The 72,089-nt window shown below is 39.0% G+C and overlaps 1 protein-coding gene across 1 annotated transcript; it reads left to right on the top strand.

The window, feature by feature from the left end:
- The first annotated feature begins 20,493 nt into the window (after window positions 1–20,493).
- Window positions 20,494–67,771, top strand: LOC135476918 (protein retinal degeneration B-like). Its single transcript, XM_064757064.1, is given in 23 exon segments — window positions 20,494–20,721; window positions 30,336–30,468; window positions 30,881–31,084; window positions 33,796–34,029; window positions 38,388–38,801; window positions 41,714–41,806; window positions 42,850–44,550; window positions 45,174–45,326; window positions 46,172–46,346; window positions 47,611–47,833; window positions 51,402–51,560; window positions 51,593–51,795; window positions 51,797–51,870; window positions 53,337–53,507; window positions 53,955–54,113; window positions 55,509–55,657; window positions 56,458–56,583; window positions 57,280–57,396; window positions 58,203–58,351; window positions 58,713–58,862; window positions 59,757–59,940; window positions 61,181–61,309; window positions 62,539–67,771. Coding segments are annotated over 23 exon segments (5,535 nt in total). The 5' UTR covers window positions 20,494–20,643; the 3' UTR covers window positions 62,896–67,771.
- Window positions 67,772–72,089: the final 4,318 nt, after the last annotated feature.

Here is a 72,089-nt window from a genome sequence, read left to right as displayed (position 1 = left end):
CATCCTGTTCTCCATAGTGAATTCCTTAGTACGCTGCACCTTGAAGGACGCCTGACAGATTATGGCCGAAATACTAATTTTAAACTTGACAAAATATGACAAAACTGATAACATTGTAAAGTTTTTTTTTTACATATGAAGACCAACGTTAACCCAAACGAAACTTGGACAGCACACAGAAATACACACATGACAGTTTCAGTAAAGATATTTTTCTGGTTAACTTTGATCTTCATATTGTAAATTAAAGACACAATGCCTAGTTTGAACGAAAAATTGGCGTTTTTGATCGAGAGTGCATTTTCGGCGGGTTATTACTAAGCAACCGTCTGTTTTGTGGCCAGATAATTTTTTTGGGTGATTCTACCAAGTTTTTATACTTCTGATTTGGAAATTTACACAATTGTGCTGGGATTGTGAAAATTGTACTTTCTTATCGAACATCTCTGGGGCCGATTCTCCGCCTTACCGTACCAGGTCCATTGTGCAGAGGTTATATTTGAGCTAAGGGCAAATCCATTAAATTTTTACTGTGACCTGCATAACAAATTCAGAAATCTTTCAAATGATTGTTTGCCATTGGCAGACAAAACAGAGAACAGAAATGCAGAGTACCCTCTTTTATTCTATACACGCCTGCTATGAAAATTTCTGTATTTAAAAAGCTCAAAATCAGTTAAGGCTCACAAGTGCACAGCTGAAAAAATAGGCGTAAAAATTCTTCCACTGCACATTTTATAGGTTTTAGTTTGACTTTTGTGGTAAGCTCTATTAGCCATATAACTGGTGTTTAGGTATCCATCACAAGAAATAGTCTCACTTTAAATACAGTTTTTAAAGTTTTAATGGCTCTTATATCAAATGTGAAAAATAATTATTAAATTAAATTCATGTTTTTTAAATGCGTACAAGTTGTTACAGGACTTTCTTCATGTTCACGACAATCATCAATTTGTAGTCTTACTTCTTGCAATGAAGATCATGTCATGTAGGATCAAGGCTTTTTTCGAAAATGTTGGTAGGATTGTTTTTTTTTTTTTGTTTTTTTTTGGTGTGTGAGAATTCGTTTCTCCTTAACTGAAAAACATTGCTAATCGAAAACAATGTAGGCCTACAATGTTAAAAAGTAAAACCTTCTTGTCTGACTCAGTCGATAATGAAAACTTATTAAAGCGCATTCTGTACAGAAAACCTGATGTAGTGTCCTTGACTAAGGGTTCGTACTATGCTAAACCGAGTTTAACGTTTAACAATTTAATCTAGAAGAAACTCCGAGAGAACAAACTAAAGCTAAATGAACGAATTCCCCAACCAAAGCTGGGCCACCCTCGATAACGTCGAGGCCGTACATGTATGTGGGAAGATCTGTCAACAACTTGCGGATGGCCGTGAGTGTCCCCCGGCCTATTTCCCACCACAATGCTGGCCGCCGCCGTATAAGTGAAATACTCTTGAATATGGCGTAGAAATATCAATCAAATAAATAAATAAAATCGACCATGTCCATAACATGATGAGTTCCAAAAAAGGGAGAATACTCTGCTAGGCGCTATTACAAGATAAAAACAAAATATGCGTTTGCATCATAATACGGAAATTTTTAAGAAATGTTCATAAAATTCCTGGAACAAATCAAAAAGGTGTAGTAGATTTGTGTTTGGACAAAGTTCAAAACAGGTCAAATCCGTTGTCAACATTTCCCGTAAAGTTCCTGTTAGAACCGCATTTGGACCAAAGAAGCCCCCGGCTGATATAATGATGTAGCACGCATCGTTTTCTGCGTAAATCTGTGCGTTGCAACAGATATTCGTACACTAGCCGTCAACCAAAATGAACCTTTCAGGTCAATAATTGCAAGGCCAGTTCCCAAAACGACGTTCAACACAAATTACCAAATAAAGTAGGGCTACCAAAATAGGACGTGATCATACAAAGAGAAGTAGTTAAAAGTTTTCAACGATGTAGGAAAAACGCAAGGTATGTTCTAAACGCCTGACATAAAAGTATTTTAATCATATACCATGCTAGGATATAAGGATGATAAAATATCTATCGTAGTTGCGCTTAGTTCGGTCCAGTTTCAGAATACTACGACTGGGTGAGGACTAGACTTATTTATTTATCTGACTGTTGTTTAGAACCTTATATTATATTTTATCACGTATAATAAAGCGGTCTGGGGCCTCCGTGGCTCAGTCGGTTAAAGCGCTAGCGCAGCGTAATGACCCAGGAGTCTCTCACCAATGCGGTCGCTGTGAGTTCAAGTCCAGCTCATGCTGGCTTCCTCTCCGGCCGTACGTGAGAAGGTCTGCTAGCAACCTGCGGATGGTCGTGGGTTTCCCCCGGGCTCTGCCCGGTTTCCACCCACCATAATGCTGGCCGCCGTCGTATAAGTGAAATATTCTTGAGTACGGCGTAAAACACCAATCAAAAAAAAAAAAAAAAAAAAAAAAAATAAAGCGGTCAATTTGAAGGGCGGAGGCGACCGAAGTACATGTATGCCGCCTACTTGTGTGATGTCATAACGTAGCAATGTGAAAGTGCCAGCTCAATCTGGTTTGCAGGTCAGAGAGATTATGTCAAAGTTCCAGTTATATTTTATTTCGTTATGGCAAGTCGATTGGGATTCGGTCACTAATGGTAGGTTTTATCAATCTCTGCAGGAATTGGTATAATTTGCATTTGATCGGTAAAATTTGGATTTGTTCAGTTGCTATATAGAAAACAGGACGTTCTGTTCTTCAGATTGCTGTCTGGAATTTGTCCGTTAAATCCAAACCTCCATCAAATGAATCTCCACTCTCTACAGGATTCTGTGACACTTCTCAGATGGGTGAGACGCTTGCACTGAGCACTGTCCACTTATGTGCGCCAAGCATAGACCGGATATGCAGAGACAAGCTCAAGCGGGCTGTCGTGCTATGGTGTGAGGGAAATTTTCTCTTGTAGGAATACTGTCCTCGAAGAAAGATAAGGTAAAGGTGTTCACAGTGTTCCCAATGTGTTTCAGCCACTATAAGAGATTTTGGTAGTTTCTACCTGTGTTACTGACGAACTTTCTCACGTGGTGCTACAGATTTGCGCTCCATAACGGTAGAAGATAAACGATTTTCAACGAACCTTATACACTCAAATGGCACCACGTGCGTCCTTGATAGATCAAATGAATGAAAACACCTATAATTATCTTTGTAGGTGTAAAAGTAAATTCTTTGATGTGGAGAAATATGATAGAGTAAAAAAACGAGCCTTTCTCAATTTTCTACATTTTTGTATTAATATACAGCAGTTTCAAATCTTTTGCTCTTATCGAAGAATAGAGAACGTCTAACAGTTCGTCAGGCTATATATATATGTTGGCATGTTTCCGGGAGATAAATGGTGGCTTATAGATTTCGAGTAAGAACATACAGGAAGATTAGTGTATAATAAAACAGTTAATATGTACTAAATAATATTTAACGTCTTTAAATAACTGAGCCACTGAGGCCCCATTAAAAGAGATAACATATAACAAATCTATTATGCCGGTTTATAGGAAGAATATTATATTCGGAATAATATTTTTCATTTTAGCCCAATAGTTGACTATTGAAAAGATGTTTATTATTATAGGGAATATATTCTTGGTCTTAGGCATGTATGTAGATATAAAAAGGATAATATTTTAATTACTAGTTCTTTGTAAGATTTGTCTTAAATAGCTTCCAGGGTGAGATATGAAGCTTTTCTTCCTCCAAAAACAGGAGGTTAACTCTATAAACACGGACCAAGGCAGACTTTAGTTCACTGATGCGCTCATTAATCCGACTAGCTTGATTAACAACGAAAGAACTAGAGGTATTTTCCGTGTGTGCTAAGAATATAATTCGGGGTGAAGTGTTTAATACGACTCGCAAAACTACAGACGACAGATATAATCAGATATATTTATCAGTGTCTAATTACTGAATTTAACAATATGTAGTTGTAGGCTTACATACAATGTGTATATATAGCAAACTTCTAACTTTTATTTATCTATCTGTTTGTTTTACTGTGGTTTATGCTATATTCCTTCCAGCATTATATTTATTTGTTTGATTGGTGTTTTACGCCGTACTCAAGAATATTTCACTTATACGACGGCGGTCAACAGTATGGTGGGTGGAAACCGGGCACAGCCCGGGGGAAACCCACGACCATCCACAAGTTGTTGACAGACCTTTCGACATACGGCCAGAGAGGAAGCCAGCTTGAGCTGGACTTGAACTCACAGCGACCGCATTGGTGAGAGACTCCCGGGCCATTACACTGCGCTAGCGCGCTACCCAGCTGAGCCACGGAGGCCCCTTCCAGCATTATATGGTGGGACGGAAACCGGACAGAGCCCCCGGGAGGAAACCCATAACTATCAGCAGGTTGCTGATTTACCTTTCCACGTAGGCCTACGGTGTTCTATCTGTGATTATGATACTCGGCTAGATAAGTGTTGTTACGTATATATTTCTTGTACATTACCCTGTTTCAGTATCGTTAAATGTTGCGTGCATGGGAATAGTGGTTTTGACGTATTGTTTCATTTGGCTGTGGACTGCCCATTTTAACATTCACATTAATCGGGCCTTATAAATTGCCACATCATTCACAGCTGCCTGTACATCTGACCTAACCATAGAGCATTTATACACTTGAAGTTAAAATGAAGTTTTTACACATATTGTAACGGGTCCATCGTTTCACATCAAACAGTAGCAGGACGGCGAGAGTTATCCCCCCTGAATTTGCTCTTCTCAGGACGGTGCTATGTTCCGGTAGCTTTCCAAACGTCAACATCCATCAAACGGTAAGTCCATTTTTTTACCGATTTTTTGGTGTAATTTTCTTGACACCAGCCCCAGTAACCCTCCCGCCAATGCAATTGTAAGTTCTAGTTTTTTTGATTCTTTGTTTTTTCCTCAGGACTTCAGTTAACAGGAATGTGATTAAGTCGTGTCGGGCTTTTTTTTTTTTGGCAGATTGTACATTACTGGTACAACAACAACAGCATGGTTAATTTTCATCCGGTAATGACATCGCATTAAGACTAACAGTAACAGTCCAACTGTAGCTGACCCCAGAGCTATATGATATATAGTCATATCCAAGTAGATACATGTACAAGACGCCGTCAGCACTTTCAGACATTATGCTGGCGCGATTGATAATTCCTTGCACTGTACAGGTGTAGCCCTTGTAGCCGCGAAAGACTCTTAACTCCTTTTCTTATATTCTCGACGCTACCGGTAACAGTATTAATTTCGTGCTCAACAAAGGTCCAGACTGATTCTCTTTGTTATGGAACATGTCTTGTGCAAGTAAGAGACACCATCCTAAAGACCTGCTTTCCGCACCCACCACACCGTGACTATATGCCCCTACTCGCTTTAGAATAGTTTTATTATAGCCATGAAGGCTTTGACAGCACACACTCTTCGGCCGTAGAAGGAGTAAGTAGTAATTATGAAGCAGCCACATCATGCGCCTGTATTCATGTCCATGGTAGCATGTGGTGAAGAGATATGTCACCATGGTAAATACACTTGATGTAGCATTGCGACACCTTTGTAAGGTGAGACCCAGATAACATGGTACATGGTATCAATAAGCAGTGCAACTGCATGTGCCGAGGATATGGCACCTACCAATTCCTGTCAACCTGTTCTCCTGATATGGCGGTGAACTGATATTCTCAGGTGCTGAAATTGTCTGGTTCTAACCTGCCATTACCTCTGTCATTTTCAAGGTTGCACACCAGTTCTGTTACTTACACCCAAATGTGGAGCATGAGTTTCATGCCACACAAATCAGATGTGGTATTTCCAAACAATTTAAAGGTTAGATGGCCAGTTTAACACTTGATTCTTAGCTGTATTGCCCCATTCCCTCTCCACAACCAAATCATAATATAATGTACCTAAGTAGTGTGTGTGTCTGAGCAGCCTTTTGAGGGAACTCAAATGGGGATTGGTGCCTTATCCAGTTGGCTTCGTTTTGGTATGTGACGAAATAAATACATGTACATGTGAGTGCTAGGAGCATTATCCTGGAATCAAGTAGCACTTAGTCACACAGATGCATGTAGCCCTGTGGGGCTATATTTATGTACCAAGATAGCCCTTGGTATATGCATACATTGACATGTAGTCTGCACTCCTCGATTCTCTGCGAGCTGTCCTCAACATACTGATGTTGTTAACTGTGTGAAGTGGTTATCCATTATCCTGATCCATTCCCTACAGCCGATCCACATGTATGTGAGTTTAGTGATATGTATCACTGTGTAAACATGCACCAGACCAAAACTTCTCTATCTACTTGATCTACAAGCATCATCGGTCATTCACATGCCAAGCTTGAAATTTTCATATAATCACTAGGCAATGGCTTCCACTTGGAAAACTGCTTGGAAAAACGCAAAGGTATCCATGTGGTCAGCTGTCTCTGAGTATTTCCGGGACATTCAAACACTCCCAAACATGGCTTTCTGATAGCATGCATACGCCGTACATTCATTGAAAAGTTGTATATATGTATGTAACCATCAGCTTGTTATATTGCAGTTGCAGAGATGTGTATCCTGTACCTGGAGAACTCCAATCTCAGACTTAAGTCAAAATTTCAAATCACTTGAAGATTGTTTTTTCTAATGTAGGAAAGTCAAAATATTGCTGGACAATGCCTATTCTGGGTCAGTTATCGTACAACAAATTCAACTAGAATAATAGAAAGGAACTTACCAAATTCAATGATTAAAATTTTGACTTAAGTCCAAGATCACTTCGTGATCTCGGGGCAGGGCGGTTTTTATATGTCAGTAGTGATAACACTTGAAAATGTACAGGTGCTGCTTCAGGTGTTGTACACATGTTTAGGATGACATGCTTTGTAAAAAAAAGTTCCCTAGGCCAAATTACTGGTTACCTAAAGTAGTGCCAGTATACTGTGGTTTATGGGCCTAAGGAGGAGATGCACCATCTTTGGTATACATGTAGAGTATTTGGTGCTTCATTGAGGCATCATTATAAATGGCTCAGCAAATTAAAGGACTATCTCCTGCTGCATATTTAGAAACCTCCCTAGTTGGTACTTAACAGGTATACTGTTTAAAGTGTCATAAGAATTGCTAGCAAGCAGACAAAGAGCCGTTCATTGTTGTTTTTTTTTGTTTATACATGATTACTCAATAATATACAGAACGATGATTACAAAATGTACATGTATACATGAATGGTGTGGGTAACTGTCATTGGGGTCATACAGACATCATATATTTCTTGATATCACAAAGTAACTGTGTAACGAATAGTACAGGGATGTATTAAAGTGAGTGAGTGCTTTGGGTGTAACGTCATACTTGACAATTTTTCAGTCATGTGATGACTAAGGAATCCTTAGAGTCCATGTAATGTGCCCCCATGTTGCAGGACAGATTTCCACCACTCTTTTATCTAGTGCTGCTTCACTGAGACACCTTACCGAAGGGAAGTAAGTTGCCCTGCCCGGGCCATTATACTGATGCGGGTCAACCAGCCGTTGCGCTATCCCCTTCATGCTGAATGCCAAACGGGAAGTTACAACTTCTTTTTTAAAGCCTTAGGTGTGACTAGACCCAGGGTTGACCCTGGATCTACCGCTCCCAAGGCGGTTGCTCTTCCAACTGTGCTATCAGGGCTGGTGATGTGTTAAAAGTGAAGTACAGCAGCTGCTACACGTACGTGTATATACATGTACATGTATGTGGACATAAGCAAGTGATTATTTGCATGGGCATGGATTTCTGGAATAAGAGTGGATACGTTCTTATACTGATAATTACAGTGTGTTTAGATTTATTCCTCAGTATAAAGCCAGAGCTGCTGTAATTATCCCTGGCCATCAATTCCCCACCCTTCTCCTCCCCACCATCCATGGGCACAGTTAGCAGCTGTGTACATGTGTACATCAAGCTGATATTGGCCGGACAAGGACCATGTATGGTGTAGATGTATTGTAGCCTACATACAGAATTGGTCACCTGGCCACCTGTATTGATCTCGGTCTTTACTGTATATTAAATAGCATTTGACTCTTGCCTTGCTCTACATCTGTAATGCCACATGTGTATACAGGAATCTGTGCTCTGGCTTCTCTTGTCACATGATGTGCAGGCTCCAGGGTGGAGATTTCAATTCATTGCAGACTATATGTGTACAATGTATTACTTCTGACATCTTTTGCTAAATCAAAGATGGCAAATTGAATCACTTTCCTCTGTGGCAAAAAATACCTTTTTTTTTCATTTTGTTTTTAATTACATGTAACACTTTGATATTTATTTATTTATTTATTTAATTGGTGTTTTACGTGGTACGCCGTTTTATGCCGCAACCAGCATTTTGGTGTGAGGGAACTGGGCAGAGCTTGGGAGAAAACCACTTCAAAAAGAAATGTAATTAAGCCTTAAAATATAATAGAAAACAGTCCTGTTACAAATACATACTGATTGCGTTGTATGAAAAATTCCTTGTAAATGTACTTTATTAAAAGCATTTCAACTGATGTAAAAATTGCTTGAAGAATGTATTTTTTTAGTATCTATATGCAAGATCACACATACAAGTGCATTTTGATTTTGAAAATGTAACATACAGTATCTTTGCTCAGGTCATTGGTTATATCTCCTTTGGATTCACATTCTGTTGATTGTGCCCAAATTTGTACGTCCACATGTGCTCGTATCTATTCTACACATAAATATACAGTGCAGGATTGCACGTAGAAGGTTTTCGGACAAAATTTAGCATCTCTTTACTTTACACACGTACCAATGTATACAATAAGACTGAACAATTACCTGGCTTGTGACGTCAGTTACGGACTCAAGACTGGCAATCACTTCATCTGACGTCATTAACAGGGGCATTTATTGATGTAGTCTGTTACAGCTGCACTCCACTACGTACATTATCCAGGCTAGTATGACGTCAGTCGCCACTTGTTCCCGCTATTTTTAGCTCAGTTAGCTAGCATTCTCCAACAGAAATGGCTGATACTGCAAGACTTTCACTCTCTGCACACCCAATGAACTATACTGGCAAAACCTTTTTAAAAACACAGATACTGAACTGTCTTCATATTTTGCTTCTGTTTTTGCTTCTTTCTGATCATCAGTGATCAGCAGTTGTTGACCAAGCTACATTTACATGTATATTTACCTGAAAAGTACACATATTTCCCAAAACTAAAATTCTTTCAGTTCTTTCAGTGATTTCAACTATGAACAAGAAATGCATTTCAACCATGAACAAAAGTGGTGAGGCAAATACTATTTTGCTTAACGGTTACATTGTATTAAATTGTTAACATGTAATATTTGTCCTGAGGTGTTTTGTGCTAAAAGAAAATGTTTGGCTGTGAAGGTGCTGAAGTTGTTAGGTTTCTACATACAGTATATTGAACCAATTCATTTTGCATCTTTATTGTACCTTTTACATTCAGCCTTTTCACATATATTTTACCATGACCTCATTTAAATATGTCAACACAGCCAAAAATTAAATAGTTTAATTATGGTAATTAATAAATTATGTTAAAATAAATTTAATTTCAAACAGTGGTCAAAGGAGTGGATTTTTATATGTCAGGACTAATTATCATTTAAACAGTTACTGACATTTTAATATCACCGTATGATTTAAGTTTTTAAGGCTCAATAAAGAGCTGAGAACATGTAGATCCAGAAGATACATGTACGTGCAGTAGTAATAGCCTACAAGTAAGTATATATAGGTAATACAGCAGATATAGGCTCATGTACTGTATTACTGTTGTGGGAGGAGAGACTCCTCATGAATCAGGACTCGTACTCAAGACTTTAAATATTTTACTGTGAAGAAATTGTGCCAAAATGCTGCATGCCACAGGTGTGTCAGAATTGGGGTGGTTTTTTAGTACAAATCAGTCTACATGCACATGCTACGGCCTTTTAATAAAATCAGTCTGCTGCAATGCTGTTATGTGTACATGTGCCTTGCGTTATATCATCTGCCAGGTCTTAGCCATTGAACCTTTAGGCTGTTGATCAAATCTGCATGTTTTCCACCATTCCAGGTCAGGACTCTGTTTGTTCCGCATGACATGCCTGAAATCCACATGCTCCTCAGGGTGGGTGGATAGCATCTCTGACCCTCGCATTCTTCCCTGATTGTGGGTACTATTTTTACACCTGGCTACTCTCTCAGTTCATGAAGGCGCGAATCGCCTACTAGGGGAACTTTACTGGTAGAGCTTACATGTCATGCATGTACCTCTGCAATACGGAAATGAGTCTATAAGTTTATATACATGTATGTATTGATAACCACCAAGAATTACATCTTCCTTATGAGAAAGGGTGACATAATGAGCTGCCTCACAGTGATTGTGCCTGCACATGCCCTTGCTAGAAAACTATAACCAGCTGGCAAGGTATGTCTCCATATACCTGTACATATACCTGTACATCTATTAATTATATTCAGTAAAAAAGTTGATGTGTCTGAAGTAGAGAGCAGGTGTAAGGGAAAAAAAAACATGGAAACCTTCCCAGTTTTCTACATCGTTGTATTCCAACTGCAGTTTTGAACATCCATTTTCATCAGGGAAACCTGTATTATATGCATGTACATACATTGTTATGTACAATCTACATGTATATGCATGCACATATTGTGGAAACTTTGACAGTTACATGTATGGATGAAAACATGGTCACACAATGCCATTTCGGTATTGTTCCATTGATTCCGGCATTAATAAAATGGAAATAGGACTGGTGTATTCCCCGAGGCCGTGTTTAGACGATGTGATTTGTTGAATGTTATAGGTCACACAGAATAGAGCGTGTCCCATTTTGAGTCATCTGTGGTCAACTGGACAGTGGCATCCTGTAAAGGGCTTTAAGTTCCAAAATGGAAAGGTTTTTGTACCATCTCAGAAATAAGACACTTACATGTACATGTATGTAGATGGTGTCAGAATTTTGTTTGAACAAGTGTATGTTTGTAATAATATCACACCACTTCGGTATTATTATAGAAGGTCAGCAATTTGCTAACTTCAATAATTTTTTCCATCTTCATTATGCAAGGCATGTATCAAGAGCGAGTCAGGATATTGTTTCAGGAATATTGAATGTGTAGCATTATATATTACAGTTTATTACATTCTAACAGGTGAAGAAATGGAGCTGATTCTGGATACCATTAATGTGAAATTGTGATTGAGTATTGAGTGATGACCCGGCTGAATATTGTATACCTGCACATGAATATTACAGTTGCAAATGTATCAGGGGCCGGTTTTCATGTGTTACTTAGTGTTAAGTTGCCCTTAGCTGAGTGCACTTTATACCTCTACAACATGGTAGTTAAAGGCTCCCTCAGCTTTGTGTAAGTGAGCTTCATGAAACTGGCCCCTGGACATGTTCTTATCAAATTTTTAAAAACGAATGTTTTTTTTAATGTAACCACATGCATTGCCTATTTTAACATCTCAGCCATTTCGGTCTGATTTCATTCCAATGGAGAAATTGGAAGAACTTCGAGTTCTAGTCTTTTAAAATTTAATGGAAAATACGTGACCAAATTCACATAGACACTTAAATTTAGCTTCCCAGTGGGACAGACAGAAAGCATACACAATATTGTACTGTAGGTGCAGTACTAAGTTTGACTCGATATAAACTCAAGTGGTTTTAATCTTGCAAGGATTATCAGCAGGGCCACCAATCTGGTAACACTTCATCCCTCACTGCTCTAAATGAGTTCAAAGGCTTGCTTGGCAATCAAAATCTGCTATGGTGAAAACCCTTTGAAGCGCTTGGATGGCTTCCAAGATGCTTCTGGCAATGTTCGGCTAGATGGTTGATGAACAACGCTCATCGCTGAAAGCAACTCTTTCAGTCAATATCTGTGGGCAGCTTACGCAAACTTAACCGAATTTGGATCCAATCAAATTTGTCCTTTTGAAAAGTGAGCAGCGGCTAATTCAGGGGCATGTAAACAGTTCCAGAGGTAGTATCGCCAGGAATCTTCAACATGTCATTGTGCACATCTTGAAACTGCCTGGAAGCATGAAGCTTGTTGATGTCGTCAATTTAGACAAAAACGTCCTGAACAAGACCACCATTCATCTAACATGAGATGTGCATGTACAGTACCTACTCCATGTACCCAGGGATTTTTATACCCAGATGAACTGATCGAGCTACATGTGATGTGCAGCCAGGTTTAATACCGTAAATTACTGTAAATTTTCCACATTGCGCAAGATTTTATTTATTTTTGAGGGTGTATAAAGAAAATGCATTTATTACTGTTTGAAACCAAGCAAACTATGCAAAATTTTACAAAATACATTTTCAAGAGACAAAATGATTGACATCTACATGTGGCTTCACTGTTGTGTAGAAGTATAATCTTGGGCTGAGCACTGTATGAAATTATATCTGTTTTTAATGTAATAAAGGTGGACACGTGGATGTACATGAGATTTCTGTGGGGGCATCTACCTTTGCATGTACGTGTGGCAGTATTGTCTGACATTCTGAATTCATATACCCTAATTCTTCTAATTTTTAGAACAGAAATTAGCAGTGCTGAAAGCAGAAAATTACATCTCTTTCCCAGCTTTTTTGGAACAGTAAAGATATTAGTATGTTTGTTCATTAGATGGTCTAACCATGTGAGAAAAACAAAGCTAAATATTCCTGCTGCGGTGACATACACGTACATGTGTATTGGCTAAAAAAGACCGGTCCAGGTGTCCTGAAAATGGCACTCCATAGTTCTTTCAGAATGTTTAAAATTATTGGTTGCAGAGATGGTTGAAAAGGTGGAATAATTAGAGCACATACGTGTGTGTATGGTATATAGATTTAAACCTACATGTATGAGTGATACATATATACATGTACATGTACCTACATATATATACACGTATCCTATTTCTTCTAAATTGTGGGACACTGGGTCTGCTCATTTTTGCCAATATATATATGTACATGTATGTAATTCTAGCAGGGATATTGAGTTGATGGTCAGACCATCTAATGAACAACATACTCATATCTTCACTTTTTTAAAAGGCTGATAAAGAAATGTAATATTCTGCTTTCAACACTACTAATAATATTTGTCCCAAATTTTAGAAAAATTAGAGTAGTATATGGTCATGCATCCATGGTATGCTCTAGCCGCTTCAGTAATCATATATGTACATATACTTCCTTCTTTAAACAGGAATTAATTTTCATTTTTATTTTCGCTTGAGTTCACATTTGGACATTAAGGTTAATGGAGAAAAAACTTTGCTTTGGTACATATAAACTATATGTACACATATGTATATACGATTTCTTAAATTTTAATTTTTAAGTATTACATTAAACTCAAAGCATACAAACATTAAAATTTTCATAGGATCACCTGGTATTGTCTACAGCATGCATTACTTTTAAACCACATGTGTTTTCAAATCTGCAAAAAAGTAGCTTGCTAAGGACATTGTCAGGCTTCAAAGCTCATCTAATGTTAGGTGCAAACTGAGTGGTGCCTGACAAACTTCACATGTAAATAACATATGGAATCCTGAAAGCACTAATGGCACATGTTGGATAGGCTTGGTTTTGAAATTGGTCAGCCATGACTCTTAAAGTTATTTACTTGTTTACACACTCTGTTTTTTTTTTTTTTTTTTTTACACAAGTGTATGCATTTCACTACTTGTGCAGTATACATCATCAACATCAGAATTAATGTGCATACAGTTTAGTAGATTTGAATTCCCAGCTGCATTTGCAATGTGTAGCTACACAGTAGTTTACAGTGGCACTTCATAAAGCTTAATCGTCATGATATGACTGAAAAATTGCTTAGTACGACAACGTTAAACCCCAGGCATTCACTCACTCATAAAGCTCAGTGGCCACAGAGAGTGGTTCTTGTTTTACACTGTAAATATATTCGCTGTACATTGGTTATCCCAAAATGCTATGTCCATGTACATATACTGTTGATATTGCCATTAGGGGAGTCTAGAGAGGATCATGCACTAATATAATAACTATATATTGATCAGTGCTCAGCGTAGGCATGGTAAAAATATGAAAAAAAAAAATGTATATTTATCATACTGTTACTGTTCTGGACTTGTTTGTGTTATGGTAATTTTTTTTTGGTATTCTTTTCCATTTCCCTCAGTATTATGCATTGCTTTTGATGGTAGAGATCTGTGCACAGTTTTGCTGCTGGACTGTAAACCCTAATGGTGGTCATGTTACGCAACAGGTTGGAATAGATGATCATGGACTGCATTGATCAGATCTGCATCGTACTACATGTATAAAACATTTCATACGTGCTTGATACATGTACGTGTGCTTTGTACGTGTATGATTTCCAGCTCCAGCTGTACATATTAATAAATGGGCATGTGCATGTACATTACGTATTATCAGGGTCCCTTTTTTTTTTAAGCAGAAAAATTCTTTTTATGGCATTTTTTTTTGTGACTTTTTTTTTTTTGTAAACATGCAAAGTTCCAAACTTTGATCTAGAATCATAATGAACATACAAATATCTACAGTACATGTATCACCTTGACAATCTTTTCAATTTAATTGTTAAGTAGCCCAGAAGGCTGATGTGTCAAAATACATGTACAAAATAAAACGTGAACAATTTATAAAATTACTCTTCTGAAAATTTTGTCATGTATAGTTTTATTAAAGTTTGAACATTATTCGGATTCTGTAGCATTACAGTTTACATTCACATGCATTATATGGTATTAAAATGTCACCCATGGCTAATTTTTGACCCGCACATGGGAAGGTCTGCAGCAACCTGCGGATGGTCGTGGGTTTCCCCCGGGCTGTGCCCAGTTTCCACCCACCATAATGCTGGCCGCCGTCGTATAAGTGAAATATTCTTGAGTATGGCATAAAACACCAATCAAATAAATAAATAAATAAATAATTTTTGACAGATAGTTCTGTTGACCTTATATACACACACCTGTAGACAGGTGTTTTAGGGTATATGTTGACTGAGAAAGATTCAGCTAGAAAAGCATATTTATTTGACTAAAAATGCACGTTTTGGGGCGAAGTTGTAGGTCATTAACCACAGCTTATATGAAAACACTGTAAATTCATGCACAGGTGAAAGTGCAGAGTTCTGGAAGTTACAGTGCAATTGTTAATATAATATGGTCTAATTCTGAATATGGAAGTAATAGCAAGGTAACAGGTGAGCAGAAATCAGGTGAAAAAGTTGCATTCCCAATCTAGATGACACATACATTTATGTTCTGTGCATTATTGTTTGTTTTATTGATTTGATTTGGATGGACATACTTATGTCATATGGATTTGAGGAAAATTTTATGAGGCAGAAAATCATGCTTACAGTACTACTATGTCAATCAGTGCATTATTTTAAAAAAAAATTTTTTTTTTTTATTTATTTGATTGCTGTAAAACTTTTTTATTTTTTAGGAGGTGCAGTCAGTTTTACGGTTGGAGGGGAGCAGACTGCTGGCTTAAACCATCGACCCTTGTCAAATTATTGACGATCTTTCTCCCACGTTTGCTTAAATGTTTTAATAAATGCACATATACACTGTATGTACGTGTATGAAAGCAAACGAGACAAGAAATGTTGACAGCTTGCTCATTTACACTGCCACTCATGAACCTCATCTCATACTACTCTTTGGATTAACACCCATTCATGCATGTACATGTCTGTGCCATGTATGCCAGGAATACAGTATACATGTAGTGTATTAGTACATGTGTTTATGGTTTAATGTAAAAGCTTATTGATTGCCCTGGTCCTTTCATTGTACTCTGTTATAATAGTTATTGATTTAGATGATGTAAATAATTGCACATGTACATGGATAAAATCTTGCTCACAGTGAACTCCATCAGGAATGGAAAATGTTGTTGCCGATGTATAGACATGTATTCCAATACATGCACGTACAGGTCTTTTCCAGTTTTATAGTCAAGTTTAGCGTTCTAAAAACTGATAGATTGGCATTACTGCAGGTTTCTTTTACAGGCCATGATTAAAAATGTGTTTGTTAGGTGTAACCTGGCTGCCCTCAAAAAAAAAAGTCCTCTTCTAAAGTTTTTATTGACATTTTGATAGGGAGTTTCTTCCCTTCAGTTTCTCTCTATGTAAACATCCTTGAAACCCCTTTCTTGCATCTGCAGTTCAGGTACATGTGTGGAAAGTATTTTACATGTACAACTCTGTGGAGTATCCTTGAAAAATCATGATTTGCATGTGTACATGCCCATACACGTATGTGTATAGGTAGGTCTGTATTAAGATGACTTTCTTAGCAGTAATAGTCTTGGCAAGGAATTGGCCTCTGTGGGGAAAATCTATATGACATTGACAATGACGGCATAGCTGATAAGTAACACGGAAGGTTTCGAAGATTTCGTTGTATTTAATCTGCAGACATTAATTGGCCTGGGTATAAAGATTGAGGCTGGTATGGATTCCTCCGGCTTGTTTACAATCTTATCACATTGGATGCTGGAGGTGTCAGCTTAGGGGAATTCCCTTGGTGACTGGCAGAGCAGGAAAGCTGCAAGCTGCAGATTTCAGTCTATACTCATAGGGCAGCTGCCTGCATCCAGCTTTCTTTATTCCAACTTTGATGTTATAAACCATGCTTAAGAGACTGGATACATGTGTTAAGCAGACAAGAGGCTCTCCCAGATGGTAGATCGTGAAAAACAACAGCTTGTCCAGAATTGAATCAGTACAAGTCTTGTAAGCCTTGATCAGACAGTTGGCCATTGCCAAGCCAGGTCCAGAATTGACTGTATACTGGGAAGGTAAAGACTGTGAGGCTTTGGCCAGGGACGATACCCTTTAGCCTGTGAAAGGGGCAGGAAAATCGATAACAATATTCTCAGCTTTTGGGTTATAACAGTAAAGGAGCCGCCTGCTATTGATCGAGTTAAATGCCAGCGTATGATAATTGGGGCTAGATTTATGCAAGCGGGTTGCAGTGGAGTCTTTGGTGACCCTTCTTATAAGGCTACATCAAGGCCATTCTAGGAATCTAGAGAGCGATGTAGTGTACCAATGTGCATGCTTGTGCACATCATGAACAGCCATGGAGTGTATAGTTGTACCTTGTATGAACAACTGTTGTTCTAATATAGACATGTGATGACTTCAGTATTGGTAGCTGAAAAGCCCATCAGGAGGTTACCTGACCTTTGTTATGTGCAAGCATCGTTTTCACAGCCAGGGAGACCCGATGAGCACAACCCTGATTGCTATGACAACAGGCTCCATCGCTAACAAGTTACCGGATAATTAATATTATGGTCAGGATGTATGATGGCAGGATGGATTGTTTATATATATATACATGATAATATCAGCAGATGCGTGTAGGATACACTGACTGAGCATACCTGCGGAACAGAGCTAGCACATTAGACCCTCCAAGCCTGTCCACTCACTGGTCTAATGTGACAACCAGCAGCCAGCTACACTGTAGGCTGCAGCAGTGGGTTGTTTGTCACTGACGCCTTCAGGCCTTGGTGTACCTTGAGTAAAGGATGCTGTGCTAGCTGTGGTGGAAACCGGTCCTGGGCTTAAATGTAGGGAATTCCACACCATCCTCCATCGTCATTATTGTGAACAGGTTTGTCTTTGATAATACCTTTGTTGATTTCATCTTTGTTGAGATGTTTAATTGCTCAAAAAGCCCTCAGGTATTGAAAATATTGTGTTTTTTGGGGGATACAAAGCTCAGGCACAAAAGCACAAGGTGATAAACTTGCCAGTTCGGTAACATCTCTAAAGCACATCTATCGTTCCAGAGTTGTATCAATGTCATTCTATTGTCATTTTCATCTGAAATGTTTGAGATTCAACTCTGATACATTTACCTACTATTGCAGCTAGAATCTGATGTTTTTCACAGAACCATTATACATGTAAATGAATGTCTTTGATGTCCCAGTCTTATACTACACCAATTCCTCAACCTTTTTGCACATGAAAGAGCAAATTTTATACACATTTATTATTAGATTTTGGAGACAAACCTACATTGTTTGGATTTGCCAATTTTAGGGCTTTATAAAAAATATAATTTCGTCAGTCAACACAGAGTAATGTCTTCAGAATATGCTTGAATGTACATGTACACTTTGCAAACGTTGAAGAAATGCACATATAGTGCATGTACAATTCTATTGACTAGCTCACAACTGGCTTTTCTACACTATGGTTCCTCTAAACACCTGTGGATCCATCACCTTATGTTAATACATGCACATGTAGATTCTTCATAATTGACACAGTTGTTATTTTCATTATCATTATTATTATTATTATTATTATTATGTATAATTTGAGATATGGATTGAATTTCCAAGACGTTGTTTGTCGCGTACTATTTCTAGATGGTGTATATGAAGTACATACGTGTACATGTAGGTTAACAATGATACACATTTATAATACAGTATATGTGCACGGTATGTGTTCAACATTTGGACATGTTCATTTGCCTCATTTATGATCAATGCAAAGGCCTGTGCACTTTTGTACTTTTGCATGCGATGATGTAATAGTACGTGATAACATTTACTGGTATCAGTAAACATAATCACTGTTGATGTAGATGCACCCTGATGCTAGCGTGTTCATAGAAATCAATAAACTGGTCAAATTACAGTCTCTTTGTCGCTGGAACTGGGGTCTACCCTAGGTATATGTAGCTGTCATGGATCATCTAAAGGTGTGTGTGTCTGGGTGTGGGTGTGCGCCCAGGGTTGTACTTTAGGTGTTAATTTCATCCAAATTGAGTAACAGTTAGTGTTACTTTACAGGAGTATAAAGAATTACGGTATGTTTTTATGCATGATCATTGTAAATCTGCAGAACATGCCAAGTATATGCATGTAAACATACCTTAATTCTTCAACATTTTCATCCACCTCTGTGGCCAATATTTTGAAACATTCAGAGTGAAGTATGGGGTGTAGAGAAATAGTTTGCACATTTTTATGAAGCTTGCATCTTTAGTGATACAAACAAATCATTTTTAACATCATTTTCGTAATAATTGTATTCATAAATTTGACACAAAAAACGTGCTTTAGTGGTTGAAAAGGTTGAAGATTTACACTATACATTTATTGTTTTTAGAATATTTCACTGACGCAACAGCGGCCAACGTTATCGGATTATGGTGGGAGGAAACTGAGTGTAGCCCAGGGGAAACCAGCATGAGCTGGACTTGAACTCACAGGCTCCTGAGGCATTGCGCTACACTTAAGCACGCTAACAACTAGGCCATGGAGGCCTCTATAAGATAATAGTTTTATACTCTCCATTGAGAGTGGACTATACAGACTGTACTTACATTTGTTCTTGCAGCTGTGTTCATGTACATGTAACTATTCCAGATGTAAAGTCATGACATTTACCTGCTGACTTGGTGTCGCTGTAATGTTACTCGTTAAGGCGCCTTGTTTGGTGTCTTTGGCATGACATTCCAATGAGGCAGCACTGTAAAATTTGTTGGCGTTCAGATTGTGTCTAGCCTACTAGACGGAGACATTGCTGTGATATGACCAAAATACAGTAATATTGAAAGCAACATTTAACCCATGTGATTTATGTGTATACATTTATGCATATATGTAATATGCCTTGGGGTGCTCCGTTGGCCTAGCGGTCAGTGTATCTACCTCGACGTTGGGAGACCTGGGATGAAACGCAGATCTGGTCATACATGTATATACATGTACCATGCGTCACTAGGCACTCACTATTGAGAGGGTAGAGCAAGGAAACAGGACTGGATTGTCCTAGCACCAGTTTAATTTGAGTGGGTGGGGTGTCATGTCTGGTGTCTTCGGCATGATTCTTCCGTGGCGGCAGCCCTTTGGACTTTTGGCCCTGCCATAAGAAGACACAGTATATATAAACTCACTGAATGACATACATGTACATGCTGTACATTTATCCCGCATCAGATTCCAGGTTTCATGGACAGCATCAGTCATGTGAGGATTCTTGTATCCTAGCTGCAGCCAATGCCATATGTACATGTATATGCGTCCATTAACCAGGTTGTCTTCCTTTGATCTGCCGTGAAAGCAATGATGTCTCTGGAGCGATTTACTGATACATCAGCCTTAACTAATCAGTTAATTAATCCTAAAAACTTCATTTTATAAATACCTATTACCATCACATTCCTAGTACACAAGCACGGATGGTCACCGTAATGTACAATACAGTACCTTCATGTACATCTTTCATGCTGTCAGCCTTTCCAGTCACACACAGGTTTCCTCCCACCATAATGCTGGTTGCCGGCTTATATAAACTGAAATATTCTTGAGTACACTCCGATGAAATAAATAAAAAATAATTTTTCTTTATTGCAGATGAGGTGTGAATTGTATGAGAAGCATACTGATCCACTATGGCCATGCAGTTGTTGATGAACTGTGGGGATGGCCCCACCCTAACTGACTGCCTGGCCACAATGGGAGACTAGCTAGGAGCTGCTTTCTACTCACAGATCTCATCCACGTCCATCATGCTGATCAAGGAATATCGCATTGCGCTGCCCATGAGCGTGGATGAGTATCGCATCGCTCAGTTATACATGATACAGGTACAGTGCCCCTGTTTCTGTTTTAATACACAGTTGTAACTAGGAATTTGGTTGCTGTTTTTGTCATGTTTTCTCCAGCATAGGCCAATTTTGAAACCCATACATCTTTTATGTAGTGATGTGCTTATGCTGAAAAAAATGGTCTGCCGGTATACATACTCTTGTACAAATATGAAACAGAAGTATTTGGGATTTCTGTAAATTTTTAGAATCGGTCATCCCCCCCCCCCCCCCCCCCCCATAATATAAAATGTACCGATTGTACATAAATCGCTTATACATGTACATACATCTACTTTCATGTCCAAAGCTTCATTTTTTTGTTATAAATACAAACTCAGTCAAGTACAGGTATGCAAGAGGCTCTTGTAATTAATTATTTCATAGGAAATAGATGTATGATGTGTTCAGATTTCACATTGTAATTTTGCTATTTAAAACTGCACCATCACGTGTGTGCATAATGTCTCGTCCCCAAAGGACAGGGGTGATAACTAGGAGTAGACCCCCTCCTGCCTGTTGCCCATGTGAGCTGAGAATTTTGTGCCTGTAATCGATCGAGGTACATGTAGCTCAGTTTCAAGCGCGTAACATGTACGCAGGTGCAATAAGTTCTCTAGAGCAGTGTTTTCACAACGAGCTGGAACCTTACGTAAATTTATTCATTTATTTGATTGGTGTTTTACGCATTACTCAAGAATATTCACTTATATGACGGCGGCCAGCATTATGATGGGAGGAAACCAGGCAGAGCCCGGACGAAACCCACAACCATCCGCAGGTTGCTGGCTACCAAATCTGTGTTTTATGTTTTTTTAAGATGTTTCGATCTGAAGTGTCATTTTAAGGCCTTACCTTGTGTGTAAACTGCAGGTCAATCTTTAGGTAACATACAATTCAAACATACATGTATGTGTAGATTTATCAACACCTGCACCACAGACATGACACATACTGCCACACCTGCCCAGGGTGTTAATTGCTGTACAGGTCAGTGCTCTTTTCTGCCATTTGCCAAACCAATTAGCATCAACCCTAAATAGATGGATGCTACAAGTACACCTGTACTTAATGCATTAAAGCACTCCCCGTACATGTGTATAAATGCATATTGGGCTTATTAATGGAACATATCACCAGTTTTTCATTCTCATAAAAGAAGTCTTCAAAGGGTTTTAATATTGAACTATTTTTTTCTATATTTGTAAAATCAGTAGCAGTGGGTATGGAGTTTTTACATGTAGATTCCCTTGCCATCATTGGTAGTGGTGCGTTGGCATGCTAGGTGGCAATATATAGCTGTTGACAATGGGCTGTTTCAGCTGTCTCCACCATGATTCAGACTGGTGGATGTCATTCAGAAACTGATTTAAATAAGTAGGTAACATGATTAATTTTTGTTCACGTTTACTGTAGTTTTTCAACCTTTTCTCATGTTTTCAACGTGTTTATTAGAGCATATTCTGAAAGCATTATTCTGTGCCATGTGATAAAATACACTTTTTGTGAAGCTCTGAAATTGGCCAACCCAGCCAATGTAGTTTTATCTCCAAAAAAAGTGTGCATAAATTGCATTGAAAATTACATTCCCGTATGCAAAATTGTTGAGAAATTAAAGGAACACTAATTTTTTAATTCAGTACTGAAAATTGACTGAAACTTGGTGCAGATAGTTGTTCTATATACATGCACATGTACAGGTTGCTGCCTGACTTGGAGTTTCCTTAAATCAAAAGCTGGAGTGATCTCTGACGGGAGCATGTTAGAAAATCCATAGGTGCTCAGTGCAATCTGGTATACATTTCATATTTCATTTAATAGTGTGCACATGTACACTATATACATGCAGATTTAAATGCTTACATGAATGTGTCTGGGGTGCTGGTGGTATATTTAAGGTTCTTGCCATCTTGACACACCAGTTGTGGGTTCAAACCCGGCTAGAAACAGAGGATTTGTAGATTTCCAGTGTTGGGCCTTAGTGATGATATAAACAGTCAGTGACTCTAGAGTGGATTTTTGTGCTAACTAAGGTTTCGTTGGAAGACCACTTGTCTTCCACTAATTTGGTGTGCATACATCTTTACATGTCAAACAAATGGTGGAAAACTTGATTTGGGGTGATTTGGTAACTTGGGCACTCCAGTTTCCTCCACCCATAAAACTTAACCCTGTCATAAAAGCAAAAAAAAAAAAATACATGTATGACATTAAATAATATTGGATCTGTCAACAAACCTGCGGATGGTCGTGGGTTTCCTCCCACTATATTCTTGAGTACAACATAAGACACCAATCAGATAAATAAATAACATTAAATAACAGTGAAATAAATGAAATATATACATGTAGATTATTATCATCCAGATCACAATTTTACGTTCTTTTGCATGCTTGTGTCGATTGATTACAAGCACAGGCATAGTCAAATGAACATCATGATAGTGAGCATGTAAATGCAAACAGACCGTATTGCTTTGAGAACTGCGCAGGAAATGATGTTTAAGTACTTGTACATGCTGAGCGTCCTTTCATCAGAGACTGTTTGTGAAGAACCCAAAAATAGCCTTTGATGTCGATAATGTTGAGTTGAAGTTTCTTCTCTTGAAGGGTGATCCACGCCATCTGGTAATGTTATCTAAAAACTGGAGTGGACAACAGACCATGTGCTCCTGACTGGATACCCACTTGACGTTTCCTGCAAAATGCTTTTTGGCACTTAATTATTACACTGCACTTGTATTTATTTGTTCCCAGATTGAGTGCTCATTGGTTTTTGTTTGAAAGGTTACCCCTTTGATGTTGAAACAATTTACTGGTAATTTAATTGTGTACCTTTGTGTGTATATGTACAGTACTGTATATGGAAATGTGACCAATGCAAGGGTACAATGTATGTGAGTTTTAAGTGTACATGTACATGTGTTTGTGGTTCACGTGTACATGTACATGTGTTTTAAGTTTACGTGTACATGTACATGGGTTTTTGGTTTACGTGTACATGTACATGTATGGTCTTGGGATCTCTTTAATTCATTTTCTTTGATCTGTTGGACAGGATACTTCGCCTTAAGTTTGATATGTAAAAATGCACTCTCAGACATATAGTTTATCTGATAAAAAAATAAATCAAATTTCACAAAATAATGGCCCTATAAGGTATCATCCAGAATCAAGCAAAATGTGTCACTTGAAAAAAATCTGAACTTCAAGTGAAATGTTACTATGCTGACTGGAAACTCCTGGGGTCAGTTGTTCAGAAGTGTATTAAAGTTTAGCCAGGCTTAAATCTTAATATCAGTTTCATTCTAATACAAAGTGAATGGCACTTTAGTCTGGACTAAAGTTAATACATGACGTAAATCCTAATACACTTTTGAACAACTGGGCCCAGGGCCAGGTTATTCTAAAGTGTATCAGCTAAAAATGATAATAAGCCCTGTTATTTATCTACGATTTTAACAAAACCTAGCAACCAATACAGTTGTACAGATACCAAATTGAACAGCAAACCTAGCAAGCAACACAGTTGTACAGTGACCAAATGAAACAGCAATCCTAGCAACCAATGCAGTTGTACAGAGACCAAATGGAACATAGGCAGATTTTGTTGATATTTGCCGTTGAATAATTATTTTTTGGCCAAGTACATAGCTGAAGAGTTGGTTTTAGTTTTAAATCTGGTTTGAAATCTTAAGACAGTTTTGAACAACCGAGCCAAGGTATACATGTGTTTATACACACACTGTGTTGTTGTGTACATGTAAGCAGAAAACTTGGATTTACAAGCTGCCATTTGTGTTTAAATGGCGCAGATTTAGTCCACTAAGCATGTTACATTTTCTGACAGACTCACTGGCAGTGCATGGGGTTATACCCATATGCAGTTGTGTCTTGCTGAACGATGAACAAGAATTGATTACATTTTCGCCTCAAAGCTGTCATTAGATGAAGCAGTAGAGAAAGGGATCTCTGTTGCAAACTCAAGCCGTTCCCATAATTCCTGGTGACCTTTAACTGCCAACTGTTCATCTCTTTATTGGTGGTGCTTTATTTTCACTGGTCGTGGCTCAATTCCGTTGAATTGGGTTTGATGAAGGCATATCTAGCTCTCTTGAGAATCTCACCAATAGACCCAGGCCAATATATACATGTCTGTGACTCTGAAACACATTTAAGATGTACAGTATATACATGTATATACATTGTCTTCAGTTATTCGATCAGCATGTTCAGGGACGTTTTTCTGAATCCACAACAACCTCCACATCCCTGTCCCAGTTCATATAAGTAATTCATAGCACTTTTCAGAATTTATAATGAGCTTTTATCATATTCCCAGGGGCCTCCGTGGCTCAGTTGGTTAGTGCGCTAGCGCAGCATTAAGATCCAGCAGTCTCTCATCAATGGGGTCGCTGTGAGTTGAAGTCCAGCTCATGCTATCTTCCTCTCCGGCTGTATGTGGGAAGGCCTGTCAGCAACCTGCGGATGGTCATGAGTTTCCTCTGGGCTCTGCCTGGTTTCCTCCCACCATAATGTTGGTCGCTGTCATATAAGTGAAATTTTCTTGATTACTGCGTAAAACACCAATCAAATAAATAAATAAATAACCATATTCCCAAACTAGCTCATCTCAGTTTCTTTGATTGTCTACTGAAACAGTCAGATATGTCAGAATTCTATTCATGTGAACATGAATTAAAGTATTTAATATTAGGCAATAAATCCATAAGCCATACAAAACATGAAATTTATTTTAAAAAATAACTTCAGAAAGCTCTTTTGAGGGTATAAACATGGTCCAGTCAGAAAAAATAGATTGGTCAATAGGGAATGTTTTTTTTTCTTTTGGTTGTTGTTTGTTCTGTCTAAATGAAGGAGATTGCAAAGAAATGAACATGAAGAGAAAATTTTTAAAAAGTTCAATCAAAAGACCAATAAAAACTAAAGAGCAGGGCTATTTCTTGGGTGGTCGGTTCACTTGCCCCAAAGGAACATGTTTTTAATGTCTGGAGCATGTGACAACAAGAATATGCTCATCAGCTGATCGATCTTCACATTGTAATATATAGGGTTTCTTCTTGTGATATATAGTGTTTCCTCTTGTGATATGTAGGGTTTCCTCTTGTGATATATAGTGTCTCCTCTTGTGATATGTAGGGTTTCCTCTTGTGATATATAGTGTTTCCTCTTGTGATATATAGAGTTCCCTCTTGTGATGTATAGGGGTTTCCTCTTGTGATATATATATATGGTTTCCTCTTGTAATATATAGGGTCTCCTCTTGTGATATATAGGGTTTCCTCTTGTGAATTACAGCAGTTCCAGTTGACCATTACATCAACATACATGTACACAAAGGGAAATGTCGCTGTACACATATTTGGTTGATAACCCTATGTCAGAGTGTTCCCTAGTAAGGGTCTTCTGGTAAGCAATGCTGTCTAGTTTGGTATAAACATGATAAAACCAGGTACTGTGCAGCTTCACTCGATTCAGTCATTCACAGTACAGCATGCATTGGACCTCTAATGACGGAGTCTGCACATAATAGGCTTATATATCAGCTGTCCAGCAAAAAGCCAAAACGCCTTGTGCAGAAGAGAGAGATGAGTTGGATGGGGGGAAAATCAATTTTTAAGTTATAGCCTGATAATGGAAAATCTTTGACAGAGACAAAGGAGTTTCCTGTACGCAGTGCACTGCTCGAGACGGGCAGGCATAAAGGTCAGGGTAATTTGCAGCGGGTGGCATGTCTCCAAGGCTGCCTTTTCTTCATTCACAATTTCAGCCAGCTCATTTCCTCATAGTCTGGTGACTGACGGGCGTTGTTATCGGGCGCGCCAGAAATCATCCCGGGTCGATAGTCCCTTGGCCAGGCTCATGCAGATGGAGCCAGACCCTCTCTCTCATCACCCAATCGTAGGCCTAACCCAGAATCTGCCAGACAGAGATGCACTTTTTATGCCTATGTCTTTATCCTGTGATTCAGTTTTTCTGCTGGCTTCCATGCAAAGTCCAATCCATCAGCAGAATCACTTAAGAAGAGATTTGGCTGTGAGGTATAATAAAACCTTGGAACCCTTGCATGGAAAGCGAATGAATTAGCTGTTATAATGGTGAAAAAAATATCCTATGTGTTTAGTTATTTATAGAGACATCGGAGAGATTGAGCTACATGTATGCGTAGCCAACATCCCTGCATCCAAAGTTTTGTTCAAAATTAATTAGTAGATTTTGTTTTTTCCTGAAATAGGAAAAGTAAAAAGGTGGCTTTGAATTGCATTTTGGATAAAATGATCACAATTCTCAGCATATTAAATATTTCTCTTTCTTTCTTTTATGTTTTTTTTTTTGTTGCGAATATTGATCAGATTCCGATTTATTCCAAAGTGCAAATAAAAAGTCACTCTCATGGCAACATTAAAGAAAAAAGAAGCACTCCATGACTTTTCTTTTGCTAAATCGTCATGTATTAACTTTAATTTGGAATTGAAACAGATGGGCCAGGATTAAGTTTTCCATTTATAGCTTCAAGAGAATGGTGTGTTTTTCTTCAGTTTAGCTGTAGGGCACAGATCCGATCTACATATCATTGATTGCGTGTACCCAAAAGCATAGATGACTACAGAGTCTTTCATAAGAAGTAAAAATCTTGAGTGACTGTTCAATATCTCCATGTAAATGTCAGATACTGAATGAGTCTCTCACCAATGCAGTCGCTGAGAGTTCAAGTTCAGCTCATGCTGGCTTCCTCTCCGGCCGTACGTGGGAAGGTCTGCAGCAACCTGCGGATGCTTGTGGGTTTTCTCCCAGGTTCTGCCTGGTTTCCCCCCACCATAATGCTGGCCGACGTTCTATATTTATTTATTTATTTGATTGGTGTTTAACGCCGTACTCAATAATATTTCACTTATACGACGGCAGCCAGCATTATGGTGGGTCGAAACCGGGCAGAGCCCACGACCATCCGCAGGTTGCTGACAGACCTTCCCACTTATGGCCGGAGAGGAAGCCAGCATGAGCTGGACTTGAACTCACAGCGACCGCATTGGTGAGAGGCTCCTGGGTCATTACGCTGCGCCAGCGCGTTAACCGACTGAGCCACGGAGCCCCGCCGTTGTATAAGTGAAAAATTCTTGAGCACGGTGTAAAACACCAATTAAATAAAATAAATACATATATCAGATACTGAATATAGTACTGATTGTGCTTTTGAGATGATTATTTCGTTTAAAGCAGTGTCTGTCAAGAGATGTCTTGGAAATATACTTTCCATGCAGATTTGCTGTCCAGTTGAGTCAGACATGTACATGCAGGATATGATTGATGCATTTACAAAGATTCATCGTTTATAAAAAGTAATCAGCTGTAGTATTTTCACTGTGGTCGTGATTTTATCCCGTTTTTATCCACACATTATTCAGACGCCATTCCACGTTATCTACATGTATGTTTGTGTGTGTGTGATTTATTTTATTTTGATTTGATTTCTTGTTTGAACATTGTACATGCTCGAGACTTTTTCTCTTTATGCAGTTGCGATCATTTTTATTGGTGCCAGAAACCAGAGTGCCCCAGGATAATTAAACTGTGGTACCCACGTTTGGGATAAAGTTAACATTCACACATATGTAGAAGGCAAATGGTATATAGTGACATGTGAGGTGTGCAAAATGGCCACAAGAGTGTTGTTAATTACTGCTTTTTGTCACCAAGCATGCCAAGGCCCCACAAGGCCCAAATTACAAATTCTGTGTTGAAGGTTGGGCATGCTGGGTGTGAACTGTTCTTTAATATTCTTTAGCTACATGTACCTCGTATATGTACATGTATATCATAACATGTATATATGTAGGTGAAATGTACATACATGTGCTGGCTTCCTCTCCAACTGTACGTGGGAAGGTCCTCCAGGCTCTGTCCGGTTTCCTCCCACCATAATGCCGGCCGCTGTCGTATAACTGAAAGATTATTGAGTACGGCATAAAACACCAATCAAATAAATAAAAAAATACATACATGTGTACAATGTAAGATGAAATCCCTGATTAAAACTGATGGTCAGGTGTCGATAGAATAAAGTTTATATTTCCATGTATATGACTGATATATCTGCTATGATTTACAAGTTCGTGTACCCAGGAGGTCAAGTAATATGACCCATAATTACATGTAGTTTTGACAGTATATTTGCTCAGCATAAGTGTTTATTTGCACGGAATGTTTATGAATGCAGTTTGTTCGAGGATGACCTATTTTTGTTGTGTACATAATGAGGGCAAGTGTCTTATGAGGGAAGTTTATTGACCAAATAAATATTCAGCCCAGATGCTTATGCTCTTAATAAAGTGTACTTACATTTCATGTGTACAAGCGTTTCATAATTTAATAGCAGTAGAACCATGTTAGCATTTCTATTTCATGCATTATAGGAATTTAATATTTTGCTAAGTAATAACATGTGATGGAAATGCAAAAGGTTTAAACTTGTCTAGTGTGGAAAATGTTGTCATGGTGACAGGAAACATGCAATAAACCTGCTTTTGGGAATGCCTGGTACATGTGTATATTATTTGATGGTGGTATGATTTCCTTGAAACATATTATTTTACCAGTGTGAACATGTCATCCATAAAATACTTGTACACAATATTTTACACAAATTACTTTGTAAGGGTTTACTTTGTGTAAATAGTTTGTGTGGGAATTTCTGCTTATTTCTGGCTAGGACACCTTTTCCGGGCAACAGTATCAGTTAAAGCACTGATCAAAACCGATATTCACATACCACTTGTAAACCGTGAAAGGACGTTTTAAGTCATTAATCACATGACACATTTTCAAAAGAACCTAAACATGTGTCCCCACAGGAATATGTGAAAATAATATATTAATAGTAAATACTTTAACAGTGCTTTGTAATAAAAGTGTACATAAAGTCAGTAATAATGCGTGCCTCAAACGAAATGTAATTTCAAATTGTTTCCATGCAGAAATACTTTAATTTTTTTCTTGTCAAGGAATTTCAGGGAAGTCATTTTTTTTTCTAGGGCAGATTTTTGAGGCAAAATTTTCCAAAATGTTTTTCATTATTTTGAGTGCCTATATAGAATCCATTAAAATATTAGGTCATCATAGCTCATTGATTTAAGGTAGTTGAATTTAAAGAATTTCCAACACTAAAATTTTCAGAATGTTTCATGAGCAAATAATTAAGGTAAAGTTCTAGTTAAGAAAAAGTTTAATATATGTGGCCTGAACAGGTCCCCGTATTTTAGCCTGCGTTTAATGCTTCAATTTATTGCGCATCAAAAATTCTAAAAAAAAAAAAAAAATGAAATTAGTTTTGGTTAGAGTTTATCTTGACTATAAAAAAGTGAAAGCTATTACTGGAGATACACAGCTGACATTTGGCTGAAATTTGGTATTTTTTCTTGGTTTACGCAGCATTAAATTGATTGTCTTGAAATTTCAAGTACGTTATGCAAATAATATACTTGTTGGTTCAAAAGAATTACAATGCATGTATACTCACAGGAATATTCTGCTGGTTAAGTTTTGACACTCAGTTGAATTGTCTTCAGTCTTGCCTGTGCTTGTGTTGTTAACAGAAGAAGAGCAGAGAGGAGAGTGAAGGAGAAGGCAGTGGCGTGGAGATCATCGTTAACGAACCTTACACTAACGGCCCAGGTGGAAATGGACAGTACACCTATAAGATATACCACATTGGAAGCCATTTACCAGGTTGGTATACTTTTGTGTACACTTACTCATTGTACGTGTACAGGCAGCATTTTTGTGGGTTGTTGCATGTATGTGTTTAATCCAATTGGGCCTCTGAATGATAATTAAAAGAGCTATCCTTTAGTTGCATATCTTGCATCAAAATGAATTCTGGTTTGTAATAACACTGTGAAACAATTGTGTTACTTTTGAAAGGGTCAAATTTCTGATTAAAAATTACAAAACTGTTTGTATATACCCTAATAAATGTGTTGAAAAACTGATGAAAAAAAAAAAAAAAAGATTTTAACACGATGCAGTGCCCTACAGTTTGACAGCTCCAGTCACTGTTATGTGTTAAGTGCATATTGTTAATGTACATATTTGTGCTTATGATGACTAATTAGAATTGTATGATTGTGCTTGTTCCTAGCCTGGTTTCGGGCCATCTTACCAAAGTCTGCCCTGAGGGTGGAAGAGGAGGCATGGAATGCTTACCCCTACACCAAGACCCGTTACAAGTGTCCGTTCGTGGAAAAGTTTTCTCTGGAGATTGAAACCCGTTACCTCAATGATCTCGGTGATCAGGAAAACCTGTTTGAACTTTCCTCCGCAGGGCTAAGGCAAAGGACAGTGGGTAAGACTGGTTTGATCATGTCGAATGGTTACAGGAACGATGCAAAAAAAAAAAAAACAACCATCTTAACTCTGAGGCCACAACCCATTAAAGTAGTATCTGATTGTTTAGAATTCTACGCCGCTGTTTAAACATTTGGGGGCCGTCTGCAAATATACATTTGCAGATGACCTTTCGAACAACAGCGAGAGTGTCGCACAACACAGAGGCCTTGTGTGTACCGTCCCGAATAACAGTTCATGCTGTTTATTTTTACCAATTAAAGAACTTGAGTTTGTTTACTTGTTAGGCTTGCTTGAATTATGATTTTAAAAGAGGAACAATGAATTTCCTTCATTGATAAAAGTGTTACTTCGCTCAGCTTGTAGATATCGCGTTTGTTTTTACATTTTTTTTTTTTTACGTGTTTTACACTCAGAAGCCATGATTAGGAAAAAGAAACGTTTGTTTCATAACGTTCCAATCTGAGCTCAGCAGTATAAGGTCGTAATACATGTACAGTAGACTTTTACCTTTCTACGTCACATAACATTAAGACATGACATCATGCATACGCAGCTGTGAAGTATCTGGGTCAGCTGCAAAGGGCCTTAGCTTTCCGCTGATTGATCTAAAATACATGACCTTTCCGAGGAAGTGAAGAGAAAAGCTGCATGAAATATGCCATTTTTGCCTCATTTTATTCATGTTTTTGATTCAGAATATGACATAGATTTTTAATAACACCTTCGTCTTGGTGGTACGTGGGAAGGTCTGACAGCAACCTGCAGATGGTTGTGGGCTTCCGCTGGGCTCTGCCCATTTTCCTCCCACCATATTGCTGGCCGCCATCGTATAAGTGAAATATTCTTGAGTATGACGTAAAAAACACCAATCAATCAATCAATCAAATCGTTTTGGTGCTTGTTTCATTGGTATGGGGTTATACCACAAACACAGCCTTTAACAAGTAAAAGGTTATGCATGTATGTTAGTGGTTTCCATCATTTGTGTGAATTGGCATCATGGAGCCTCTGATGTTGGATACATATGCATGCAAGTTAGTTAAATATTAGCTGGAATGATGTGAAGTTAATCTCTCCAAAACTGATGTGGCATGGAGACTTTCCTGTGGATCTTCTGATTGTAAAATGCCATTGAATTGCTGAAAAAAAATTTTTGTATATGTTTTGGATCTTCACACTCTGGGTATTGGAAACAGTGTGGAGTGTTGTTCTTGACACTCTGGGTATTGGAAGCAGTGTGGAGTGTTGGATCTTGACACTCTGGGTATTGGAAGCAATCTGGAGTGTTGGATCTTGACACCCTGGGTATTGGAAGCAGTGTGGAGTGTTGGATCTTGACACTCTGAGTATTGGAAGCAGTGTGAAGTGTTGGATCTTAACACCCTGGGTATTGGAAGCAATCTGGAGTGTTGGATCTTGACACCCTGGGTATTGGAAGCAATCTGGAGTGTTGGATCTTGACACCCTGGGTATTGGAAGCAGTGTGGAGTGTTGGATCATAACACTCTGGGTATTGGAAGCAATCTGGAGTGTTGGGTCTTGACAGTCTGAGTATTGGAAGCAGTGTGGAGTGTTGGATCTTGACACTCTGGGTATTGGAAGCAGTGTGGAGTGTTGGATCTTGACACTCTGGGTATTGGAAGCAGTGTGGAGTGTTGGATCATAACACTCTGGGTATTGGAAGCAATGTGAAATGTTGGATCATAACACTCTGGGTATTGGAAGCAATCTGAAGTGTTGGGTCTTAACACTCTGGGTATTGGAAACAGTGTGGAGTGTTGGATCTTGACACTCTGGGTATTGGAAGCAGTGTGAAGTGTTGGATCTTGACACTGAGTATTGGAAACAGTGTGGAGTGTTGGATCGTAACAATGTGGGTATTGGAAGCAGTGTGAAGTGTTGGATCTTGACACCCTGGGTATTGGAAGCAGTGTGAAGTGTTGGATCTTGACACCCTGGGTATTGGAAGCAATGTGAAGTGTTGGATCATAACACTCTGGGTATTGGAAGCAATCTGAAGTGTTGGGTCTTGACAGTCTGAGTATTGGAAGCAGTGTGAAGTGTTGGATCTTGACACCTTGGGTATTGGAAGCAATCTGGAGTGTTGGATCTTGACATCCTGGGTACTGGAAGCAATGTGAAGTGTTGGATCATAACACTCTGGGTATTGGAAGCAATCTGAAGTGTTGGGTCTTGACAGTCTGAGTATTGGAAGCAGTGTGAAGTGTTGGATCTTGACACTCTGGGTATTGGAAACAGTGTGGAGTGTTGGATCTTGACATTCTGGGTTTTGGAAGCAGTGTGAAGTGTTGGATCGTAACACTCTGGGTATTAGAAACAGTGTGGAGTGTTGGATCTTGACACTCTGAGTATTGGAAACAGTGTGGAGTGTTGGATCTTGACACTCTGGGTATTGGAAGCAGTGTGAAGTGTTGGATCGTAACACTCTGGGTATTGGAAACAGTGTGGATTGTTGGATCTTCACACTCTGAGTATTGGAAACAGTGGGTATTGGAAGCAGTGTGAAGTGTTGGATTGTAACACTCTGGGTATTGAAAACAGTGTGGATTGTTGGATCTTGACACTCTGAGTATTGGAAACAGTGTGGAGTGTTGTATCTTCACATTCTGACCAATATAAAACAAATAAACACACTTAAATAAGGGACAGTGTGCATTTAGATGTAAATTCTATCTTCTGTTTCAGATGTGATTGATATTGTGAAGGATCCCGTGACGAGTGATTACAAGAAGGAGGAGGACCCCAAGCTGTACAAATCCTCCAAAACTGGCCGGGGTCCACTGACTGACAGCTGGAAAGAAGAGTACTCGGGACCCCAAAAATCCCAAAAGACCATCATGACTGCTTACAAATTGTGCAAGGTGGAATTTCGCTACTGGGGCATGCAGAGTAAAATTGAGAGGTTTATCCATGACATAGGTGAGTCAATCTGAGAGGAAGAAAATTGCTTGCCGTAAAAAAATTGCTTAATGTAAAGGACCATTTTTCCTCATTCTGAGAGTCCTATTGATTTTAGAAAAGTGTGTAGACATTCTGGAACATGGGATAATATTTTACAGGAAAATTATAAGTTTCAGCGCCAAAGTTCATATTTTGTGACTTTTTTATTTTGCCTGTAAAAATGCACTTTTCAAGTGATTTAGAGTATACTGCTTTTCAGTGTTCGGTACAATTAAGCCATATTGAAGTATAGAATCTTGGCCCTTAATGGCTTTTTAAACTGTGAGCAGGTCATTGCCCTGTAAGTTTGCTAAGTGAGTCTGCCCTGTATGGAGCAGTATCCTCAAACATGGCTGTTAAACTGCACATAGTGCCTCACCTGTGAGAGATGTTAAACTCTGATGCTTTTAGCCGCCATTAATTCTGGTTTTGAATCCACTGTTTATGGCAGTTTATGGTTTTTGGAGGAATTTCTCTTTATTTATACTAAAAAATGCATCAGAGGAATGTTAAGAATTCAATTCAGAAATGCTGAAAAAATGTCAAAATTTTCAGTATGATGTGTAGTTTTCTCTTTTTCATCAAAGTGTCTGTCTCATCCGCGTCAACAGCATTTGGCAGATATTGAAAGTAGACATATCTGTACACAGACTCGGCACACGCCATGTGGGCAAATGTAGATTGTGCTTTATACATACAACGTTCATCTCCAATCTCAAAAAAAAAAAAAAATTTCCATTTTTGTTATTTATACATCAGGGAAATCCCAGTATTTCCTTCACTGATAAAAGTGATAGCTTCACTAGCTAGATATTACTTTTGTTATTACATTTTGCTATTACATTTTGCTATTATACTGCTGGAGAACGTGACCCATGACCCATGGCCGTGCACTTCGCGCAATATTTAGATCCCCCCCAAAAAGAGGTAGAAATTCTTCATGTGCTTAATTTACATAAATATTGCATTAACACTTAATCACCTTTGTAGAATGTGGAATTACTTACAGACAGCGCTTAAAACTGTATAAAGGTTTTGTGAGCGCGGGCGTGAATGAAATTGCAGTGAATATGAACAGAAACAGAAATATGACGGCACATTGCTTATTTTTTTCACGGATGCAACAGATAAACTGATATGCATTTATATACATGTAGAGAAAATGTCAGGATATAAATAATACATAGATTATTGCACAGTGAAGGTTGAGTACCATAAATGTTGTTCTTGTGAACGGTAGAAATGATAATCATTTATTATAGAAATGATAAATGATATTTATTTATTTATATTTATAAATTTAAATTTATATTAAATTTATTTAAATTTATATTAAATTTATTTAAATTTATATTTAAATGATATTTATTTATAGAAATGATAATCATTGATCATTTCCACCTCTCACTCAAACAATATTTGTGGTATTCAACCTTCACTGTGCTATATCCTCTATATATTGTATTTCACTAACTTTGAAATCCAGCATATTTTCAATATTCACCTAATTCTTCTAGGTCTTCTCTTCCGAGCCAATAAACGTGTAATTATAGCAGGAATATGTAATTTCTTCTTTTTTACAGGGTTAGTCTATCTAATGAACAACATATTCGTATCTTTACTTTGCCTAAGTAGTGGAAGAGAAATTTAATTCTTTGCTTTCTGCACTACTAATATCCGTTTTAAAAATTAATTGCATTAAGGTATCATTTGTGTCATGTGCATTTGGCAGAAATTGAAAAGTAGACATATCTACAGATAGTCTGAGCGCGCACTGTTTTGGTAAATGCAAAATGTGCTTTGTACTTACTACAGTACATATAGGTAGTTTATTTCATACAATGTTTATGTATGTTATTAAATGTGACAGAGTGCAGAATGCCCACATATAAACACAGCCATTGATACCATATATTAGTGTACCTGAATATATTAATAAAATCAACACATCACAGAGGCGATTATTATAGTGTGATTTGAGATGTGGCCAAGTTGGTTAGCCTCTCAGTGTGGCACAATAACCCAGGGGCCTGTCACAAATGCAGTCAGTGTGAGTTCAAGTCCAGCTCATTCTGGCTGATCCTGTGGTCGTACATTTTAAGGTCCTAACAGCAACCTGCGGATGGTTGTGGTTTTCCCCCTGAGCTCTGCCAGATTTCCTCCTACCATAATACTCAGGCCGCCGTTGTATAAGTGAAATAATCTTGAGTATGGCGTAAAGCAATAATCAAAAAAAAAAAATAGATAAATAAATAAATAAATGCATGCATGAATTGATACTTTGATGGTTTATGGTTTTGTATGTATGCATACTGTATGTGCAGGAATTTGGTTGGTCAGTTTCTTTATAGATTTTTTAACGTCACTTCATTAAATTATAACGATACAACCAATGCGGTCATTGTGAGTTTAAGTCCAGCTCATGCCGGCTTCCTCTCCGGCCGTAGGTGGGAAGGTCTGTCTGCAACCTGCGGATGGTCGTGGGTTTCCCCCGGGCTCTGCCTGGTTTCCTCCCACCATAATGCTGGCCGCCGTTGTATAGGTGAAATATTCCTGAGATCGACATAAAACACCAATCAAATAAATAGGTAAATAAATACAATGATACAGATATTGGTATAGTATTCTTGTAACTTTTTGACATGATTTTTACATAGAAATCCTAGTTTTATGACTGAGCTTTGTTGTAAATACTGTATTAATATTGTGCATATGTGTATAGTTCACAGTGCATGTTAATGGCATGTTTTAAATGATACGTACGGTTTCTTTAAATCTTTCACAGTTTCAACCACTTTTCCGGTGGAATGTATGCATACTCTAAAATAATCACTTTGTATCACTTTAGATGCATACTTCGTGAAAATTGTGAAAATTACTTTTCTAGAGCCCATACATCTCTCAAATTGTTTCAATATATTGGTCACAGAGGCAGTTGAAAAAAGGTTGAAGAATGAGTGTATCTGTACATGGATAGGTGTCTTGATAGATTCTTCAGTTCAGAAGATGTACTGTTGATTGCAGGGACTAGCTTACCTGTAGAGGACTAACCTGGACATTACCTTTAAATAATTTAAAATTGTAAAAAAGTTTCTTTGCATCTGAAATGCCATACATATATGTTCCAAAATGTTGTATGACAAATTGTAGTCCTGACTATTTTAATGTCCATCTATAAGTCTGTCGGGGCCTCCGTGGCTCAGTCGGTTAGCGCGCTAGCGCAGCGTAATGACCAAGGAGCCTCTCACCAATGCGGTCGCTGTGAGTTCAAGTCCAGCTCATGCTGGCTTCCTCTCCGGCCGTAAGTGGGAAGGTCTACCAGCAACCTGCGGATGGTCGTGGGTTTCCCCTGGGCTGTGCCCGGTTTCCATCCACCATAATGCTGGCCGCCATCGTATAAGTGAAATATTCTTGAGTACGGCGTAAAACACCAATCAAATAAATAAATAAATAAGTCTGTCAATGTATAAGTCAGTCAATCTATAAACTTTACATAGAATTACTGAATGAACTTATAACACAGTGATTCCAGATGTTTAGATTACAGATGTTTAGATTCCAGATGTTTAGATTTCAGATGTTTAGATTCATTAGATGTACTAGTATTTGTAGCATGAAATGAGATGCGTAAAATTTTATCTTCTGAAAGTTTTTGATGCTAGTCTGTCAATGTTTTATAATATCATTTTATCCCTGTACGTGTTTAATATGAAAAACCAGATTTGCAGGAAATACTGGACCAAATTGGATTAATTCTGTATGTAATTTTTAAAAATCTTTTATATATATATACATATTGTATATGTATTTAAATTTCCTTTGTGAAAGTGCTGATACAATGTTTTTTGAAAATGAGGCCAAATACTGCAGTATATCAAAATACAGCAATTTTGGTACATCAGTATACTGTAGTGCAGGTAAAGTGTGGTATATTTAAAACACACATTCAGAAGCACATAAAGGCCTGCAAATGATACTTTTGATGCCAACCTTTAAGTTTTTCAATTAAAAAATTAATCAGACATCACAAAAAACTTTTAAGTCATCCTATAAGGGGGATGAATAAATTTTTTATCAGAATCAAGCAAAGTGTCGGTTGAAAAATGTTAAGCTTTAGGTGAAATACAGCAATTCTGGCTGCCTGTATGTACATCTAAATTTTACAGTGCAGATTTGGAGTTTGAAGCTCCAGCGCAGTTAATCAAGCTATGCTTGTTCTGCTGGCTGATGATACATTTTGGCAGCTGGAGTAATGGCGCAGACCCTGGGTTTAGCTCCCTGCTTCTCTCATTGATCTATGAGACTATAAACTGATAGTATCTCGTCTGTTTTACCAGGGTTGAGGAGGACCATGCTACGTGCTCACAGACAGGCCTGGTGCTGGCAGGATGAGTGGTATGGGCTGAAACTCTCCGATATACGCCGTCTCGAACTCGAAACTCAGCGTGCTCTGGCCGAAAAAATGGCTGCAGCTAACGGCGAAGCCGAGAGTGAAAACAATGACAGATCTGAAAACGGTGAACAGTCTACAGACCGTTCTATCTCAGGACAACCACCAAGTTCTTTCAGTGTGCTAGAAAGCTCTGCGCCAAATTCAGTTGCCACAGCGACTGTTTCTGGTGAATGCGGAAATAGGCCGTACGTTAAGGCCAGTTCGAGCCGAGACAAAATGACAGTGCCGGAGTCCTTCTCATCTGGTCATATTAGTGCCAAAAGACGGGAGTCATGGGGATCTAAACAGTCCCTCAATGGTGAGTCTTTACTATCTCTTCTCTGTGAACAGAAGGACACCTGTCTAATACAGAGTACTTGTGTCTTAATACATGTAATACTGTGTCTGTGGTTGGATAATACTTATAGATGGCAGAATATATGGACGTGTACATGTACCATGCATATGTCAGATTACCCTGGGGCGTACCAATTTTCTAGATACAAAATTAGCAAACTGGGACAAATTGTGCAGGCAGAGTCATACTGTGGTGCACCTAAAGTGTGGTATCATGCTGAGCCTCTTTGCACTGCACAGTGTTACATGTATGTACTATGTAGAGATAAAATATATCATTGTGTACATAGGAAATACAGTGAATTTTGCAGTATTGTATTTACACAACGTAAATAACTGTATTTACACAACGTAAATAACTGTATTTACACAACGTAAATAACTGTATTTACACAACGTAAATACATGTACATGTATGTGGACATTATAATTACGTACACATTTATGTATATACACAGTACTACTTAATGTCAATAGATACATTTTATATGTACCATCTTCAGTTCGGTTTACTTTCTGAATATTTGAATGACGCTTTAGCACTGACTGGTTTTCCTTTGTTACTGACTGGTTCTCCATTAGTACTGACTGGTTCTCCATTAGTACTGACTGGTTCTCCTTTCGAACTGACTGGCTCCCTTTAGCACTGACCGGTTCCCCTTTAGTGTTGACCGGTTCCCCTTTAGTGTTGACCGGTTCCCCTTTAGTACTGACTGGTTCTCCTTTAGCACTGACTGGTTCCCCTTTTGTACTGACTGGTTCTCCTTTAGTACTGGCTGGTTCTCCATTAGTACTGACTGGTTCTCCTTTCAGACTGACTGACTCCCTTTAGCACTGACTGGTTCCCCTTTAGTAATGACTGGTTCCCCTTTAGTAATGACCGGTTCTCCTGGATGGTTGTTTCTCCTGAAGGAAGGCTGGTTCTCCTGAAGGATGGCTGGTTCTCCTGAAGGATGGCTGGTTCTCCTGAAGGATGATTACATGTAGTTATTGACCAGAGAGTTTTTGTGGCATTGTGGAAGTCAAAAGTAAAGGGGAAATATTAGTACATGTACAGTGACATGATTAAATTACACAAATTTACTTTTGGCTACATTATTTGTATTCTCATCTATACAAATTGTTCATGTTGAGTTCTGCGTTACACTGTGTACGTGAGCAATTACATCCTGGTTTTATCCATTTCTACACTGCAAATGATAAAACTAAATTTTGAATTTAGTTTTTTAACCTTGATTTAGATTTTCATGTAATACATATTTACCACTGAGCCCAGTGTATTAAAAATTAGCCCGGGCAATCTCATCACCCTAATTCCTCAACCTTTTCAACCGCCCCTGCTACCAATATTTTGAAACATTCCGAGAAAACTATAGGGTGTAGAGAAATAATTTGCACAGATTTTGGAAACTTACATCTGAACAACAAATAATTTTTTTCGTATCATTTGATACATGATAATTGTATGCGTTTAGTGGTTGAAAAGGTTGGAGATTTGCAGTAGGCTGAAATATAAGAGTCAAACATGTACTTGTATGAACAGAGACATGGCTGCATGTGTACATAAATATACATGTACAGTAACTACAGCTACAGCTCTCATGGCCCATGTACACTTACATGTGCATGTAACAGAGACATGACTGCATGTGTACATAAATATACATGTACAGTACCTACAGCTACAGCTCTCATGGCCCATGTACACTTACATGTGTATGAACAGAGACATGGCTGCATGTGTACATAAATATACATGTACAGTAACTACAGCTACAGCTGTAAGCTACACCTCTCATGGCCCATGTACACTTACATGTACATGTAACAGAGACATGACTGCATGTGTACATAAATATACATGTACAGTACCTACAGCTATAGCTCTCATGGCCCATGTACACTTACATGTGTATGAACAGAGACATGGCTGCATGTGTACATAAATATACATGTACAGTAACTACAGCTACAGCTGTAAGCTACACCTCTCATGGCCCATGTACACTTACATGTACATGTAACAGAGACATGACTGCATGTGTACATAAATATACATGTACAGTATCTACAGCTACAGCTGTAAGCTATAGCTCTCATGGCCCATGTACACCTGCATGTACATGTAACAGAGACATAACTGCATGTGTACATAAATATACATGTACAGTAACTACAGCTACAGCTGTAAGCTACACCTCTCATGGCCCATGTACACTTACATGTACATGTAACAGAGACATGACTGCATGTGTACATAAATATACATGTACAGTACCTACAGCTACAGCTCTCATGGCCCATGTACACTTACATGTGTATGAACAGAGACATGGCTGCATGTGTACATAAATATACATGTACAGTGTCTACAGCTACAGCTGTAAGCTACACCTCTCATGGCCCATGTACACTTACATGTGCATGTAACAGAGACATGACTGCATGTGTACATAAATATACATGTACAGTACCTACAGCTACAGCTCTCATGGCCCATGTACACTTACATGTGCATGTAACAGAGACATGACTGCATGTGTACATAAATATACATGTACAGTATCTACAGCTACAGCTGTAAGCTATAGCTCTCATGGCTCATGTACACCTGCATGTACATGTAACAGAGACATGACTGCATGTGTACATAAATATACTTGTACAGTACCTACAGCTACAGCTGTAAGCTATAGCTCTCATGGCCCATGTACACATGCATGTACATGTAACAGAGACATGACTGCATGTGTACATAAATATACATGTACAGTACCTACAGCTACAGCTCTGATGGCCCATATACACTTACATGTACATGTAACAGGCATAATGTGGTTATTTCAAGAAATGATTGTGTCTTCCGGTTTACAGCCTCTTCTTCAACCCATGCCCTGGACATTAAGGCTCAAAGTATAGAACAACTCCAAGAGTCAAGCTCAGAAGAGGAATTTTTTGATGCTCAAGGTTTGATGCTATTCTCAGTAATCTGTTTTAATTATGATCTACATGTATTTGTACCTAATGAAATATGTCGGAGTTTAGCACCCAGTATAGGGTAAAACTATATACAGTATTTATAAACCCTCATGTACATACATCATGATCAGCATGATTGTAAAAGTGTTTTTTTTTTCTTTATTTTCTTTTGTTTTGTTTTAGGTGTTTGACGTTTTGCATTTTTTCCCCTTACATCTGGTTTGGAAAACATTGCTCTTTGCTTAGCAGCCATGATTCTTATTGGTTAATGGCAATATTTATTATGCAAAATGCATTGTGCATAATTTATATTAGCAAATTGTCATGAACTATTTCATTTAAATCCCTGTTTTAGCACATGACAGTACTTCACAGGGTTGAGTGTTCCCAGCTGATCAGCTGATTTTTATTGAAATCAGAATCATCGAAGTACATGTATCCAGTATTTGACCAAAATTGGGTTCATTGGGCTATGAATGAAAAAATACTGTGCAAACTGTGTACTTTGATGGCATGAACTTGCCGTGCCACAAGAAGACACAGTACATGTATATGTACACACCTATAATGACTCATTGTCTTCATATGGGTGGAAAATTCTTAAGTACAGTGTTAAACCCCAAGCATACAGACAAACACGTACATACCTAAATTTCCATGTGAATAAAACATAATGGGCAGTTGAACTGGAAAGTGTTTTTCTTTGCTCCTTTATACAGTTTGCCCAGAAGCCTCTCACCAATGCGGTCGCTGTGAGTTCAAGACCACCTCATGCTGGCTTCCTCTCCAGCCGTACATGGGAAGGTCTACCCGGTTTCCACCCACCATAATGCTGGTCGCTGTCGTATAAGTGAAATATTCTTGAGTACGGTGTAAAATACCAATCAAAGTAAAATAAATAAATAAATTATACTGTTTGAACAGTATGTTTTTCATTCATATCCGAGTGAACCCAATAAATGTGAGTATTTTTCAATATTTAACTACCACATATAAGGATATATACATGTATGTATGTCATATTGTTACAGAAGCCGTGGCGGAGGCTGACGAGTTTGACATGCCAGTGAGATCTCCTCACCTGATGAGATCCACTTCAATGGAGATGATCTCTAGTGGGGACGAGTACCTGGACACCTTACCCTGTACACCCATGTCTGCCCCACCACAACACACAGGTAGGCTGATCTCCAGTGGGGATGAGTACCTGGATACCTTACACTGTACACCCAAGTGTGCCCCACCACAACACACAGGTAGGCTGATCTCTAGTGGGGATGAGTACCTGGACGCCTTACCCTGTACACCCATGTCTGCCTCACCACAACACACAGGTAGGCTGATCTCTAGTGGGGATGAGTACCTGGATACCTTACCCTGTACACCCATGTGTTCCCCACCACAACACACAGGTAGGCTGAACTCTAGTGGGGATGAGTACCTGGATACCTTACCCTGTACACCCATGTGTGCCCCACCACAACACACAGGTATGCTGATCTCTAGTGGGGATGAGTACCTGGATACCTTACCCTGTACACCCATGTGTTCCCCACCACAACACACAGGTAGGCGGATCTCTAGTGGGGATGAGTACCTGGATACCTTACCCTGTACACCCATGTGTGCCCCACCACAACACACAGATGTGCTGATCTCTAGTGGGGATGAGTACCTGGATACCTTACCCTGTACACCCATGTGTGCCCCACCACAACACACAGGTAGGCTGATCTCTAGTGGGGACGAGTACCTGGATACCTTACCCTGTACACCCATGTGTTCCCCACCACAGCACACAGGTAGGCTGATCTCTAGTGGGGACGAGTACCTGGATACCTTACACTGTACACCCATGTGTGCCCCACCACAACACACAGGTAGGCTGATGTCTAGTGGGGATGAGTACCTGGATACCTTACCCTGTACACCCATGTGTGCCCCACCACAACACACAGGTGGGCTGATCTCTAGTGGGGATGAGTACCTGGATACCTTACCCTGTACACCCATGTGTGCCCCACCACAACACACAGGTAGGCTGATCTCTAGTGGGGATGAGTACCTGGATACCTTACCCTGTACACCCATGTGTTCCCCACCACAACACACAGGTAGGCTGATCTCTAGTGGGGACGAGTACCTGGATACCTTACCCTGTACACCCAAGTGTGCCCCGCCACAACACACAGGTAGGCTGAACTCTAGTGGGGATGAGTACCTGGATACCTTACCCTGTACACCCATGTGTGCCCCACCACAACACACAGGTAGGCTGATCTCTAGTGGGGACGAGTACCTGGATACCTTACCCTGTACACCCATGTGTTCCCCACCACAGCACACAGGTAGGCTGATCTCTAGTGGGGATGAGTACCTGGATACCTTACCCTGTACACCCATGTGTGCCCCACCACAACACACAGATGTGCTGATCTCTAGTGGGGATGAGTACCTGAACCCCCTCCCCAGTTCACCCATGTGTGCCCCACCACAACACACAGGTAGGCTGATCTCTAGTGGGGATGAGTACCTGGATACCTTACCCTGTACACCCATGTGTTCCCCACCACAACACACAGGTAGGCTGATCTCTAGTGGGTACCTGGATACCTTACCCTGTACACCCATGTGTGCCCCACCACAACACACAGGTGTGCTGATCTCTAGTGGGGACGAGTACCTGGACACCTTACCCTGTACACCCATGTCTGCCCCACCACAACACACAGGTATGCTGATATGTAGTGGGGATGAGTACCTGGATACCTTACCCTGTACATGCATGTGTGCCCCACCACAACACACAGGTAGGCTGATCTCTAGTGGGGATGAGTACCTGGACACCTTACCCTGTACACCCATGTGTGCCCCGCCACAACACACAGGTAGGCTGATCTCTAGTGGGGATGAGTACCTGGATACCTTACCCTGTACACCCATGTCTGCCCCACCATAACACACAGGTGTGCTGATCTCTAGTGGGGATGAGTACCTGGATATGCAATAGGAATCCACTTTAAAATTTAAGGTCCTCTCATTCTTTCTACATTAAATTAACCTTTGGGTTTTAAGTTATATAAAACTCTGTTCAAATCACTGAATGTTTAATACTGTCTTCAGCCATTTAAGGTCCTCTCATTCTTTCTACATTGAAATAATTTTTGGGTTTTAGGTTATATAAAGCTCTGTTCATTTACTGAATGTTTAATACTGTCTTTAGCCATTACTCAGTACTCTGTTACCCATCACTGTACTTGTGGGATTTGTGGTTGTATGTTCCTTTACTACATATGTATAAAAATCAGCATTAGTTAAATACCACTGATAAATACTGTGTTGTGGTTGTTTACAGAGCAGTCGTTTGTGAAGCGCGTGGAGTTTTACAGCCAGCTGCACAGCATTGCCCCTAGTCACAGCCTTGACTCGTCCATGGGACCCAGCTCATTCCCCCCACCGTCCTCAGAACCATGTAAAACCAGTGTCCTCATCCTCGTTCTCCACGGAGGTAAATTCTCAGGCCACACGTTTCAAACGTTGTACTGGTACATGTAATTTTTTCTGCGTATTTGAGATCTAACAATTGAACAGTCGTTTAAAGTTAAAAGAAAACAGATCCCGGAAGGCAACCTAAAATTTGTTCATTCTTTGATGTTATGATCATGATTTAGTTTTAACATGTACAACAGGAATTGGAAGGTTGCGTGTACATGCGTATGTGATATCAAATCCTTTCTGGCCCTTAACTCAATAAGTGTATTGAGATGCCTTTTTGTAACATGATTCCACGCAGGGTACAGTGATGGAGAAATGGGTTATGGCCGAGCGAAGAACAAGCATATGTGATTCCAAACCAGGTTCTATTTCAGGGAATTTATAAATTCTCATTGTTTATGTGGCCTTGGTGAAAATTCTTGCAAGACGGCTTGTCTTTCACCAATGTGGTGCGCATTTCAGTACATCACATGTGGGAAAGTTTGCCAGTAATTTGGTTTGCTCATGCTGTTTTGGTTTCATCTCCCTAGAAAACTTGAAATAATGAAATAAATAAACACAGTAAAACAATATTTGTTGGCTTTCATTTCCAGATATCAGTTGAACTCCTGAAATGTCAGTATTTTAAAATGTGTTTTGTGTTCTAATTGCTTGTGTCTCTCATGAGCTCCAAACACTTTCAGTAGGATGTCGTATATCTGCTGTACATTGCATTCTGTTATTGTTGCCAGCAATATTAATGATATCCGCCAATCATGTTTCGTTTGTTTTATGTTCTGTTTAATACACTACCCGATCGCAATACATAAAACATTGTTACTTGTTCCATGCTCATTATGGTTGCTCTGTGATTCACAGGTAGTGTATTAGACCACGGTCAGGAACACACCTCTAAATATGCTGACTTCAACACTCTGAAGGCCACAATGGAGGCAGCCATGAAGGCACACTACCCCGTAGCCAGTGGTCACATAGCTTTCCGATTGGTACCCTGCCCTCACATTTGTATGGACGTTCTCAGACTTTTGTTCAGGTAAAACTAACTTCCTTTTGTGTCCTCCAAAACTAAATTTATAAACCGTGGTTGAAATTTATTTCTGGGCATGGATTTTGTATAAAAATGTATGTTTGAGTTCAGCTTGAGTGGAAATGTCCACTTTTTATTTTGCTCAAAGTTTAAATTATAAAACATGTAGAAAATTTTTGTTCAGTTTTTATCATGTACTTTTGCAAATAGTATATTTGACTACACATTTGGTGCAACTCAGTTTTATTTTCACTTCTGGGGTGTACACATGTATATATACATGCATGTACTTTTCATTCAGGGGGGCCTCTGTGACCTAGGGTGTTAGCACTCCAGCACGTTGCAATGACCCAGGGGCCTCTCACCAATGTGGTCATTGAGTTCAAGTCCAGCTCATGCTGGCTTTCTTTGTGGCCGTATGTGAGAAAGTCTGCCAGCAACCTGTGGATGGTTGTGGGTTTCCCCTGGGCTCTGCCCAGTTTCCTCCCACCATAATGCTGGCCACCGTCGTATAAGTCAAATAAAACACCAATCAAATAAATAAAATAAACTTTTCATTCATTTATCCCATAACTGGATCGATTGAAATTGTAGAAAATTTTTCAATGTCTTAATATATGCGAGAAATAGGTTATTCTTGGCATTGGTGTTAATAGAATGTGTTTATTTTCACAAATCATGTGTTTGACTATAGCAAGAGTACAAACTCAAATTTATTTTCATGATTTTGATATAAATTAATATATTTAAAGAACCATTCAGGTACACACACTTTTCAGGCTAAAATTGCAAGTATGCGACATGGGTACATAGTATATACAAGTGGTTATCACATACATGGAAAGATATCTTAAGTTTCTTGTGCAATTCAAAGGCCATGCAGTACAGTTTAGTGCATAAATCAACATCTTCGGTCATTTCGGTACAAATTCCTGATGTGACGTTATGTTGTCTTATGTTTGATGCTACTATGCCTTCACAAAACTCCATTTGACGTCTCCTACTCAGAAGACCCCGTCATCCTTGAATGAGCTTTAGTGTGATTGAAGGCAGTACAGAATATGTCACTCCAAGAAAAAAATTAACGTCGCCTCAGGAAAATGTCATCAATTCGATTGTACAGAAATTGCCAGAGATTTTCTTTCTGTAAGCACACAGTATTAGTGGGATTATTTGAAGATTTGAGAAAATTCAGGATACCATTCTGAATTCCAGTCATAAATAGAAGAATCTTGGCTGAAATGACCCTTTATGTGTTTTCATTCTCCAGCCTCAGCCCATACAATATTGACTTTGATCAGCACGGCCGTGGGGCCAAGAGCTGTGAGGATGAAGTGACCTCCACACAAGAGTTTGTTCCCCTTGGTGCCATTGCCCTGTTTGCCACATCCTGCACGGATTATCAAGAGAATGTCAACGCAGTTATTGCCAAAGCAAACAACATTTACGCTGATTTCCTCAAATCAGATGAAGGACGGGGTTTCATGGGTCAGGTGGGTACAAATGACCTCTGCCATGCTCTGTTGTCACAATGACGTACATGTAACTCATAACTGCATATTACACACACATGTATTTTTCCTCCTCAGACGCTATCATGGGCAGACTCATATTTCAAATTGAATAACCCGAAAATAAGCCAATACGTATATAGATGAGTAATCTATGTGTTTACCCCAATACTGCTTGACCATTGTACATTACATGGTCTGTGTAGGAAATAATGTATCTTAATGCCTTTGCTCTGGAAGCATATGTTGAACAGCTCACTTGTACATTTCAACATATTGTAGTTCTTATAATTTTTGGGACGTCTTTTTAGCCAATACATATGTAACTGTAACGGGAATATAGAGTTTCTCTTTTCTCACATGCTTTGTCCGTCTAATGGGTAACACGTATATCTTTTACTTTTTGGATCTGAAAATGTTTGAATGTTTATATGCAACATGTTATGACATTGTACTAGTAACTGTTAAATTTGTTTGTTAAAGTATAATTAAGGTGAAATATAAAGTATATGACCTAATATATAAAACTGTATGGTGTGGCCTAACATATAACACTGTATGGTGTGGCCTTACATATAAAACGGTATGGTGTGATATAACATATAAAACTATATGGTGTGGCCTAACATATAAAACTATGGTGTGACCTAACATATAAAACTATGGTGTGGCCTAAAATACTATATAAAACTGTATGGTACGACCTAACGTATAACACTGTGTGGTGTGACGTAACATATAAAACTGTTTGGTGTGACGTAACATATAAAACTGTTTGGTGTGGCCTAACATATAAAACTGTTTAGTGTGGCCTAACATATAAAACTGTATGGTCTGGCCTAACATATAAAACTGTATGGAGTGACCTAACATATAAAACTGTATGGAGTGACCTTACATATAAAACTGTTTGGTGTGGCCTAACATATAAAACTGTATGGTGTGACCTAACATATAAAACTGTATGGTGTGGCCTAACATATAAAACTGTATGGTGTGACCTAACATATAAAACTGTATGGTGTGGCCTAACATATAAAACTGTATTGTGTGACATAACATATAAAACTGTATGGTGTGACCTAACATATAAAACTACAAACGAAATGCTTTTCGGCTTTCTTCTCGGGGTGTAAAAATGGCTTTAAACTACAGTTTTCCTTGGCTTGCTGTGGTGATGGTGATGGCTGTCCAACTGTGGTCAACAATGATCACTGTCAAACTGTGGTCAACGATGATCACTGTCAAACTGTGGTCAGTGATGATCACTGTCAAACTGTGGTCAACAATGATCACTGTCAAACTGTGGTCAGTGATGATCACTGTCAAACTGTGGTCAACAATGATCACTGTCAAACTGTGGTCAACGATGATCACTGTCAAACTGTGGTCAGTGATGATCACTGTCAAACTGTGGTCAACGATGATCACTGTCAAACTGTGGTCAGTGATGATCACTGTCAAACTGTGGTCAACAATGATCACTGTCAAACTGTGGTCAGTGATGATCACTGTCAAACTGTGGTCAACAATGATCACTGTCAAACTGTGGTCAACAGTGATCACTGTCAAACTGTGGTCAAGGATGATCACTGTCAAACTGTGGTCAACAATGATCACTGTCAAACTGTGGTCAGCGATGATCATTGTCAAACTGTGGTCAGTGATGATCACTGTCAAACTGTGATCAGTGATGATCACTGTCAAACTGTGGTCAACAATGATCACTGTTTAACCGTGGTCAGTGATGATCACTGTCAAACTGTGGTCAGTGATGATCACTGTCAAACTGTGGTCAACAATGATCACTGTCAAACTGTGGTCAGCGATGATCATTGTCAAACTGTGGTCATCAGTGATCACTGTCAAACTGTGGTCAGCGATGATCATTGTCAAACTGTGGTCATCAGTGACACTGTCAAACTGTGGTCAGTGATGATCATTGTCAAACTGTGGTCAACAGTGATCACTGTCAAACTGTGGTCAGCGATGATCATTGTCAAACTGTGGTCATCAGTGACACTGTCAAACTGTGGTCAGTGATGATCATTGTCAAACTGTGGTCAACAGTGATCACTGTCAAACTGTGGTCAGCGATGATCATTGTCAAACTGTGGTCAGCGATGATCATTGTCAAACTGTGGTCATCAGTGATCACTGTCAAACTGTGGTCAGTGATGATCACTGTCAAACTGTGGTCAGTGATGATCATTGTCAAACTGTGGTCAACAGTGATCACTGTCAAACTGTGGTCAGCGATGATCATTGTCAAACTGTGGTCAGCGATGATCATTGTCAAACTGTGGTCAGTGATGATCATTGTCAAACTGTGGTCAGTGATGATCATTGTCAAACTGTGGTCAGTGATGATCATTGTCAAACTGTGGTCAGTGATGATCATTGTCAAACTGTGGTCAGTGATGATCATTGTCAAACTGTGGTCAGCGATGATCATTGTCAAACTGTGGTCAGTGATGATCATTGTCAAACTGTGGTCATCAGTGACACTGTCAAACTGTGGTCAGTGATGATCATTGTCAAACTGTGGTCAACAGTGATCACTGTCAAACTGTGGTCAGCGATGATCATTGTCAAACTGTGGTCAGCGATGATCATTGTCAAACTGTGGTCATCAGTGATCACTGTCAAACTGTGGTCAGTGATGATCACTGTCAAACTGTGGTCAGTGATGATCATTGTCAAACTGTGGTCAACAGTGATCACTGTCAAACTGTGGTCAACAGTGATCACTGTCAAACTGTGGTCAGTGATGATCATTGTCAAACTGTGGTCAACAGTGATCACTGTCAAACTGTGGTCAGCGATGATCATTGTCAAACTGTGGTCATCAGTGATCACTGTCAAACTGTGGTCAACAGTGATCACTGTCAAACTGTGGTCAGCGATGATCATTGTCAAACTGTGGTCATCAGTGATCACTGTCAAACTGTGGTCAACAATGATCACTGTCAAACTGTGGTCAGCGATGATCACTGTTTAACCGTGGTCAGTGATGATCATTGTCAAACTGTGGTCATCAGTGATCACTGTCAAACTGTGGTCAACAATGATCACTGTCAAACTGTGGTCAGCGATGATCACTGTTTAACCGTGGTCAGTGATGATCACTGTGAAGTTTTGGCCAGTGGCTATAGCTGTCAAAACAATTTTGTTGCACCAAGAGCCCAAATTTGGGTCGCTAAGCTGCGCCATTCATTCCTGAAAATGGTTTGTTAATAAATAAAACTGAAATATAGAATCATGCATCACCTTGTATCTTTTTGTTGAAGTTCCAACACAATGCTCTACTTTGTGAAGCATATCAGCGGGAATAGAAATATTTATGCTGGTCCTACGTTACCAGTAAATTCTGAATATTTCTGAACACGAACGCAAAATGTGCAAGAAGTAGAGGGCTTACTGTTATATATGACTCAAAAAATGAAAAATTTTTCTCAATTTTTGGCATATCTTCATGTAATAACTATACTCTTGGTTTATACGTGTTTGTATCTTTTCATGTGTCTCATCGATGCCTCTTACATTACAGGTGTGCATTGTGGCAGATTCCACAGGGGCGTTACTCGCGTACGAATCTTTGTGTCGCTCTAATCCTCACTACAGCTATAGTAACAGTCACCACGGCAGTCACAGCAGCCTGACGGACGTAGACCGTGAAGAACTTGGCAGTGATGAACCTTTCTCAGCCGACTCCAACATTTAAGCCAAAGTGATACTGACCTGACTTTTGAACCTGAATCGGCCACCCAGCACATGAAGTTCCGAAGTAAAAGTGAAATAGTCCCTCCGGATTCCAATGACTTACAGAGAGGACATTCGATGAAGCGTGACTCGGTGCACCTGAGCGTGTCGTCAGCATCAGCGCCACACTCGCGGCGAACCAGTACAGGCAGTCAATCAGACAGCAGCCATGTCCAAGTTTTGATTTGATGTTTCAGATGTCTTTATGTTTGGGTCACCACTGGCCATTGTGTTGGCCTACAGAAGACTGTGCCATGGTGAAGACCGGACCATAGTACGTGCTGGCTCTTTTCTTGAAATGTTTTGTGGACAGTGTCTTGTATGAAGCTCATTTCTGATCGTCAAAATGCTTTTTGACCTGTGTTTTTAGTGTGAAATTGACATGAAAGTGCACGCATATAATCAATCTTCATAGGAAAATGAGAAGCTACACATGTATTTCCTTATATTTAAACTGTGTTAGTGGTTTTCTTAGGATGGGCCTTGTCCTCTAAGAGTTAACTCCCCTTGATGCAGTATTGATTTATATATTTATTTGATTGGTGTTTTACGCCGTACTCAAGATTATTTCCGTTTATATGAGGGTGGCCAGCATTATGGTGGAAGAGACCGGGCAGAGCCCGGGGAAACCCACAGCCCATTAATGCAATATTTTGACGGAATCCAAAATCGGAAAACCCTAGTAAAACCCATCACAAATGTAGTACAAAAACATGGATTCATCATGTACTTCCACTGTTTACATGGATAATGAATTTTATAATACATTTTTATTTTCATCTACTATACAAAAATTTTAGATGTTAATGATGTTTTACCTGTCACTTTTATTTACACAGTGATTTGTGTAAAACTTCTGCCTTGGTGATGTGAAAGTGTTTTCTCATGTCTTTGTGCATTCCTGTTGGTCAGTGTGTAAGATTAAGGTTTTTAGAGTAAAAGCCCCATTTAGCACCAGTTTATGTTCAAGTTTGCACTCTCTGTCCAGTGGGCAGTGACAGACTCATTGTGGAGAAATTGTGCTGGAAGTTGGATGCCTCACTTTCAAGTCACAACTCATTATTTGGAGCTATGCCCTTGCACTTGAACCTGTGTTATTTACCAGGATTATACAGAATATCTGGTACTCAATAATAATACTATTATATTTATTTTTTTTTTTTTTTTTTAACAGAGAAAAACCTTGATTTATTTATTTGATTGTTTTGGTGTTTTACACGGTACGCGAGAATATTTCACTTATACAACGGCAGCCAGCATTATGGTGGGCGGAAACCGAGCAGAGCCCGGGGGAAACCCACGACCATCCACAGGTTGCTGCCAGACCTTCACACATACGGGCAAAGAGGTAACAATATTAAACCTTGAAGTAATTAACCAATGAACACACCAAAGATAACCAGGCCCTCTACAGGTGCTACCATACAAGCTAGTCTAGCTTTACTTGACTAGTTAACTTCTTGGACAAAATGGCCGCATCTCAAACATGCATTTTGTAGGTTGAATTATTTCGATCAACCGCAGTAATTGGTCAGCCAGTAGTCTCTGACAGTTTCAGCCTTGTTCTCTACTCTACTGCTTGAGAGGCTGATGTACATCACTACTTTTATAAGTTAAAAGGAAAAAGAATGTATAACAGAATTTGATATCCATACCTACATGGATGGAATATAATCAAGTTTTTCCCTGTGTCTAATAAATCTTTTTCTTTTTGCCCTTACAGTTGCACCGCTGCGTCCAGCCTGTCACCAGATTTACAACCTCTTTCACTCCCGGGACCCCTTGGCTGCCCGCCTCGAACCGCTCCTCCATGAGAAATTCAAATACCTGTCTGCTGTTAAGGTGCCCCGCTATAATAAGTTCCCCCTGGGGGACGGAGAACCCATCCATGTAGGTAAGTAAGGAAACTTAATTATGTCTTCAGGTCACATCTACCTGTAGGTAAGGAAAGTTTCTATGCCAGCTTTGTTGGTCTAGTGGTTAGCGTGTCGGCCTTGAGGTCAAGAGACCTAGGATCAAACGCAGGTCAGGTCATAATAAAAACTGTAAAAATGGCACCTCCTGGTGCCCCACTTGGTACTCAGCACTCAGCACTCAGCACTGAGACGTTAGAGCAAGGAAACAGGACTGGTTGGATTAATGTCTGTATAATACGAAGGGGTGGGGCGTCATGTCTGGTGTGGTTAATGGGCTAGCGCAGCACATTGACCCAATGTGAAAGGTGAAAATATTCTTAAGTACATCCTAAAACACCAAGCAAATAAATAAATAAAACATCACTCAAAGCTGCTTAAATGCAAATTTTAAGTATGTTACCCTTTCTTTTTTTCGTTTATTGTAGTTGAAGCCATCCAGAGTCACAGTGAATTGTTCGGGGACAATCGTCGCCACTCAAACTCTCCGTCAATCCCATCGTGTCTTCAGCGTCAAAATTCCAGCTCTAGCATCATCAGTCAAGTGTCCGGCCTCGGAGATGTTCTAGTGTCCAACATCACCAATGGTGAGCTTTGATTTTCCTGTGTATGATATGACTTTATTATTGTAAGCTTAGATGGTCTTGTATCTCATGTCACCAGTGGTAAGCTTGGATGTTTTCATGTAAGATATGACTTATGGTAAGCTTTAATGTTTTCATGTAAGATATGACTTTTGGTAAACTTGGATGTTTGAGTGTACGATATGACTTATGGTAAGCTTGGATGTTTGAGTGTAAGATATGACTTATGGTAAGCTTGGATGTTTGAGTGTAAGATATGACTTTTGGTAAGCTTGGATATTTGAATGTAAGATATGACTTTTGGTAAGCTTGGATGTTTGAGTGTAAGATATGACTTTTAGTAAGCTTGGATGTTTGTTGTAAAATATGACTTATGGTAAGCTTGGATGTTTACATGTAAGATATGACTTATGACAGGCTTGGATACACTGCTGTGAGGACACATGCTAAGAATCTGGCTTTTGATCAAAGGGTATTTAACTTTATGTCTGCAGACTTCAAACATAAAGGTCATCAGGCCCCAGACTAATGAGACTAGGTGATTGAATCCAGTTCTCACTGTTTAGGCCATGGCTTGAAGTCAGGAAGTTTGTCAGGAATCTGGTGAAGATTTGTGGTTTGTACCTAGCACTCTGGTTTCCTCCATCCACAAATCGTTGAGGTGCACTATTGGCTTTTCTGTCGGCCAGACAGACCACATGACTCGCCAATTTCCGTTTACAGCAATGCTCCATTTTTACAAATCTTACGTGATTTGAGAGAAGGAGATAATGCACCTAGCTCCCACAAACACAGTCTGAAAAATTGCATGTACAGTGTTGAGAGTCAGTGAAATAAGTAAATAAAACAAAAAAACTTGACTGCTCTCACAGAAAATAATATTATAGATTTGTGAATCGAAACAGATATTCGTATACCAGCTATCGACCAAAGTGGATGGTCCATGTCACTCTGTAATTGTAAAGCCAATTCTCCAAAATACGTTTTAACACAAGCCACCTAAGAACTAAGAAAGTATATAAGGTATGAAATTAGGAGAAAATCATAGAAGGAAAACCAACCAACAGTTTTTTGGTGATGTTGGAAAGATGCATGGAATTTTCTCAGGGAGTGAGTGAAATCAGTATACAAATTGTTTTCCATACTAGTGTATATAAAGCTTTAATGAATCAAAATACATTTCTCAGTTGCGCTTTGCAACTCTTCATATACATGTATCTAGTGTGACAATTATAACATAAAACACAATCAAAAAGTATGTTGTCCTGAATATCACACTCTGATGTATTGTAATGCTAGACTTTTTGTGGACAGCTATAGGCCAGTTTGTAGCACATACATTTCATTTCTCATGCCACACATTGTAGATCAGTTCACCGTCCTCTTTTTTTGTTGTAGTGACAAGCCGCTGGTGGGGCTCCAAACGACTGGACCACGTGTTATACTGCCCTGATGCCCTCCATTCCTTCCCTACAAATGCCCTGCCACACTTGTTCCACTCCAGCTTCTGGGAGTCCATGGATGTGGCTGCCTTTATACTCAGACAGGTGAGAAATGTGTGTCAGTCCACTCCAACTTCTGGGAGGCCCAGGATGTGGCTGCCCTTTATACTCAGACAGGTGAGAAATGTGTGTCAGTCTACTCCAGCTCCTGGGAGGCCCAATATGTGGCTGCCCTTTATACTCAGACAGGTGAGAAATGTGTGTCAGTCCACTCCAACTTCTGGGACGCCCAGGATGTGACTGCCTTTATACTCAGACAGGTGAGAAATGTGTGTCAGTCTACTCCAACTTCTGGGAGGCCCAGGATGTGGCTGCCTTTATACTCAGACAGGTGAGAAATGTGTGTCAGTCCACTCCAACTTCTGGGAGGCCCAGGATGTGGCTGCCCTTTATACTCAGACAGGTGAGAAATGTGTGTCAGTCCACTCCAACTTCTGGGAGGCCCAGGATGTGACTGCCTTTATACTCAGACAGGTGAGAAATGTGTGTCAGTTTACTCCAACTTCTGGGAGACCAAGGATGTGGCTGTCTTTCTACTCACCAAGGTTCAAACCCAGCCTTGAACAAGGAGCTTATGGATTCCTCTGCTCTCACTGTTTGTAGGGCCATTGATGTGGCTGTTTACAATGAGGCTTGTCTGGCCTAGCATTAGCTGAAGACCACTTGTCATCATCAGCAGAACATGCATTTCTGTAAGTTCAGTAATTTTAGGTAGGTGGCTTACCCCAGGCACTCCAGATTCCTCCGCCCATAAATAAAACAATGCTTAGCTACATGTAGGACCTTAACACAAGATTACAGCCGAAATGCATACTTGAATATTTATTTTCAATTTTTCCTTACAGATTGTCCGAGTTGAAACCTTTTCGGAGTTTGGTTTCAAAGATGGAATGAAGGAAGGTGCTACTGCTTTCTCCCCATCTCAACCGCGGGAGAAGTGGCTACGTCGAAGAACAACAATAAAGGTCAAGGTAAGATCAGTGATGTCAGCTGTATTAAGATTACAGTCGTAGGCCCACTTTTGCAAAACTTAGTACATGTAAATGAAGTTGTCGGAGAATTTCTCCTAAATGTCGTTCCTTTAGGGGTATAACCTGCAGACAATATTATTTACGAAAGCTTACAGTTGCTTTTCTTGATTAGCGTGTTTTGAAGGTGTAGACCTCTTTATAGTTCTCAGATTATTATCTATGAATTGTTGTTTTCAACATTACCAAGTTTTTGACTTCATTTCAAGATTTCAGTGGAATTTTGATTTTCTTGAAAATTAAGAGGTTGTGTGCCAATTTCAGTACATGATATCTCAAAGAGAGGTTTTATGTGTTTGGGTAAACTAGTCTTACATTTTTCACTAATAAGCTTGAATATGAACATGCCTTGAAGATGTGAAGCATTTAGATCTGAAATAATACATGAATTTTGGCACAAATATCAGGTTTTGGTCTTGTAGATTTCTCTTGTTGGTGTCCGATCCAGTCAGCTGATGCACTTTGGTAATGGGCAAGCTTCCAGGTTTCTTATAACCTGTGTTGAAATTTTCTGACCAGCAAGCTACATATACCTGTATAATACATTTATAAACTGATTAACTATAATGCTGTTGTGTATTAAAATTTGCTATGTGTTTGAGAACCTATCTTGTATTGTGTTTTTGTTGTTGCATGTAGAACCTGACCCCCAATCACCGTGCCAATGATGTGATAGTTCTTGAAGACACGGAACAACAGCTCCATGCTAAGTTCATGTATGGTCCTCTGGATATGACAGCACTGACGGGAGAAAAGGTGAGCAAAGTGGATGGGTCATTGATTTATTTATTTATTTGATTGGTGATTTACGCCGTATTCAGGAATATTTCACTTATACGACGGCAACCAGCGTTATGGTGGGAGGAAACCGGGCAGAGCCTGGCGGAAACCTACGACCATCCGCAGGTTGCTGGTAGACCTTCCCACGTACAGCCGGAGGGGAAGATTGGTCAATGAGCATCAATCATAAGGATTTTCATAAAACGTCCAAATGAACACTTAGTAGACATCTTAGAGGGTAAACTTTGGCCGAAGCAAACTGTACGAATTCCCTCTATCAATAGAGATGAACTACACAAACGGGCAGTACTTTGCATTTTTGCCATAACTCTTAGTAGTGACTACTCAGATAAACATTCCCGGATTAAATCTGACCACCACTAAAATTTGTTGTGTTGATCCTTTAATAGCCCACATCGAATCTGCATTAAATTTTATCCAAATCTGTGCATAACTTTTTTCCCTAAAATTGCTGACATGCAAAGGCTCACAATAAAATAACTAGCGGCAAAACATTCTGTGGTGCAGGTAATAAATTTTTTTTTTTTTTTTTTTTTGATTGGTGTTTTACGCCGTACTCAAGAATATTTCACTTATACGACGGCGGCCAGCATTATGGTGGGTGGAAACCGGGCAGAGCCCGGGGAAAACCCACGACCATCCGCAGGTTGCTGGCAGACCTTCCCACGTACGGCCGGAGAGGAAGGCAGCATGAGCTAGTCTTGAACTCACAGCGACAGGTAATGAATAAACTATACAGTATCACTGACATCTTATTTCAGGTGGATGTACACATCATGAACCAGCCTCCATCTGGGGAGTGGGTGTATTATGGGATGGCCATCACTGACAGTCATGGCCGTCTTACCTTCACAGTGCCCAGTGAGAAAAGGCTCAGCCAGGGCATGTACCCTGTTAAGCTGATTGTCAGGTAATTGAGCCAGACCTCACCATAGTGTCAAATATGCATCCTTGTGATGAAGTTTGAAAACATGTTTAATCTGTATGTTAAATTGTTAAAATGTTAAAATGATATTGTTTGAATTGTTGAATGTATATTGCTTAACTTTAATTTTAAAAATTGTTTGTGTTATCAATTTTGTTTATTTATGTGTTTTTATGCTTTTAGAATATTAATCTGAAAGTGTATATTGTCCTATTTGTTTGTCAAACCAGATTTTCCCAGTGCAAATATAAAAAATGCTAATGGAATATCATGCTGCACTGGGACATCACTGAGGAATTTTGTGTTGAAGACCCGCTACAATTTCCCAGTGTTTCTCTGTTTGTAGAGGTGACCATACATACACAGACTTCTTCCTGACGGTGTTACCCCCAAAGACAGAGACTGTGGTGTTCAGCATTGATGGCTCCTTCACAGCCAGCGTCTCCATTATGGGCAAAGATCCAAAAGTCAGAGCTGGTGCGGTTGATGTGGTCAGGTGGGTCATCACTACAGCAATTATTATGTTTTTATGTATGTACGTCTAATAGCATGATATAATAAGAGATAATGGCCTCGTTTCACAAAGCGCATGTAGCGCTACATTCATGTAGTACGTAATACCGACAGTACTGATCGACATGAAAGTTGTGCTTTGTGAAATGGGGCCCTGGGTCTTGTCGGATCGGACTCCAAGCTCTGAACTTGTACTGTGTGTGTGTGTGTATTTGAGCAGACACTGGCAGGAGCTGGGGTACCTGATCCTCTATGTGACAGCCAGGCCTAACATGCAGCACAAGAAGGTCATCACCTGAATATAGTATAAATGATAAGGATAATGTAGTGTGTGTGTGTGTATTTGAGCAGACACTGGCAGGAGCTGGGGTACCTGATCCTCTATGTGACAGCCAGGCCTGACATGCAGCACAAGAAGGTCATCACTTGGATGTAGTATAAATGATAAGGATAATGTAGTGTGTGTGTGTGTATTTGAGCAGACACTGGCAGGAGCTGGGGTACCTGATCCTCTATGTGACAGCCAGGCCTAACATGCAGCACAAGAAGGTCATCACCTGAATGTAGTATAAATGATAAGGATAATGTAGTGTGTGTGTGTGTATTTGAGCAGACACTGGCAGGAGCTGGGGTACCTGATCCTCTATGTGACAGCCAGGCCTGACATGCAGCACAAGAAGGTCATCACCTGAATGTAGTATAAATGATAAGGATAATGTAGTGTGTGTGTGTGTATTTGAGCAGACACTGGCAGGAGCTGGGGTACCTGATCCTCTATGTGACAGCCAGGCCTGACATGCAGCACAAGAAGGTCATCACCTGGATGTAGTATAAATGATAAGGATAATGTACTATGTGCGTGTGTGTATTTGAGCAGACACTGGCAGGAGCTGGGGTACCTGATCCTCTATGTGACAGCCAGGCCTGACATGCAGCATAAGAAGGTCATCACCTGGATGGCTCAGCATAACTTTCCTCACGGTATGGTCGCCTTCATGGACGGACTCTGCAAAGATCCACTGCGTCAGAAACTCAACTATCTCAAAAGTTTGCAGACTGAGGTGAGTACACACATACCTAATAATGTTAAAGGAATCCTACTTGTACATGTAATGTCCACCAATCAGAAATTTGACCATTATTGTACATGTGGTTGTATCAATAGCTTGTAGATATGAAATAATTGTACTATGGTCTATCCCTTACTATACGTATATGTGATGAAGATCAAGGTATGTTAGAAAATTGTAATATTTGAGGAAGAGGATATTTGTTCGGCCTACATGTACTTGTACATTGTCAAATCAGAAACGAATCTGAGAGGTAATTTATTTATTTCTTTGATTGGTGTTTTATGCTGTACTCCAGAATATTTCCCTTATACGATGGCAACCAGCATTATGGTGGGAGGAAACCGAGCAGAGTCCGCGGCCTTTCAGATAAATGATGATTGGTGCAATATCATTGACTTGAATTGTGACATTTTTTTTATTCTGTTTTTTGTATGTTGTATGAAGATATGACATGAATGTGTGGCAGCATCGTGCCTTCATCCATCCCATTCAAAAGCTTGCTGTATATTAATCCAATTTAATGAGAATGATAACTTGAAAAATTCAGGGCAAACAGGAAATAGACGCTTTTGAAAACTAGCGAAAAAATGAAGAAAAAAATAATCAGTTAAAACTGGAAAACCACATTAAATATAATTTGTATATGATGTACCCTAATATTTTAATAAATATCTTTTAAATATTTAATTTCAGCGTACCAGTAACACTGTCTAATAATAACTCAAATCAGTTAAATGAAAATATACAGGTTTACTCTACACCTTGTACATTTACCTGTCTTTCAACGTTGCTGCGATCGTCCTGCATAGATATGTTTCATATTGCATGTTGCCAATTTTCGACATTCATATTGCACGTCGCAAACGAGTCATTATTGTGGCGTCATTTGGTAACACCGCTAATTTTCTCTCACTACATATTCTTGCACCATTCATCACAAATTACTACCAATTTTACAGTCTTAAAATTATGTGTCAGTCATTCATTTTAGGTGACTAAATTTTGTGTCCTAGTTGAATTAATTAATATTTGGTGTATAGTAAATATTAAGCTTGTTCACACTTCTGCGACAAGCTAAAATAGATTTCGTCCGCATCAGCTTGCATTTATTCAGTAACCTGTAAATATGAACAACAACTGTTTTCAGTTGTTCATCATTTTTGTATGGAATTATTGCTTTCATGCCATTATTAATCAAAGACTCAAAGATTCACTTTGTTCTCACCAGGCTGGAGTGCAGTTTAAGGCAGCCTATGGATCAAGTAAAGACATAGCCGTGTACAAGGAGTTGGGCTTATTACCTCAGCAGATTTACATCGTGGGCAAAACCTCCAAGAAACAGCACACTCAAGCTCAGGTGAGTGGAAGAATGTCAGTGTGTGAGAATCAGCACAGTCGGTATCAAACACAGTTACCGACAAGAAAGCATTACATCTGCGAATTTTGCTAGGATGCTTTCTGGTAATGTGGCGCGGTGTGTGACTTGGTTGTTATGATGCTTGTCTTTTAATCGTTAGATGTGGGTTCAAACCCAGCCTTGGACTGCCAATTAGTGGATTTTCCCCGCTCTTGATACTCCTGCACCTTGGTGACAGTGAGACGATTTGGGATTTCTAATGTTCATTGAAGGCTACTGGTCCTCCTGCAGCATGGTTTGAATATCTGTTATCCAATACTACAGCATAGACAGTAAAACCTGAGCTGTCTATGTCATATGTCACATGAAATCGCAGTTCCTGGAGTAAACAACTGGGCTTTGCCTGTTAGTTGACTGATTACCTCCTGAATTACATGTACTGTATTTCACCTAAAAGCTCAGCGTTTTTCACATGGTGTCTTTCTCTTGATTGTGGCAGATTCATCCACCTTATAAGGCCACTTCAGACTTTTTCTTGAAGTTTAATTCATTTCTGATAAAGAAAAACTACAGTGTTGACATCAGATATAAGGCCTTTATGTGTTTCTAAGAGAGCATTTTGTCATACCCAACTATAGGTTAAATACAGTCATGCTGCAGTCAGAGGTGCGATAGTATGTTTTGGTTTTGGGACCTTGTTGGTCAAGGTCATGATTTTTAGCTCACCTGTGCAACGTACAAGGTAAAACAATGTTAAACAAAATCTTAGGGTGGTATCTTAAAAAGTTCTGCATGTATTAAGATCAGGGTTGGAATACATGTAGAGTACAATAACACGAGGGAGATTGTTGATTTGGAGTGTACATATACATGTACATATTAAATATTATAAGTTACTAAATTCCTGACTCAGCGTATTGTGTATTTAAATCTAAATTAAACAAAATGTTAGGGGTGGTATCTCAAAAGCACTGCATGTATTGACCTTGTCCTGAAGTTTTACATGCATGTAAAGCACAAAGTTCACAATTTCAGTACTTTACAGTACATGTATTGAGCCGAAGTTCTGTATTCATGTGTCTCCTACAGGCTGTTCAAATACCTGAGCCATTGTAGGCCCTTGTTTAGTTCGTTTCATGGAAGTATTATGAGATGACAATGATCAAGTAATACACTACATGTCTGTGATTTGTAGGAGACCTGTAATGTATATGTTTTCATGTCTGCAGGTGCTTACTGATGGTTACGCTGCTCATCTTAACATCCTCACTACCCCTGGTGGCTCGCGCCCGGCCGTGGGGAATGCCCGACTCTTCATCCGTAAGAGCTGCTTTAGTTTGCCCACCCAGTCTGAGGGCAAGCGTATGGCACGGAGGACTGCTTCTCTACCCCACAAGAGCCGTAAGCAAGGGACATCATCCATCACTGTCTGTGACAACTTTGATCAGCCAATCACTATCGCTGTCTCAGATGCTGGTAACACTGTTTTAGAAACCAACCAGTCATCTGTGGGCAAGGCTGTACGAGCTAGGGGGACTTCCCCTAGACCCAAAATTCCCACGTTTTCTCGTGATTCTGCGGTATAGGGCAGGCCATGAACAATCTCTTATCGTCATGTACAGGTATAATATCCGACTAATAATTGGTGTAAACATTACTGTATACATATGTTCAACAGATAAGTACAACATGATATCTTGTCTCTGTTTCGTGCATTCCTCATGGTAAAAGTCCATTTCCTACATACATATTCTAAATCATGAACAAATTCGACCACAGACATAGGGCATGTGTTGGCATATTACTGGAATGTTACCTGATCTGGTCAGGGAATTTCTTTGATTTATTTATTTGTTAAAATTTATTTTATTTGATTGGCGTTTTACGCTGACTCAAGAATATTTCACTTATACAACGGCAGCCAGCATTATTATGGTGGGAGGAAACCGGGCAGAACCTGGGGGAAACCCACAACCATCCGCAGGTTGCTGGAAGACCTTCCCACTTACGGCCGGCGAGGAAGCCAGCATGAGCTGGACTTGAACTCACAGCGACTGCATTAGTGAGAGGCTTCAGGGTTATTACGCTGCGCTAGCGCGCTAACCGACTGAGCCACGGAGGCCTCGAATTTCTGTGAAGTTCATACAGTATGTGCTCCTACCTAAACAATACATTTCACTTTAAAATCTGATGGATTTGTTTTTTTGAATTGCAGCCGCTACTTCATTGGTTGAATTTGTTCAGGATTTAGAGGATGACACACATATATACATGTACATGTCTACAATCTTGGCATATTGCCATTGTTATGTCTGTTGTACAGTTACTGTTCATTATTGCCCTAAGACTTGGAACTGGAAGTTTTGAGTTAGCTGCAGAAAACTGAGCAGCTTTCAGCCAGGACTACCTGTCTGGATTAAACCATTCCAAAAATGTCCCGTGAGCAGTTTATAATAATAGTGTGGTATGAGCTAAAACGGAGATTACATACCTTCATATTTTTGTTTTGTTCTGTTTATCTTTTGACACAAGACTATCACCATTGTCTCAAATTGTTTTTTCCTGTCTTACTGTCTCCCTGTTGCTCTGTTTATGTCATTGTCTCTAAATCTGTCCTCAGAGTTTAGTACAAGTTTACAGAATGTACTTGTTAAAAAGTGTGTGCATGTATTTTTTGTTATTTTATTATTACCTTAGATAAGGATGTAAATTTTAGAATTATGTGCATACATGTAGGTTTGACATATTAGGCATCTCCCGTGGACTGAAGTGTATTTTGCACAAGTACATGTAGATGTAAACACTACAATGTTGTAGAGAGTGACTGCTCATACAAGTAGCCTATGATACAACTATGATACGGTTATGTGTCTGTATCTTTAATAGGAACAAGAGACTGGAACTATTACGTTTATGGGTACCTTTAAAGAATTCCTTCATCATCTCAATCAATGTACATTGTACATGGCTGACATCATTTCTTTTGTACATAATATGTATAGAAAGTTAACCTAAATGAAATTTGAAAAAAAGTGTTTGCATTTTACCCTCTTTCTTTGTCTATTTTATAGAATGGATACTTTTTGTCCTGTGAGAAGACAAGCATTTTATGAAAACAGAATCAAACAGAACTGGCCAACTTGTGCCAAACATTTTACAGGAATGAACTATGAATAATAGGCCGTGTTTACCAATTGTTTGTGATAGGTCCCTTATTGGCCTATTGTGAGAAGCATGTTTATAGCTACCCGTATACCAGATGTACCAGAAGACACTGTTTGTCGAGTTGACTTTATTCTGCACGTAGTCATGACAACCACAACAGCAAATATGTACACTGTACAACAATTTCCTTTATAGGAAGAAAATACTGCATTGTCCTTAATGAAAGTTGCATTTCATGATATTAAGTGATGTCCTTATCAATAGATGATGTGATTTGCTGTCGTGTTTGCTAGGTCTAATGAAGACCAGCCTTTTAAGATGATATTTTAAAACCCAGGAGAGAATTACCTCCCTTTGAACTGACTGACCATCAATCTGCTGAGAACCAGAATCAGGATCTGCCATGTGAAAAAAGAATGGGATTTTTTTTGGCCTTTCACTTTGGCTATTATGTCATTTTCCTTGACAAGATATGGAGCCAGACTATTTTTACAATGCGTTTATAATAGCAGATTAGAATTAGCTGAGTATTGTTATGAAGAAACAAAATGATATTTGGAAAATCTCTGCAGTTTTTCATGCAAATGTAGCAACAATTTTAATATAAATATATTCAAAGCTTTATGCTTGTCTCACTTAAGATGTGAAATAAGTAATTGTTGTAGTTGTACACGCTCAAACAAGACGTGCAGCTGCAATTGACCAATTAGCAATGGCCGCACCCAGCATATGTGTCCTTATTCAAACGTGGTCACTTCTGGGGCTGACTTGATGGGCTGAGTGACAGCATCCGAAAATTTCAAGTTTTTTTTAATAAGGCTGATGTAGTATTTTGACTGGCATGGAATTACAGATCATTTGAATGGCCATGACTGTTATTCAGTTGTAGGCCTATTTGTTTCATGCCGTTTTGCTAAAATCACAATGAATCTGAGATATTACTTGACATCAAAAGTACACTGTGTGACACTGGATCTTGGGTACTGCCTTATAAAATGTTGCTCAGGCTTTGTTAGCTGATTGACTGATTGTCTAGATTGAGTTAAAACTTGCTGTTGGGCTCAGTCTGATCTCTTAGCTCGTCTGTCCTGCAGACATAGGTTTTGCGTAGAACTGCTTTGATCTGCTTGTTTCTCAGTCCAGTTCAACATAAATCGTCATCGTAAACAGTTCATCTCACACATTAGACAGGTTTATAGTGGTTATGACTGTCTCCATATACAGGTGTCTCCATGTAGGTGACACCTTAAATCAAGCAGAGCTGAAGAAGTCCTTTCTAGTTGGAGTTCAATTATTGAAGAATTCTTCCGACACTAGTTTTGACTAGGAAGATAAACATATATGACCTTATTATTCTGTGTGGTAGATCAGCAGTAACAAAGTGGTTTACATTTTATCATAATGGTATTTTCTGGTTACATTGTACCTGTAGAATGAAACTGCATCACCCATGTTATAAACATAATCTTTTGCCAAGACAGCAGGTATCTATTACGTACTTATCTTTCAGCCATATCATGGGACAATCCATATTCCGGTATGGTCTCTTCATGATATTCATATTAAATTTCACAACTTCACTGTATGTTTTAACATATACATACCTATGTATATATGTATAACCATGTGTTTAAGTGTATTTATAGGTACTGGTTTTTATTGAATTAGAATACATAGTACTGTATAAACCTTCCTGACATTGACATATGTAAATCCGATGAGATCGAGGCTTCTGATTGGCCACTTTTGTTAGTTGACATTGATTATTTTTTACTGGTGAAACTTTTGTAATTTCCTACCTTTTGTTGAGTATCAGTCACACGCTTCTCAGTTGTTTTCTGAACAAGTGTCTCAGCAAACTGCTGTTCATTTATAATGTGGTACTTGTGTCTTGTCTCAAGTTCTTGAGCAATTTGGCAATGGAGAGAGATGATCAGGGGACATTTAATAATTTGCTTTTTTTTAGGATTATATCAGTAACATGTATATGCCTTATATGATGTGACAGTCACATCGTATGAAGAATACAATAACTCCAGACAGTGGTGGGAATCTAGTCATTTTTCTGACGCCACTTTTATTTTGGTATAGGTACTTTAAATTTGGTTTTCAATTGATCATTGGTCATAATTTACATATCAGTTTCTATTTGTTGTTTTGAACCTTTCTCAGATGGATCTGAAGTTTTTGATGACATTGTGTCAGCAATTGATCTGTGCTATATATTTTCTGTGATATCAGCACTGTTGGCCACATTTAGTACTTTAGTAGACTATTTGCATAATAGCTTTTTTTTATATTATTATTACTATTATTATTATACTTTCTTCCGCTGTTTCTCCACATGCTTGTTTTTATTTTCCTTGCATTTGTATAGTAACATTGTCAACATGGTTACAATTTCTGCTCATTGTCAAGGCAGCCAAGGGCTCTATGAATGGCGTACATTTTCGATCACAGTTCTAACTCGGTTCCAGGCTGACCTGATCATTGTTCTTTTGGAATGGATGAGTACTGTGTTACCATTTGCCCAAGGAACATCAATGCAGAGGTAGGAATGAACAACAAACTACTCAGCTTTGACTTGACTTTATGCTTAAGGCAGGGAAGGTTCCCATGGCAGCATTATGTACATATAAATGCATATGTGATTTTGATAGTCAATCAGTAAAAACGCGCAGATTTTGCATCCATTTTGGACAGCAGAGTGACTGTCCCTTTTGCAACCAGTGGAGGACATTATCAAGTACTTATGCCATCATCGAAGCAGTTTCCTTCAGCGTATGCTCTGGTCTACAGTCAGTCAGTAAAATCTGTGCGTCTTTGTCCAATGACGACAGCAGGGTGACTGCCCCTTGCAATGAGTTGAGGAAGTTATGAAGGACCAGTGACGGTGGTGTTGTCATGGGAACAGTTTTCTTCAGTATATGTTTTTGTTCTGCAGCTCTACATGTGAAATTCTAACAGCATAATAAATAACAATGTTTAAGAAAAGACAAGTAACGCTATCGTCTTATGAAACTGTGACTGCATGGTGTCACATTCTTTTTAAGTGTACATTTAGATAAAAGCATATTAAGTAAAGTGATAAGAAGACAATTGTCTCTCATTGTGAAGCTTTCCTGAAGTTGTTTTTATTGTACATTTTTCACGTTCTTGATTCATGTGCATGTGATATGTCATAATGCCTTTGATGATGCATGTTTAATTAGCAACGTTCTGTCTCTTCCACAGATTTTACCGGCCTTGTATCATTTTCCAGGTATTGGTAGGCTAGACATTGAAATTATATGTATGTATTTAAATAGTCATGACTGCACGGGTATAAAGAGGTGAGGATAATGACTGATCTTAAACCCTGTCAAAGCACACAATTTCCTGGAATAAAAGGGTACCCTTTGTTCTTGTTTTTGTTGGGTCACACGTGCACGGAAAATATTAATTTTACTTTTCGATGTAGGCCCTATCTACATGTGTGAAGGGTTGAGGAAAAAGCTCTCAAAGCTCACATTGCCTGAAAAAGAAAGAGTACCATTTGATGTTGCTTTTTGTTGTGTAATTTTTTGTTCATGTTTATGGAATCATGGTTATGACGGTAGTTTCTACCGTCAACTGTTTACCTCTAGATTAAGTGGCAGCCCACTCCAGTTATAACAGCCTATCACCATTGAAGTCACTCCAACTGCAGCTTTAAAGGACAAGACAGCCCCTGGCTAAACCATATTTCAATTCAAAGCAGGATAGTCAAGCTTTCTAAAAAGTATCATATGTTATTATTTTTATGAGATTTCACCAAATAACATGTAAATAAAAAAAATGACAATACTGCACAAATGGCTGGTGTGAATCGAGGCAGCCATCTTGAGAATTTATCCAACTTAACCCGTTGCCATCAGGTTGTTCGGCATAAGCTGTGAAGTAACCTTTACCCAATCACTCCATGAAGTAACAAATGATAATACAGAGCTACTGCATAAAGACATCATTTTGAGATCATTTCAACGATTTATTTACGTGTGGTCGAAGGGCCATTTCACAGTGTTGTAGGACAGGTCCCACCTGCATCAATTACGGACCACCACAGAGGTAAAATCAGTTGATTTACAAGCCGTGTACAGCCTGATATTCAACGACGATATTACAAGCATTAAGTCCAGCGACAGTCAAATGCCTAGATCTGTCAGTTCAAACAGAATTGTGCCTCAGCCCACACAGCATGTATCTCCCTAGTAGACGTTAGACCTACTTAAACACACTGTTCAAGTTATGCAAATACATTTTTTGTCGTTCATGTTACCGTTTAGTCAGCATATAGTTGCTAAATAACAAATGTCAGAGTCAGTGAAAAATTCATTCGGGATGCCGAAAGTTTATGAGAATGAGAAGACGGCATCTCATCAGACAATGCTTAAAATGAATTGAGCCTTCTGTTATAATATTTTTTCTCTAACTTTATTACAACTGAAGAATTAAAATTTTTCCCCTTGTCTTCTCGCATAAAAGGGAAGATTTCTTCTGTTTTCTTTTATAAAATACAATACAATCATTGAAACGCCTTGTTAAAGCCTAAGTGCTTTTTCTGACGACCGCAATAACTAGGTCAGCACTGCTCTCATCTTAGAAGCCACCACTACAAAATTGACAAACAAATGCCTAGATCAGCCTCAGTGGTGCTTAGATTCCTTTCCATTTGTGTCAGAATTGAGCATGAACCCAGCTGTACAACAATCCTATTGTAATTTTGTAAACATTTAATAAGGGTCAAAATCACCAAAACAACCCCTCCGGAGGCAACGACCAGAACCAAGAATATCTCGGCCGTGCATCTGCAGGCTACTCGGAAACTGTATAAACGATATAGCAGGCCTGCAGTGTGAAGAGTTCAAGCAGTGGAAGAAATATTCTTCCAGTATGTCCAATTTCCGAGAAAGCTGTTCATCACTTGGTCCTTGATCGCCGAAGTCCACAACTTTTCTGCCACAGGCTACTGCTTAGACTATCATACGGGAAATACCTTCGACGTTAGAGAGTTGGAATAAGCGTGACGTCATCTTACTGTCGACGATGGCGACGCACTGAAGCTGTGACAAGACGAATTTTCACTAAACCTTTTCTGGGTCGAAAAAAAAAAATTAAAAAATATTTAATGCTGGTGTAAGATACTTTAAATGGTAGTCTTTCAGTGGAAATAAACATTAGTCAGGTGCTGTCTTTGAGTATGGTGGTTTTGTTCCCAATGCAGTGGCGAATGTCATATTAAAATTTAAATACGTGCATAACATTTACAAATCATCTCTCGTGTAAGGAGTTAATTATTGTTTGTGTATTTAAAAGTGAACTCTGATGAAGATGGAGCCACACCCCCATTTTTCTTCAACCACTACTGACGCCCGACCCCAATCATGCCCCCACCCCCATGATATCCCACCCCATCCCTGACCAATGTAACAGATACAGTGCTAGCAATACCGTCTTACCAAGAGAGATTATCCTTCAGTAATGTCTGTGTCATCAATCAGCTGTCAGTGATATCCGTTCATCTTGTTTAAGAGCTCTTAACCTTGTAATATGGCTGCTATATGGACGTATGGACTTGTAAACATTTCATCTATAAATTGCTTTCATGTTTGTGTTTTGCGCATACATGCCTGGATTTAGTGCAATTTGTCCCCACGATACCAAAAATGACAAATCTTTACTCTTACATCAACAAGATACATTTCATTATCCTATGATATTGTACAGTTCATGCACAGAAGTGCGCTTTTCTTAATTCTAAATGGCGTGTAACTCTTCATAGATATCCTCTGTGAGTGTCTTTGATTTTGATTTCTTTGCCCGTTTTGGTGGCTTCTACCATCCTAATGTTAGACAGTTGTTATCTTACTGAATCAGATGGCTGGTGTGTTATTTGTAACTTTTATCCCTGCTGAATTTTACCTGGCATGTTGCCCTTTTTTATGTTAAAATGTATCAAAAATACATGAGTAATGACATCTATACATTTAGATTACTGATCTAATATCCATGTGCTTTAATCAAATATATGTATAGACATGAACGGTGGACACATTGCCAAAGGAACAGTTAAGAACTGGACTACCATCGAAGATACGAATTTTTTATTTCGTTATTTACTTCTCACAGTGGATATGTTTTTTGCAGATTTTGACTTGGCTGTTTAATTGTTGTCATTGTTGACAGTACCAGTGCTTGGTTTGTCTTAGTATATTTTGAAACTGTTGTCACGTTATGAAAAAAATTTTATTCCCAAATTTTAGCAATTTGGGTTGTGTTGAATGGTAATAAATGTAAGAAATACCAGATTTTAGTATATATATATATTATTGTTTCAATATATTTCTTGACTATTTTTCCTTGTCTCAAGAGAGTAACATTATGGCGAGTGACAAAGCCCTCGTGTGCTTTGGTTCCCCTGGATTTCTCTAAAACTTCTGCCAATAAATACTGTTACATCCCCAAAACGGCGCCGTGTTTACGTGTTCTCTATCTATCATTGAACGTGATCAGGTCATGGCCACGTGACTGTCTCTGACATATAAAGTGTACATTTACATGTATACTTTCCTTTCGGTTAAAATCTAGAGACGCTCTTTTTTCTTCTTGCGAGAACATACCCGGAGGATATAATGAAGACGAAAACATGTTGACATATGTTAGACGAAACCATGAGGACATGTTTGGAGACGAAAACATGTTGACATATGTGAGAGGAAACCCTGAGGACATGTTCGGAGACGAAAACATGTTGACGTATGTGAGAGGAAACCCTATTACTCTATGTAACGTAAAACCCTAAGAGTATTTTGGCATATCTTTCAGCTCTTGACAAGAGTATCACGTTTTTTTAAATTAAAATCGTGTTTTCACCGTTTTCTGAATTACCTCCCTTAATTACCCCACAGCGACTATGACGTAACGCGAGACTAGTTATGGAGGCGTGAAACAACCGTGAAGCGGGACCTTGCATATTAAAACATGCAATATGAAGGTTACGTCACGGCAGAGACAGGCAACAAAATGTAAAAAAAAATAAATGATATCGACCTTTAAGATGTCGAGATATCTTGAAGGAAGTCCATGTTTTCAGCTTGAAAGAGCTCGAGTAATCTGTCTGGTGTATTTAATCAGAGTCAGGATTTTAAAATTACCTCCGCATTGATTAAAAAAAATACGTGACGTTTTCCTAGACTTCCAACTAAGTTTACAAAATCTGTCCTAAAGTTAGGTCTTCAACTAATTTATCCCCCTTTAACTCCAAAACTTGTCATTAGTGAAATAAAATACTGAGATCACACCTAAACACAGTTTACTCCAGAGAGCGTACCTTTAAAACGGAGAGAGTGACCTCAAGGGAGACAATTCGGTAGGGCCCTTATGGGGATGAAGGGATGTTAAATGTGTGAAGCGAAAGTTTGACAACCAAAGAGGGGACCAGGTTTATTCACACATGCATGCAGATGAAGCTGTGGTTTCTCCACTGACATCCGAAGGGTGCATGGGCAAAGAGGTTGTTAGCCAGTAGATTGCAACTTTAAATCAAAAGGTGTGCGTACGGTATATCTGCGGAATGGCTCTCCTGTTTACTCATGTC

The sequence above is a fragment of the Liolophura sinensis genome, chromosome 10 (genome assembly GCF_032854445.1).
Source record: "Liolophura sinensis isolate JHLJ2023 chromosome 10, CUHK_Ljap_v2, whole genome shotgun sequence".
Classification (NCBI taxonomy): domain Eukaryota; kingdom Metazoa; phylum Mollusca; class Polyplacophora; order Chitonida; family Chitonidae; genus Liolophura; species Liolophura sinensis.
Note: the sequence above shows the minus strand (reverse complement) of the source record. Positions and strands in the feature narration are given on the sequence as shown.